This window comes from Sabethes cyaneus, chromosome 2 (genome assembly GCF_943734655.1).
Source record: "Sabethes cyaneus chromosome 2, idSabCyanKW18_F2, whole genome shotgun sequence".
NCBI lineage: Eukaryota > Metazoa > Arthropoda > Insecta > Diptera > Culicidae > Sabethes > Sabethes cyaneus.
In genome coordinates, this window is record NC_071354.1 from 215,730,861 (window position 1) to 215,801,660 (window position 70,800).

A 70,800-nucleotide genomic window follows, 5' to 3' on the forward strand; every position below is an offset into this window, starting at 1 on the left:
TACTCAAAATACTATCTACTTTCAAAATTAACCTTGCAGAGCAAATTTGGTTACCTTGTATTTTTTTGCTTATAAGGCTTATACAAATTTGGAAAAAAGTTTATGTCCTGGTCGCGAAATATGGCTCAAGGGGGGGGGGGGCAAGAAAAAAATAATAACATCAAACCTTCAATAACTAAACAAAGGAGAAGAAACCAGTGTTTATTTTTCCATATTAATACAAATTTAATACAAAAATGTTGTACAGTACTTAAATTTTAGTTCAAACCGAACCAACCTTCAAAATTTTTCGATTCAAGCACTTAAAGTAAGCATTGTGGTAGAGATGAATCAGCTTGATAACAATGGAGTGCCACAGCATCACCATAAAGAGCCGCACGCGTGTAACTTGACCTTCATTTGAGTTTTGCTTTAAACTTGCGTGTCACTCAGTTAGTTACCTTGCATTTTAGAATAATACAAATTTGTGTCACTTACTAGTTCAGAACTTCGTGTCCATGAAATAGTATCGGAATCTAATCATCTAGTAAAAATGGCAATTTAGTTCCCTATAACTTTTTTACTTGGAACGCATTTGCTGTGCTCCGAAGTCTGTCGATAAAGAAGGGTCAAGTTCTTAAGGACGTTTATACCCATGGCCTTGCTTTTTTGCATGTGGTTAAGCACAATAGTCGGCTGTGACCTGTAGCAGGAGTTGGTGAGGGAAAGTTGATCGAGACTAACCTGATAATTACTTTTAATTTGCATATATTTTGTAATTTAGAGATGTAAACTCGTTGAACTGTAAAAAATCTGCTTATCACTAAAGAATGCAACATAATAATATTACACTTTATTTTTTTTGCCCCTTCAAATTTCGAAAATTTTTGAAGCGGGGGGCGACATAAACTTTTTTTCAAATTTGTATAAGCCTAATATCGTTTTTCTACACATTACAGTGAAAATAGATGTAATAAACCCGGTATTTTTTTAGTTTTATCTTAAAACCCTAATGTGTCCGAGCATAGAGGACTTCCCCCTAAACATTGCAATTTATAGGGTATTTTACTGTTTGGGCCATAAATTAAACTAAATACGGGGACTTTTTGACACCACTAATTTTTCGTTTTTTCGTCGTCGATTTTTCAATAATTTTTTTCGACGTTTCGAAATACTTCACAAAAGTTAACTTGAGGCAATTACAACTTTTACTTGCCGCCCTTTTTTCCTAGTGTCTTTTGCTTTCATTTTATCATTTATGGTCTTCAGCACTTTTGTTTGTATAAATATACAAACTTTGCCCCGTTTTACCCCATAGACTTGTGATGCTACGGAAATTTCAAGCTTGAATATATGATAACTTAGAAAGTAGACGTCCCAGAGATTTGCGGTCTTCTGCAAAAACGTGTATTTCGAGAGCTTCGATAATTGCCTAGAATATTGTATTCTTGTAAAATGCAACTAACAAAACCTGAGAATGAAAAACTAATTTTTAAAGAAATTTCAAAGAATATGCCCTATAGTTCAGCACTCGAAAAAGATAGAAATTATATTTCTTCAGCAAAGTTGCCTTTTTTACAATATTTACAACTTTGCCGAAGAAACTATGTCTATATTTTCTAACACAAAAAAAAAAATATTTTTTTTATTTTCATTAGAGTAAGCAATGACTAACTTTTGACAGTTTTAGATTAAGGGAGATATTCATACGAATAAAAGTGAACACTAGGACACTAGGAAAAAAGTTCCGTTTTTCGCCCTTTTGGACCACTGTGGCATAGATATCTGACTCTTTCGCATTCCAATGTAAACTTTTTTGTAAAGTGAAGGAGCGTTTGGTTAGAAGAATGGTAGACTGGATAAAACAGGGAAATTTCGATGAGGTCAAAAATATATTGGGTCGTTCAATGGCAAGTGGGACTCAAATCCACACTCTCTCGGTTGGCATCCGAGTGTTTTAACAATTAAACTATCGTCACATCCTTCTATTAGATAGTCTCTTCTTATTTTGTACCTTCAATTTAATCATTCCATACACTCACGCACACGCCCTCCCCCTACCAGCCTTCTCACCATACCAAGTGCTCCTTCATTTTACGAAAAAGTTTACGTTGGACCGCGACATAATCAGAGACAAGTAAATTGTCAAATATATACCATTTTGGCAGTGAAACAACTAACAAACTTCACCATGAGCCCCAAACAGATTTTCGTTTAAAGAATACCATCGGAAAGCAGAGAAAAAAATCAGAGGAGTTGTGTACAAGACACGACCGCATATATAGGTGACGCAGGACTACGTAAGTCTCTTTGTAGTGATAGTAGCATGTATTGTATGTATACATGCTATATGCAACATATATACATGCTACATGCGTTGTATGTAACATTTATCAAAGTAGTAACATTGCATACGTTCAATTCTCAAAAGATTGTGCATTTGAAAACAATTTAACAAAATCAAGAACACAAACTATTGCTTTACTGCTACCTTACTGAAATTAAAGATTGTTTTTATTACCCATGGTTTCCCACATTGAAGAGATTTTACCAATTCAATCCTATTTTATCAACAGCACTTCTTTTTAATACACTTCTAATGAAACGGTCGGTAAGCATGCGTATTCACGGGAAACTAGCAGTAATTGACTTTTCGTCAGAAAGCCCAATTTTGGAAGCAGCTTTTCGGCCCGAAAGCGGGATTGTGTTTATAAAAATGTATATGCTGCATTCTTCTTGCCAATCTGAACACAGCGAATATATTTTCATAAACCGAATTTTTGTTTAAAAAAAAAAAATTCTTTTGAAATTGGCAGAATCGATGATGACTAATTTCAGCTTATTATTATTCAGCTCGTATTATAACCGAACACTACAGCTGTAGCACATTTTTCCAACACAGATATCAAATTCGCCGAGGTTTAATCGTCTCGCAGTAAAGAATTTGCGATCTTTTGGGACAACGAACTTGTGTCATTTTTTCTGGCACACTTCCCTAACACAGACATCAAATTGGACTAGGTTTAATCGCGCTCGTAAGAAATCTGTTGGCATGAGGTGGCTTTGTCACTCTTTCTGGCGTACTTCCCAAGCAAGGACATCAAAATGGTCTAGGTTTAACCGTGGTGTTAAGAAATTTTGTTGAAATGAGGAAACTTGGTCACTTGTTTTGGCTTACTTCCCAAGCACAGATATCAAATTGGTATAGGTTTAGAGCATCGCAAAGAATCTTCCAACCAATCACGAAGCGAGAATTCTGGTAAAACACAGGTTCATTATTTTCAATTTTTCAATAGTTCAACATCAAGAATCCATACTTTTCTTCATCTGGGTCAATTCTTAGAAGATTTTCCGATCGATTGGTGTAAGAATATTGAAAATCGATAGGATAACCGCTGAGCTATTAGCGCTCAAAACCTTTCATTTTTCGTGACGCTCGCATTTTTCGATTTTTTGGAATGACACCCTATCTCAAAACTTGCCGTAAGACGTAGTCCTACGTCAAAATACTATAAGATACATTCATAAAATTAGGTGTACAATAGCGTAACTGAATAAAACTGGTTGTATATGTATCTGTATCAAGGTTTACAATTCTCATGTAAGGTCCACCGGGGCAACCTGAAATGTGGAGTAAGTTAAAACGGAAGCGATAATGTTCACCAGAAATGATGAGTTGCTACCAGATTTTTTTCACTGATCAGGTTCCTTAAATGCGCTTTCTGACTGTCCTAAATGGAAGATCAAAGTGACTGAAGGCACTCCGTACATTTGTTTATTTTTTTTTTGATATTCAGAAATTTAAAACAAACATTTTTTCGGGTTGCCCAAATCTGCTCATTAATAGTTAATAATGTGTTTGACAATTTTTATCTCATAATTGCACGTCAGGTAATTATTTGGTTTTCAAGAGAAAATACCCAATGGTTAATTTTTTACAGCGTTTCTTTCGTGGTGCAATTTGATGTGGGTCACCCTTTAATAGCATTTAATCTTCCTTGTCGGTAATCAGCATTTGTAGTTCGAGCAACGTGTGAGGAACGTACAATCGTGCGGAAGATTTGCGCCATCGTTGTCGGTAAACTGGCTTCTCTTTTTTTCTTATATTGATACTTCGGATTTTCATTCGCGATACTTCGCGATAGCCACGTAACCAAACACGTCCTCAAATCGTACCACCAACCTCAGTGGATCCAGATTAAATGCTCCCCACTAACAACAATTCTTTCCTGTGACACTTGTGGATGATGTAGGTAGAGGATTCCTCGGTCTCTAGTAGCAGCAAGTGTTAGACTAGCATTCCTTTCCTTCATAATTTGTTTTGCATTCAACGTGGTCAGCTTTGACCACCAGCCAGACCACCTTTGATTTCCAAGCATCATTCCGATGGTTCTTTGTGTAATTTCAGCTGAGCTAGATCAATCGCGGGCAACTCTCGAGCGGTCAAACTAAGCTATGCTATGCTAAAATAAAAATTTTCGTGAAAAGCATTTTCAAGATATTATTTTTTTAAATTGCTGTAAAATTTACCTATAGTTTTATTTTAAAATGTTTGTTCTACGATGTTTAGCTCATGAGGAGCTAAGAATCTTCGAAACAGGCAGTAAAAAACCAACTCTCTTAGATCAAAGTACTAACCTTCTCCATTGGCGCCAAACTAATGGGGTCCCTTGGTAGACTACGTGTAAACAATATAAAACTTCAAAATACCATGGCGCCACTTCCTACTGTAATAGTTGAAAAAACACTCATGATTCTAGTTTTTCTGTCTTTTGGGAATTTTGCTAAAGTTATGTTATTCAATTTATTCGTCTCGTAGACTATACCCCCGCAAATACGATAGTGGTTGTGACCTATGGCACGAAGTGCGTTCAGTTTGATTCTTCTGTATTTCGAGCACGTCTGAACTGAACTTAAAGCCGATACGTATCCTATACGGTCTACATTGCATTTCTGTTAGTGGCAGTTCTGGGAGTATCATGTGAGACTGCAAATATAAAAACTTGACTTCGAACAGTCGGCTGTGTCGAGATTGATAACGTGCTAAACTCACTAGTTAGATGTAGCCCGGTCTAGCACTCAAGCGGAAATGACGAATGACAAACGGAATGGTAAACCCTTTCCAGATGATTGGAATCATTTGCGAATTCGCACGAAATATGATTTAGTTAATTTGAGTTGCATGTAAAATGTAAAATAAATGCCGGTAACATTTAAAATCGGTGAGTGAATTATTATCTCGACTCTACTCGTTCCAAATATTTGTATGTGTGGCTGCGGTCCGGTATTGTCCAATTAATAAGAGCCACTTAACAATACCACGGGTTTAAAGTTCACGCCCTATCGAATGCACTCTGATTTGCTTCTACGTCATTAAATTACAAATTCATTAAATTTCGATGCAAATTTCCCATGTGGAAAGAAATTCAATTTTCACGGAAGGAACTTTACCCATTATTTTTTCGCTCTCTGGTTGCGTCGCCATCCGAAACCAACTGGTATACTGGCACTGCGGGCAGCCAGCAACCTCCGACGATGGGTTTTGCAAGTGGTTGCAGACGGGAAGTTTCCTATTTACCCATTGGCAATAGCGTAATTAAGAAGGACAACAATAACTAACTTTCTGCTCCGTAAAAGAGTGAGATAGAGAGAGAGACAGAGAGTAAGTCATTATTCGGAACACGGACAGAATTGGGTAAGAATACTCACCTGAGTGTGGAGAGTGTGAAAATGCATAAACAATAGACTTTTTTATAGTCTGATGGTAGCGCGAAGAATAGAGGGGGAAATTTTAAGGAGCTTTAACTCAATATTAAAAAGGAACCAGCACTGATACGTTTTACTTCTTGGTTTATAGTTATTGCACAAATTTTTCAGTCGAATGGCAGTTTGAACAACTTTCGATACCGTGATCTATTTAAGAGAGTAATTTGGAGTTTTTACAATGCTCGAACAAATTACATTCGTTAAGCATTGAATTTTAAATTTTGAAAGAAAGGTATTTTAATCCTAGTAGAATTCTGATAAACAGCAACGATCCGAAAGTCCTAGAAGTTAAAATTAGTTAACATCCATCAAAACACTGATGCCCAAAAAATGTATAATAGCCTAGATTAAGAGGTTATTGAAAGGATCAATTCTCTGGTCGAGTCTCTCAATCCGTTATTAATTTCCCACTCTTTAGCCGAAACAACCTGAATAAGACGCATCATTGAATCCAACATAATTTATTGCCCTCAATGGAATGGAGAAATTTAGGTGCGAACAAATAATAGGAATATCGGTGCTTAGCCAGATTGTTTCGATCATCATTTTTCCCATACCTATAGATATAGTGCCCAGAGAGCCATTTGGAAATAACAGATTCTCTTTTATTTTATTGTTTTCAGATATTGAACACTCAATTTATCTACGAAAACAAATAGACGAACCTAAACAGATGAAGTCGAATCTCAGCAGGAATGGTTTCAATATAAATCGATACTCTATCAACCAAAATAACAGTGCCACACACACAGAGTATTGTGCAGTGATGGAATGAATCGACCGAGCCTTCCAATGGCTCCCATTTGTTAGTTCAGACCCAGTTGATTGCGTCATTCGGAAGGATTTGTAGAGATCAACATGTAAAATTGTTTTCCTGGCTATCGATACAACTACACTGTGATAGGCGTGCTTAATTAAATTTATACTGCATGCTGCAAGCCGAACGTTCCGCCGCCACTCGTTCGCAGACGCAACCAGGTGCATGCAGCGCCAGACACACAAGCGCAAACGAATATAAATTGTTTCAACTGCAGACGCTGTGCAAATGTTTTGTGAATTACATAAATCAAAACATTAACAGTGAGCCCGTCACAGACAGCTAGACGACGCCAAAACGATTCCACTCTCGCCGCTAGACTGGGCGGAAGCGCGGTTCGCCAACCAGTTGGGCTGTTGCTGGATGCCAAAATACAAAATACAAAGGGCGGAAGCAAAAAATTTGGAAACCGGTTGCCCCCCGTTAAGAGTTGCCTTCGGAGAAAGTCAAAAGACGCCATTGTCAGTAAATAGCAATGGATGCTAGAAACCGGCGGCGACAACTCGGCGCCCCCTGCTACTGCCTACGGCCGCTCATACGGATCTGGGGAGTCGTCACGGCCATTGGTAAGTATAGTAGACAAAGTTATACTTTGCCTAGGCGCTCTTTCGCACACGATGGGGATGAAACGATTAAACTCATCTTTGGAATGTTGTTTACTATCCTTTTCTCAGGGGACGATTGTTGTTTGCTTTCGTCCTTCTGTAAATTGCTGCGCTGGTGGACAGCAGCAATATAATCGCAATTCGAAAGGAACGATTAATATCTGTAGCATGTTTCGTATTTGTTAGGCGTGATTGGAAGCTGACCTTTAAATTTTGATTTGATGGAGCTGCATGGTTCTTGTTATTTATCGAAAGACATTTATTTCACTTAGAACAAAGGGTCTCTAATTTATGTCTTTTGGATCAAACACGGTAATACGAAACGAAATTGGGTGGCCACCTGTGTTTGGCAAAGTAGCTACATGTAGCGAAGGCAGAGCCAGAAAATAATAAAATCAGAACGTCTTATAGGCTCAAGTAAGATAGACGAACGAACCGTTCACATTCTCATTACCATTTTGTTTAACAGGTTTAACTTAGAGACTTGATAAAATTGACATTTTATATTCTTGAAACAACCTGTTTATTTTTAGCCGAAACAGAAGATGGGCCAAACTTTTATCTTGAAAAGTGCTGTTCAATAGATTTACTCTTGCTGTTGCGACTATTTGAAAATTTCTTTTCGTTGCATAAGAACAAAACACCAGAGGGTCTTAGTTCCGAACAATCATACTGTTGTTCAGGTGGGAAGATTTGCCGCAGCAGAATACCGAATATTTTAACGAACATACCCATTTATTACTCCGGCTACCGAAGAAAATACAGCACTACCGCATTGGAGTTGGAGAAAATGGTTCACGATGTCAGGTTCACGTTATACAAGAATATTTTGACAGAAGCAGATGTACTTTGGTTATGATGTTCGTTGACTTTTCGCCGGTTACTGTGTTAAACATGGACTTCCGTAAACAAAACTGTTGCATAAATTCCGCACGCCAAATTAGCAATGTGATGCCGCTAGACTTTACTAACGGCGTATTAGTTTTTAAACTACACCAACAGCGCTGCAGCTGTGTTGAAATACAACTTTATTATCTTTATTATCATTATACTGACGACTTGACAATATACGTGTGCGGAACAATTATAGAAATTACTGCTCTTGCTCTATGCAAACTGAAGAAACATCCCAATGAAATTTCCCGGTGGACTAACCCAAGCATCTAAAGCAGAAATTATTCAACTGAATACTGACACAAGTACCTATACCTTTTACGTAGAGAGCATATCAATATTAAACAAAGCACTTAGGCACTTGTCGCTGTGGAATCATCGGATCAAAGATGTAGAGCCTAAGGTGTACAACATTGTCGTTATGCTCCGGATCTCACCATGCAAACAAGACAGAAATTTATTTAAGAGGCTGTTGCCTCCATCTTTGCCAACTGCAACATACTTTGTTGTTCGTTCAAAGATAATAATAAGCTGATTTTGCTTGACGCTGAGGTGCTTGACGTCATCATGTGCGTGATTTTAGCAGAATCCTACTTGTCGTGATTTATCTTGATTTTTGAGTTTTTTTTTCTAATATATTTTTATGATTTTGTTCTCTTTTTATATAAATTTAAAATAGTGCATACCAAGCCATTAGAATTGACGATAATTAAATTTTGTGTCGTTTCAATGAGTTTTATATTATTTTGCCTCAATTTGATATTAAGAGAACGCTCCCATAACATTTAAATTTGCAGAAGTTCTAGTACTTATATTGATTTACTTTAGTGGCGACGGGCAGTTATCGATCCTGCACCGAACGAATTATGATCCTCCAGTACTGTCGGTCCCGGTCTGCCGCTCTCCAAACCCTTCGAGAACCAGCTGAATGTGCATCGTCCATGACAGCAAACACCCATTGGGTGCGGGGTCTGTCCCGAAGTTTACGGCCTCTTCTTGGTTCTCTGCTAAAAATGGTTTTGGCTACTCTTTTATCGGGCATTTTGGCCACATAGCCAGCGCACTGCAGTCTGTCACACTGTATTACCTTTACTATATCAACATATGCATTTGTAGACTTGAAACAGCTCATGGTTCATGGGTCTGCGACGCACTCCATTTTCCATTTTGTCAACAAGTATTGATCGCAGAATTTTACGCTCAAAACTCCCAAGCACTCGTTGATCGGGTTCCTTTATCGTTCATGATAGAAGTCCGTAAAGGGTCACCGGGAAGATTAGTGTTCTGTAGAGCGCGAGTTTTGTGCGAAGTTGCAAACTACGGGACTTCCGCAGGTTATGTAACCCGTAGTAAGCCCGACTCGCGGCTGCAATTCGTCGTTTTACTTCGCTACCCATGGTAAATGAATTCCTCCACTGCTTCATATCGCTCCCCATTCTGCTCTACCTCGGCACCAACAGCATTTAAATTCCCATGTTCTCGGCTAGCATTATCTACCACAGCTCATTTTGTTTAACTGAATCGTACGCCACCTGAAAGTCTCCACGAACTGTTGATGAATTTTCGAGTTGCACTACCGGAACTTCACTGGATAAACATCTGATGCGTTGTCGAGCGACCCTCACGAAAACTACGTAAACCCTCATGAACTTCGCTAACGAAGAACTCCATTAAAAGTCTCAGATTACAGAGCAGGATGCAGGAGAGCACCTTATAGGCAGCAATGTTATACTTCGATTGTGACTGTGGGACTGAAACTGAGACTGCAACAAGGACTGGGACTGGGACTGGGACTGGGATTTTGGGACTGTGATTTTGGGACTGTGATTTTGGGACTGTGATTTTGGGACTGTGATTTTGGGACTGTGATTTTGGGACTGTGATTTTGGGACTGTGATTTTGGGACTGTGATTTTGGGACTGTGATTTTGGGACTGTGATTTTGGGACTGTGATTTTGGGACTGTGATTTTGGGACTGTGATTTTGGGACTGTGATTTTGGGACTGTGATTTTGCGACTGTGATTTTGGGACTGTGATTTTGGGACTGTGATTTTGGGACTGTGATTTTGGGACTGGGATTTTGGGACTGTGATTTTAAGACTGTGATTTTGGGACTGTGATCTTGGGACTGTGATTTTGGGACAGCGATTTTGGGACTCTGATTTTGGGACTCTGATTTTGGGACTGTGATTTTGGGACTGCGATTTTGGGACCGTGATTTTGGGACTGTGATTTTGGGACTGTGATTTTGGGACTCTGATTTTGGGACTGTGATTTTGGGACTGTGACTTCGAGATTGGGCTTGGGACTTCGACTGGGACTGTGACGTTTTCGTTTTCGTTTTCGTTTTCGTTTTCGTTTTCGTTTTCGTTTTCGTTTTCGTTTTCGTTTTCGTTTTCGTTTTCGTTTTCGTTTTCGTTTTCGTTTTCGTTTTCGTTTTCGTTTTCGTTTTCGTTTTCGTTTTCGTTTTCGTTTTCGTTTTCGTTTTCGTTTTCGTTTTCGTTTTCGTTTTCGTTTTCGTTTTCGTTTTCGTTTTCGTTTTCGTTTTCGTTTTCGTTTTCGTTTTCGTTTTCGTTTTCGTTTTCGTTTTCGTTTTCGTTTTCGTTTTCGTTTTCGTTTTCGTTTTTGTTTTCGTTTTCGTTTTCGTTTTCGTTTTCGTTTTCGTTTTCGTTTTCGTTTTCGTTTTCGTTTTCGTTTTCGTTTTCGTTTTCGTTTTCGTTTTCGTTTTCGTTTTCGTTTTCGTTTTCGTTTTCGTTTTCGTTTTCGTTTTCGTTTTCGTTTTCGTTTTCGTTTTCGTTTTCGTTTTCGTTTTCGTTTTCGTTTTCGTTTTCGTTTTCGTTTTCGTTTTCGTTTTCGTTTTCGTTTTCGTTTTCGTTTTCGTTTTCGTTTTCGTTTTCGTTTTCGTTTTCGTTTTCGTTTTCGTTTTCGTTTTCGTTTTTTGTTTTCTATTGCTTAGCTGAATTAAATACAATTAGTCAATCCCAATCCAAATTCAAATCTGGTTTGAAGAAACAATCTTTACCATTCACTTGAAAATTAATAAGAAAGCAAAGAATATTAATTTTTAGTTGTGTTTAATATGAAACAGCGACTATTACTGCGTCAAATCAATAAAAATTTAACTATTTTTTGTGAGTTCTAGTCTTAGTAAATCTGGGTTGGCTGCAGATTTTCAAGGAGAAAAAACAAGCGTCGCTTCTCAACCTATTTCCATAGAGAATATTTATTCCGAATCGGCTACTGATGGCTACGGCTTCAATAACAAGAAATCAGCGTGCGTCAGTGCTTCAACTTCGTTTCACAGCAGCACAGTGCCGAATGTAAAACAACATTTTCGCAGCTTGCCAGGTTGGCGTGAAATTAGTTAAAAAATAATTAGCTCGCATCGGTTGATACAGATTCACCCATTTTATGATCTTCTAATTTTTTTGTTTTCAACAAATAAGGGAAATACAAATAAATCAATTCTTGGTCTCGAATTATGTAAAATTCAGCGTACATATTAGTATTTACTGAATATAGGAAAAATGGCTATCTTTAAAATACTTTCAATTTGAGTAAACATGCGTGCTACAACCTCGGTTAGCTGGAGTTAATCTTACTGTTAAATAATACATTTAAAGTTAAGCGATTATGCAGTTCAAGCTTTAAACTACCAACCAATTATTCCAGTTATACACTCTAGTTGCAAACTGTTCTATTCAAATATAACAATATGCGAAGCTCAGAGTTACTGACTTCCATTGTACTCTTAAAAATACCCTCAGGTGTTTACCGGAGCAAATGGCAACGTCACAGACTGCAAGTAATATTGCATTATAATACTGTCCCGACCTGACGATACCGTTCCTTTTTTGCTCTCATCGAGCGCAGAGATTGCAAATGTCATTCACGCTGCAGGATGATAAATGATCAAATAGCACAAAATTGTCACCACGTTTCAGCTTATGGAGCAGCAACAATGGGGCGACAGCAGCCGACGAAGCTGCCGTGATAGGTATCCTACCTACATCGAAAGGATAAAAAAGTGCTCATCAACTGACATGCACCGTGTCGTGTTACACCAGAACGGGGGTGGATAAGCGTACCAGAAGTTTATGTCCTCCACAGCATAAAATCAAGTTACTTGACATACTGATATGTGTGGATTGGGCAACAATCCAAACAAAATGTCTTTTACAATCGGTCCTCTCTCCGTCTCTCCTTGTGGCTACATTCCTCCGAAAGCAACGAGCTCCAATTCAATCAAAACAAACCGATAAAATTATCGTATATCATGCTGCATTATCCTAAAGAGCGTCATAAATTCTACCATTCATAACTAAACCCAACCCCAGTTCAATATGTATCGTATTCCATCATTACTGTTGCGCCATCTTTCGCGCAATCCTGGGGGAAATCTGTTTGTTCAATAAATCAGTTACGTTTTTTTCCCCGCCACCCGCGTAACATTGATAGGCGGAAACATATTAAACTTATGGCATCGCACAACCATCAAACACATGTGGAAAACGTAGTTAGGGTACACGGTTCAGGTACTCGCAAGCTGAGCTTCCGGATTGAGTTTATCTGACGATAGTCATCATTATTACCGTTCGTGTTACCGTTCGTGTTTACCGTAGGTCACGTTTTTACACGCGAATCTTTGTCACCTTTTCTGAGCCAGGATCGTGCTCGAAAATAAATTACTTTGTGGTGGTTCAATTGATTGCACAATATGTTGTTAATTTAAATTGGCCTTTTGTTATCATGAATTTATAATTTTAACAATCGCTACATAGTTGAAAGTTTTGCAACTCACGTCTGTGTACACTTACATATTTTAAACAAATATCTGATTGCTTCGGATCCTACGAATCCAAAGCTGCTAATATGCTTCCAATCCTTCATCGTGTGTGTTTTTTTACAAGGTTATCCATTTTTGTTTCATCGTCCATCAACTAGAACAAACAAACTTTCAATGGCAATATTGTATCGCTTCCCATGGTTTCCAGCAAACCACAAAGAGCCATTTTGAACTGTCACCGTAAAGCTGAATAGTTTTTCCATTACAATTTTAACCACATTCCATTTTCTCCCAACATGCCGCCGCCACGGTCATCGTCGCTGTCTCTGCCGTTGCTGTTGCCATCGCCATCGCAGTGGTCAGCGGAGTCGGAGTGGACATCATGGTGCACGGTTTCACTGCGGGTGTTTATATCATGTAAGTAAGTTGAATGCATTTTATGTCCACTCGTAGTGTGTAGCCCAGCCAGGCAGGCAAATTTTAACACAACACAATACAAAACACAGATATAGTTGATTTGAAACAGAAGCTATACGGTTCGGCTTTAGCAACATCAAAGGGACAGATAGATATGTTTCGTACAGTTCTAGTCATTTTCACGCTTAAAGGATCTCGTTCCTTATTATGGCGATGAACACAAAAGGTGCACTCGAACGGGCGAATGAGAAATTGTTCCGGAAATCATTTACGCACCATTACTTCTCTTTAATGTACACGCCATTTACATTTACCCAGCGCGAACCAGCTCCTTTTTACGAAGTAAGTTTATTCACCTGGTACAGGTTGAGAATTATCAGACTGACAGGTTTAATTTCCTCAACTTATGAATTATATACCCATTGTAATTCTACACATATTTTAGATATAAGAAATCGACGAAGACCACTAGCATTAGGTGATATTGTAGTGTTGTTTATTTAAATTATTGGCGAAATCAAGATACTATTAATACTTTTACTAACTAAGCTGAAATTGTAACGTTTAAATAAGTTTATAAGATATTTGGCAACAAGAGAATTATTTTTCGTTCCGGAGTTGCGACCGAAAAACTACCGACTGCGCCTAACTCACAATGTTTTACAATGTTTGATTTACGAGCTATGACTTTTGAAAACAGTGATGACTGATTACCATAAAAATCTAAACATTTCGAACGAATAACCGCTCATACACGGTTTTTTGATTATGTGGGCATTGACTACCGCTGAAACTATCTGCGAAAAGAGAAACGTTGGATGACTGCATTCACTTAAAAGGTCATTTGGGTGGTATAGCTAGAAATTGTGCACAATTTTATCACTGAATCGTGTCGGATGGCAATCAATCAGTCGTATCTAGTAGAGCTAGTTTGGTAAAATTCAGACCACATTTTTTCGGACAACGCAACGATGGAGCAAACAACGAATTGGAGAAGATAAAGAGTATCAACCAAGTGTGCGCTAAAAATCCTATTAGTTTTGTCACCGCATGGCACTCCAATCGACCTGAACGCCGCATACAGGCGGTACCTGGAAATGGATGGTGTGTTCAGTGAAGGAAGTACTGCGCGCGCGTAGGTATAAAATAGACCTTACAGTTGTTCACGGACACTCCCTACGGGGTGCGCATATCGACTCGGACCATTACCTAGTAGCAGTACATGTGCGCTCAAAACTATCGACGCTTTATACCTCGCGACAAAGGCGCTTTCCTCGGTTAAACATTCGGCAATTAAACAACTCGCGAGTTGCCGAAAACTGCACGCGCGTACTGAATGGAGCTCTGCCTTCCTCTGTGGAGCCAGATGCTTCGACCCTCGAAAATGGATGAAGTATGATACGCTCTTCCATCAACGAGGTCGCAACAGCGATAAAGATAAAGCTTTACTTTCTTCAGCAATATTATAGATAATTACCAGCTCTAAAAATGCCCCATACACCACTTTTTCAAATTCTATTTTGCTGAGGTGCAGTAATCAAAAGAGCAAAATCGAAGCGAAAAGTGTATGCCAAGTCTGCCTGTATGTTATTCAATATCGCTATTGAAGGTGCGATCCGGTGAAAGGGCAACGAAACAAGAAGAACGGTATTTGGCAAGGGTAGTCAACTCCTAGCCTTTGCAGACGATCTCGACATCATTACTAAAAATCTTGGGACGCCGGATGCAATCTACACCAGACTAAAAACGGAGGCTGAGAGGATAGGGTTATGAATCAATGCGTCGAAAACCGAACATACGGTAGGAAGAGGATCCAGAGAAAGCAACGTTTGCCTCCCACGGACAGTGAATATTTACGTCGATGAACTGGAAATGTTAGATGAATTCGTATATTTGGGATCTCTGGTCATCGCCGCCAAGGAAGGAATAAGGAGATTCAACGACGCAATCAAGCTGGAAATCGAGCCTATTTTTACCTCCGCAAGATGCTTCTATCAAGGAGCATTCGCCGCCGCATAAAGCTGACGATGTACAAAACGCTAATTAGACCGGTAGTCCTCTACGGACTTGAGACAGCAACTTTGTTTACGTAAGACATCCGTGCACTTGTCGTATTTGAACAAAAGGTGTTGCGGACTATTTTAGGTGGGGTATAATCGGCTAGCGGAGAGTGGCGTTGGCATATGAACCACGATTTGCAGGCACTACTTGGAGAGACTGCCACCGTATACCTGACGAAAGTTGGGAGACTACGGTGGACCGGCCGCGTCGCAATGCAAAGCAAAGCAAAGCAAAGCCATGGGTTTATACCGTCTTTAGACATTACCCTTCTTTATCGACAGACTTCGCAGCCGGCTGTTAGAGTACAGGAAAATTACAGGGCCAGTGCAACAATCCTACTGGCACTAACTAGCAAGCACCGCCTAGCCGAGATTCGAACATACGACGACTGGCTTGTTAGACCAGCATCGTACCTCGAAGCTAGGCTGGGCGGTCGCAATGATGCCGGACAAATGTGCAGTGAAATCCGTTCTCTTCAAGAACTCCACCGGCATCATGAATAGAGGGACCCAACGTGCTAGATGGTGCGACCAAGTTGAAGCCGACTTGCGTATATCGAAACGCGCAACGAGTTTGTGACGAGTAGCCCAGGACCGAGTACAATGAAGAAGAATTCTTGATACGGCAAGAGCCACCCCGGTTCTCGGCTGGTAAAGTAAGTAAGTGGTTCACAGCCTCTTATTCAGCAATTCCTATCCCTACCTCCTCGTGGTACCAGCAGGGATACAAGCAACCTTGGAGGAGATCGGGGTAACAACCCCGGTGGAAGCCAAGGTCGTATGCTGATAGGGAAGGAGGGTTCTTTTGAGCTTCGCTGGCGCAACAGGGGTTGATTGCAGGCTTTGCAAACGGCCACCACGAAAAAAAACTAAAGTAATGAAAGAAGAACAAGGAAATTTGGACTGGAACAATCGGAATAGACCCACGCGGCGAAAAAAGACTGTGGATTGGAAACCCAACTTCCAAGGGAGCACTCGAGTGCTCTACGACTTATTGAAGAGCCGTAAGTTCGACGTCGTTGCGCTGCAGGAGGTGTGCTGGAATAGCTCAACGGTACGTGCGTTCAGAAATGGACATTCCATTTACCAGAACTGCGGCAACACACACGGGCTGGGTACAGCTTTCATAATGATGGGCGAGATTTGGAAACGTGTGATTTTGGTGGTGGCCATCAATCAAGAGAATCTACATAAGCCTCTTCAACGTGCACAGCCCTAGCCTCAGAACTCTACACGCAGTTGGAGTGTGAATACGATCGTTGCCCAAAACATGATGTCAAGATTGTCATCGGAGATTTTAATGCTCAGATCGGTCAGGAGGAGGAACACAAACCGGTGATTGGAGGGTTCAGCGCACACCAGCTGACCAATGAAATAGGCCTAAGACTTATCGACTTTGCCGCCTTCAAGAACATGGCCCTACATAGTACCTTCTTCCAGCACAGACTCCTACATAAGTACACCTGGAGGTCGCCAAATCAGACAGAATCACAGATCGACCATTGATCGACTGTCGGCACGCTAACGTTGACTCGGACCACTACCTAGTGATGGTTAAAATGCTCCCTCCGTTGTGAATAACATTCGGTACCGACGCCAGCCTCAGCTAGATCTCGCATGACTGGAGCAGCCAGATATCGCCGCAAACTACGCGCACTCACTCGAAGCTGTGCTGCCGGGTGAGGACGAGCTGGAGAAAGCCGCTCTCGAGGACTGTTTGAACACCATCAAAACAGCTATTAACAGTGCACGTGCAGCGGAGAGCTCCATCCAGCATGTGGCACGCAATCAGTGGAACGATTGGTTTGACAATGAATGTAGGAGAGTGATGGATGTGGAGAACGCTGCGCGGGCGGTCAAAATGCGCAGTGCTACACGTCGTTATGGGGCACGATCTTCAACAAATCTAATCAATTCGTCTGCATTGCCGATGGATACCTTGGCTCACTGGCAACAGCGGACAATAATACCAGCCGTGAGTTTCGGAAGCGTATTATCAACGGAAGTCCCGGTTACTATGAGCTTCACAAGCAGTTGCGGTCGAGCAGACTAAGCCCCGGTACAAAGTGTATCCTGCACAAGACGCTCATTAAACCGGTTGTTCTTCACGGGCATGACACATGAACAATGCTCGAGGAGGACCTGCAAGTGCTCGGAGATTTTGAAAGATTAAGAATGGAGGCGGATGATAAACCACGAACTCGCACTGCTCTATGGCGAACCCAGTATCAAAAATATGGCTAAAGTTGGATAGATACAATAGATTGGGTAGCCTGCAAAGATGGTGTTTGCCTTAAATCGGGTAGAAACAAGACGACCAGGAGCGCAGCAAGAAAAATGATTTACCACGTGGAGTAAGATGTGGCAGAGAGTAACCAGTGTTCGAAGAATTGGAGAGCGGTTGCCCACAACAGAGTAAATTAGAAATCGGCGGCAAGTCACTTAAGTGAAGTAAGTACCTTGATCAGTGGCTTCATAGAATTTTGTCTGGAAAGCAGCCCATAATTCATCTTCATGTACGTTTCGTCGTCCATGAGGATGCATCCTTCGTACTTCGTAAAAACCTCATTGTACAACTTCCGGGCACGCGTTTCAGCCACTAGAGTCTGCTTCAGTGTCCTTTTTGGTTACTTACTTGCCCGAAAAGATCGAATTCCTTTTCGCAAACGAATCCTTCTGACGGTACTTTGGTTGCATTGATTTTTTTTTGCGATATCATAATCCGACAGCCTAGGGGTTGCCCTAACCATTCTCATTAGATCACAGTAGTGCAGAGTGCATAAAACTTCAGCTCAAACCGTCGGCTAATGTCATTCATATTGCTAACATCATCGTGGCTTATTCGATGAACATTTTCGTTCAACATTCCGTCAGAATAGGAGTGCAGAGAGTGTTAGCTAATCCTTATGGAAGTGGCAAGAGTGGTAATAAAAAAAATTTCTTATCTTTTGCGAGATAGCAGCTTAGCATCCCTCAAGGATGTTCATTGGGTTCCCAAAAAAAACGCAGTATAAAGGTGTTAAAGCAACTTGGATATTTTTTATTGGAGACAACTGTCTAGACACGTGTATTGTAAATGGAAAAATAATCCATAAAACGTTCATTGGAGACTGCTAGCCTATCATTCGGCAAAACCATGCGGATAGTTGCAATACGTATGCTAATACCTACCTGATGTGCGTTTCAATTCCGCAACGACTATTTGACCAGTTTGCATTTAAATATATTGACATCGAAAATGTTAAAAACTCTTCTGTGGCTTCATTCTCCTTCGCCACGTTTTTGAGCATACCCAAACAAACAATTGAAATTTGCATAAATTTGAGATAATTGGTGGAATATTTTGGCTTTGGCTTTTCATCGCAGCTTTTGCTCAATGATTTTATTTTCACCCTAAATTGACATATTAAAAAAGCTTGAAATTAAGGTATATCGAATATTAAGTGGCGCAGTTATGATATAATAATTTTGAAGTAAAATAATTCAGCAGCAATTACCGCGCTAATAGTTGAACAACGGTTTAATGGTTTTTAAGTTCGCTTTAAATGAACTGTAAAAATCTAAAATGATAAAAAATCCTTTTTTATTATTAACAGGAATTTGATTTTACCGCTGGGCTGCAAAATTAAAGCTTCGTTTGTATAACACTTTAAATAACTACGGTTATAATAAAAATCCACCGAAAATATTTGAAACATCTTGATTAAATTTAAAAAGTTATTGAAAACAAAAAAGTCAATTAAATATATAAATTATGAATGCATTTTTATTGTTATATTGATATTGAAATGTTATATTGATTGTATACTATATTTTGTTATGAATTTTTACTTTCAGTGTTGCCTCCGCCGTTATATTCCTGCTAGAAATAAAGTGGATTTTCACCCTCTTTATACATCTGCTGTGTACAAGGTGAGCTTGATTAGAATAAAACAACAAGAGAATTATATATATCAATTTTGTTGACTTTTCCGGTGAAAATAACTTTATTTTCACCGAAAAAATAAACAAAATTGATATATAAAATTCACGGTCACGAACTCCAACAACAACAAGAGAATTGTCGTTACAAATCCGAAAAAATTAGTTAATATAGTATAATCAATATATATAGAATTATAGAATGCCAGTGTCGCTGCAGTGCGCGTGGTAAACATCACACATGTTCAGATACTGTATTTACATTATATTTGCATATGTGTGTGTGGCTGAGATTCATCGAAAGGGGAATCTCATTGTCAAACTTTGACAACCAGTTTAAAATTTCAAATATGGCTGCCAAGTAATGTGATTGGAAACTTCGCTTGCTGCAAATTTCTGAAAAAATCGGTGCAAAAGGGCGCAGTTGTGGGATTCAATTCATCCGAACGAAAAGAAAAAGAACGTTTAAAAACATTTCACTGGCATGAAAACACTGCGATGAGCGCACTGATGACAGCACCAACCAGCGCACAGATAAAGAACAGATGAATAACAATGAGCAACTTTGACAATGAAGTTCCCGATTCACAGACTTGATACAGATTGTTCGCAACATGTTTACCACAATGAGTCCTGTAGTAAAACAGCGACACTGACATTCTATATATATTGATTCTACTGTTAATATGTACACTTTTTCTAACATTCCTAGTTGATAATTTCGTTTTGAGTGTTAGTGGTGCAGAAAACATGGGGATAATCCAGAAGTTATAAAGTTCTCGCAAATTGAATTGGAGATAACAAGGATTTTTACCGCCTATTGATAGGTACACCAAACACCTTCAGTCTGTGTCCTACATTTTCAGCACAAACAAAAAAAGCACAACTATAATAACGGAACACATTCTGCATTGCTGCCTATGCCGTATATGAGACACATTGAATTCATTTCATTGTTCAGCATATAAATAAGCTGCACACTTATTTTTCATGAAGCACTATGGAGAATGGACCAACTTTACCGTATCGTCGTCATTGACTCCGGCAGTTGATACCTTCATTGATAACAAGCAGAGGGTTTTGTCCATTCCAGTTCGCTCACTTTCATCTGCCAGTGTGTTTCTGGTAATTTACGTAGGCAGGCACGCATAAGCTTCGATTATCTCCCCCAAGAATTCCGCCTACCTACTGCAGAACGGACAAACTCTAATTGAATGGCATCCATGGTATGCAAAGTTGAATGTATGGGTACGATGTGTACGTATGTGAGTGAAAAAGAATAGGTTGACAGTAACGGCGATGGTAGCAAATTTCCGGATGTGGATAGGGCTAGAATATGCAAATGAGATTTATATTAGCGGATTAGGTTTTATGTGACTATTCCCTTTCTTAAGTAATATGTTGAGTAAATTTAATCTAACTTATTTGCGAAAATATAAAGTTTCTGCAGTAATTTATTTTTAAAACTAAGGATTTTACTCCTCCATACAAAGCTATTCGTACATAAATTCATAGGATTTCTTCCAAATCTATAACTGAACCCGATGTCTCGGTTCCCGTAGGTGACAGTGTTTCAAAGCTATAAATAAAGCAACACATTGCTTCTTCCGGAACAAATCGCCATTTGGCAGGGTGCCATCCGTTGAATGGCATCCGGAAGATTTATCGCTTGCAGATAGGCTGGCATTTTTTACCCACATGACTTCCGGGCGGTTCTGCGTGGGAAACGATTCGATACCACAATAGAAAGCTTTTCATAGTATCACCGGAAATAATCTTCCGTATAATTACCTATAGAGCTTATTGAGGGCTGGCTTGAGACCAAGCGAGCTGACAGTTTATCTGATTAAAGTATCCTCATTAAATTTGGTTTTTGCACTTTTGTCTCTTCCAACAGCCACGACTACTCGGCGGGTTGTCACAAGTGTTGGAATGTTTGCCGATTCTGCGGGGGTTGGCGGCTTTCGTTTCCCTATGTGGCCTTAGGCATTGCGCTGATAATCTGGCCTCATCGACTGTGGCTGAGTCACGTTGCCGGTGGGCTGCTGATAGTGCTGGCCTTACTGCGGTTGCTCACTCTCTGTCAGTTCCGACCGAACGGACGGGACGAGGAACTGCTTAACCACTTCGATGATCATGTAGATAAGTAAGTATACTAAACATCTCGTAAGTTTCCCTTGCTAGTTGGTTCTTCAAACTCACATTGTCACTTTACATGATGTTTATAAATACACACGACACAAGTTTATGTTTGCTGCGAATAATCGCATTCTGCAAAAATTACCATGCGCCTCCATCAAAATGTGGCTTTGATGAAGACGCTTGTACTTTTCTAAATTTCAACCGCAATTTTCCGTTCCCTTAATGTGCCCTCAGATATGACCACCTCAGCGACGTTCTGGTGGATGATTCGATGCCCAAACCGGGCCAAAGTCTGGAAGACGACGGCCTAGGAGATGAGGAGGAGGGTGAAAATAATGCCAACAATGGAACCATTTGACAGGGCCCGCAGGAACAGACCGCCGATGCCGGTAAAGCAAGCAGAAAGTCGTTCCGAAACGGCACGAGTCAAAGCTACGAAAAGCTGGAGAACGATTGCGATTGTGATGTTATCAAGTAGGAATGGGACGCTAACCGCCACACCGTGGTAAGGTAGCGGCGCGGCCGCGATACGTGAGGAAGATATATATTATAAGGCAAATCTTGTACACATACACAGATCAATGTTTACACAGTTGATAGCAAAGGGTTTGTTGTATTTTTATTTTGTTTTGCATCATACGAATATTTAAAGAATAGTACGACAAAGCTTTACAAATCATTTTGAAGTTAGCATTGTACACGAATCTTCAATTCAGTGATCGCATATATGTATGTAATAAGAATGTTTGATAATAAAATAAAAACATTTCATTGCGCGCTACCAAAATCGTCTACTGATCCGAAAATGGGCCATTTTCCAATGATGATAAAAAAACGTTCGTGTTGAGTTATTGCGCACTACAGACAGGTTGGTACTACCTTGTAGAGTCCGAAACTCTAGCAGATAAAACACAAAAACGATTGGTACATACGACATATAGACATAACATGCTCCATGCAAGGCAACTATTGCAGTGCGTTTGCAAAAGTTGAATAAAAACTAAAAACGGACACTGTTGTTACGTTCCTCGGCTGCGACAAGATGTGTATCATGTAGCTTATGACTGCAAGAAAACCATTAGCACTGGCACATACAATTGCTTCCAAAATTTAATTTACAATCAATATTATATAAGTAAATTTGCTACTTTTTTTGCGGCACTTTCCTTTTTGGTGCAATAATATTTGTTATTAGAAAATTATTGGAAGGTTAGCGGTGATTGTTCAATCCCGTGACAATCACTAGTCAGCGCTCTATTCGGAAGTAAAATACTAGCTCGTTTAGTAGCTTTCGGTAAGGATATTCTTATGAGACTAGATTTTTTACTGTCATAGTGTCATGCCAGTGCAATTACAAGTAATCATAAAAATATCCCCTTTTCATTTTAACTTGATGGATGCGACTTGACGATTATTTATCTTACCTAGCAGATTGAAGTAGACTAACTCAACTCGGTTTTGAGCTTTTTTACGCGAGGATCTCATCAGAAATGGCTGGCCGGGCTATCTTGCACGTTGTGCTTCTTTGGTTTTCGAGTTGAAGCGGTTATGGAAGAAAATTAATACAGCTAGGTATCACCGATTATTGATATTTACTTGTTAAAAAGCCTCCAGAGCTTCTAAAACTGGTTTTCTCTGCGATACGGCTGACTTTGAATTCGAAGCATGACAGTAAATGACCAGTCCCGCAGGAAATAGCTGTTCAGTATTACACGACATCGAGCTAGGATGTCGAATTTTTCAAAGATCCGAAGACAGGCAAATTGTCTTCGTATCGTCTTTAACCCATCCTATCTCCAGTGTATTGGCCGGTGTAAATATATATTCTTGGGCACTAGCATGCCCATAAACATAAACAAAAGGTGGACACCCGACATTTCAGTAGAAGGTTTTGGGCCGAAAAAACGAAGAACAAAAATGCAGGCCGATTAGGGTTAACACTCCGGACATTTGTATGCAATTGGATTTAAAATCAAAATTGAAATTGAAATTGGATTTGCAAATAGACTTGGAACTGGGCTTTGAAATTAGAGTTGAAATTAGATTTGAAATCAGACTTAAAATTGGACATAAATTTAGAGTAATTCGGACTGGCAGTTTTACTTGGATTTCGACATGCAATCGGTCTTTTGGTCACTTGGATTTGTAATTACCTAAATTCGAAATTAAATGGAATTGGAATTGAAATTGGACTTGAAATTGGACATGAATCGGATTTAAATAGGACTACAGATTAGGCTTGGAGTAACATTTGAAATTTGAGTTAAAATTGGAATTCAAATTGTATGTATTTGAAATCAGAGTTTAAGTTTGACTTATATCACAGAACAGAAGTGGAAGTCCGAACGATTCGACGATCAAAACTGGTAACAGAGTCTTTTTTGTTTTTATTTTTCTTTGGGAAGGTTTTCGCATAGAAGCAAATAACAGCAATATAAGCAGAACGCTCGCTGCCAATCGCATAGCAGCTTTCACATGCTTTCGTGTGCATTCGTATGCGTTCGTGTGTTTTCGTGGAAAAAAGTGACTCGCTACCGCCAGGTTCGCTAATATCTGTAGAAAGTAGCATGTACGAGTTTGGATTTCTACTTCCACTTCTGTTCTGTGCTTATATTTGAACCTAATATTGGAATTGAATTAGATTTAAAATTAGGCTTAAAATTTAATTTGGACTAATTTGAACTTGAACTTTTACTTCAGTTCAAACTGCAGCGAAACACGAAATTACACAAGAAATTTTACTTGAAATTGGGATTTTTGGTCTTACCTCTGTGTCCTTTTTTCTCTTTTTCGTTTTCTGTTTCGGTTTTTCTCTTCTTCTCCAGTCCTTTTTTTCACTTTTTATACTGTTTTTCTCCTTTACTATACTGTTTGTTTTCATTTTCGCTCTTACTTTTCTTCCGTTTTTCCGCTTTTTGTCTCGTTTTCATTTTTGCTGTCTCGTATCTACCGTTGTTCTTTCATTCATGATTTTCTCATGTTTTAAATTAGTTTTTTATTATTTTCTTCCCGATTTTCGTCTTTCCTCTTCCATTTTTCTTTTTTTTTCAATCTCCTTTCCTTCTCGTTTTTCGTCTTCATCTGTTCCACTTTTCCTCTTTTTGGTACCCCGTTTTTCCATATTATCTGTCGCATTTATTTTGTTTTGGGCTTTCTTTCCTCTCTGATTTTCTTTCTCACGTTCCGTTTTACGTCTTTTTCTCTTTCGTCTTACCTTTTTCTTTAGTCCGTCTTTCCTGTTGTTCTTTTCTTCCTTTTCTGTCCCATTTTCCCGTTTTTTTCATCCCATCTTTCCTCTTCCTCTTCTTACATTTCGTTTATTCTCTTTTTCCCGTTTTCTTCGTTTCCTCTATTGGTTTTCATTTTTCCCTTTCCGTAGTCTTATTTTTCCTTGCCTCGTTTTTTTCTCTGTTCGTTGTTTACTCTTCCTCTGTTCCTTTTTTTCTCTTTTCCATTCCCGTTTTTCGCATTTTTCCTGAATCCTGATTGTTCTTTTCAATTTTTTGTCTTTTTCCTTCCGTTTGGCCTCGTTTTCAGGCCCATTTTCCTTCTTTTTCAGTTCTCATTTCTCTATTTTCAAACTATAACATAAATTTTCTTCTTCTTTTCCTCTTTTTCTATCTTGTTTTTTTCCTTTTTTCCATTTTTCCTCCTTTTCTGTCCAGTTTAATATAGTTTGTTCGCTTTCTTTATGGCTTGTTCCTTTTTTCTCTTCCATTCTTCATCTTTTTCTACCCGTCTACTCGTTTTTTGTATCTTACTTACTTACTTACTTATTTACTTACTTAATTGGCCTTACGTCTTATGGCAAGGCCTGTGTAGCATAACTCCTCCACCTACTTCGGTCCATGTCAGGTGATCTCCAGTTCCGCGGGCACCCAGTGTTCGCCAGATCCCGTTCCACCTAGTATTGCCACCTCACTCGCTGTGCCCACCTTCGTCTTGTTCCTACCGGATTCGATGCGAAAACCAGTTTTGCAGGATAGATGTCTGACATTTTAGCAACATGTCCTGCCCAACGTATCCGTAGCTCAGCCACGTAGCCAGAAGGGGGGGCCCGGGGGCCCAATTTTGATTTTAACTGTTTCATATGCATATTTTTTCGTTTAGAACTACAGTACATTAAATGTATTATAATGTATTATAGTTATAAGCAATAAGATATGTATATAATGTATTAGGAGCCAAGATGGGACTCCTGGCCCCCACCTCTGGCTACGTGGCTGCCGTAGCTTTAACCACTTTCTGAACAGTGAGTTCGCCTAGAGACGCGCAAGCTCGTGGTTCATTCTTCGCTTCCACTCCGTTAAGTTGCACGCCACCAAAGGTGGTTCTTAGCATCCGCCATTTGAAAACTTCGAGTGCTCGTAGGTCCTCTTCCATAGCAATGGCCACATTTCATGCCCGTAGAGGACAGCACTTTGTGCAATGTGTACTTTGTACGAAAGCTCAGATTGTTCGACCGCAAGTGTTTGTGGAGTCGTAATACGCTCGTTTTTTTTTGGCCTTGTTTCCCTCTTTTTCCCTCCATTTCCTACAGTTCCACATTTTTTCTCCTTTTGTAGTTTTAAGTCTCGCTTTCTTTCTTATTTTGTTATGTATTTTCTTTTTGCCATACCAGTTTTTCTTCTTTTTCCCTCTCGCGAGATCAGAACAGGCCAACAAACCTCGTACTGGTTGCTCCAAAAAAGGAAAAAAATCTTTTTTGAAGGCTCTCCAATTGAATAAATTTTTTGGTTCATGAAGTTGCGAAGGCGTCACATTTCAATCTGCAGCAATCAAACGAGGAATGATTTCGGAAACTTTAAACTCTCTTTTGTTTTGTAGTATTCTGGGAGCACTTTGCCCTTAGAATTCTGAGAATTGGGTATTTTAGCGGTATATAAATTTTCACATATCTTGGTAACATATGATGTCACTGTATCGTCACATGTAGACTTTTTCAAATATGACGAGTGAAAGTAATAAAAAAAGCATTTTTTTTAATTTAAAGAAATTTTTTGGGATAAGACGATAGCTTAAAAGTAAACCACTTTTCTTCTCAGCTCACCTCAGACAACACAGTGAATAGATAAACTATGGTCATCGGACGATGCAGGTTTCATATAGGAGCTGTCAAAAGCTCGGTCAAAATGAAGAGCTCTATCAGAAAGATAGAAGAGAGGGAAAGAACTTCTGACATCATTTCAATCAATCAGCTTGGTTGATATCTGTCAAACAGCAAATCATTCTATTTTTGATTTTTATCAATTTTTTCATTAAATATTGACTTAATTGAAATAAAAAAGAACATTTAGATTCAGGAAACGACGGGCTATCAAATGAAGTGAAAAAACTCACCTTTTTGGGGAAATTAAAATACCCAATTGCAAACTGTGCTCTCACCTAAAAAAAATTAGGTGAGGTGACTGTGAGAATAGGGCCCCATATTTCTCCAAATCATTTCAGGACATCACACACCGTGGATTTGGGACAGCCCAGCTCGAGGACGAATAGTCCAGGATTCTCTTTGCGAGCACGAACAGGATCGATTCGCAACACGATTCGTGTTGGAAGAAAAGCTGCGACGTGCGCCAGAATTTACGAATCTATGAACTATATTTCAGTAATACGAGCAGCGCTGCAGTTACAAATTCCTGTTGGGAATAGTAAAATTGGTTTGCGAGCATAACAATATAATTTTAACCATACTTTTAGCAATTCATTTCTCTTCTAACCCTACTTTTGATGACACGTTCCGCACACTACGTTCCCTGTTCCTGCGCAGACCAAGCAAAATTAAGTATATTATTAAATTAAGTACTGTGTATAATAAACTGTGAAAATTCACTTAAAATCATCAATTTGTGTCATTTAACTTATATACACTATACTGCCGTGAATCGCATATCAATCCCATTTTCTATGGAGTTCCCTATAGAAATGGGACAGCTATGTGGTTCACGGCAGTATAGAACTAGATTAATTTAAGGTTTTTAACGATATTTTTAAGCACTTTAGCTGTAAGCAATATTAAATTTTAGGAAATAAGCTCAATAAATAATTTTTAGCTGCACGTAACGTGGTTAGCGAAACCACGCTTCACGATGACAGTTCAAGATTTGCCGTAAATGGCAATGATGATGCGATCTAAATCAGCGATGACAGTGGGCGTTGTCAACTTGCTACGTAGGTCCTAGAGTCGTAGCGGTGAAACGAGGGGTTTACTGACCGACGGGCGAGCTTACAATTCGTATGTCCGAATTTTTTCATGTACAACCTTTATATAATAGTCTGTAGAGGTTATTGGGTTTAGCAAGCGTTGTTCGTACACCATCTAGCAAAGATTGAAGACTGCTTCTAGAGCACGGAAGCATTCAACATTGGAAAATAATTTCAGATCTTTGGATATTTGATTGATTAGTATCGTTGAAGTAAAAGAAAAATTGACGGTCCGAGATGGCTGCCTTGTAGAATAAAAAAAAAAGTGCTGAAGTATGTCAAATTGAAACCATGAATTCATTCGCTGACGATTCAACAGATACCATTCGAACTACTGAAGCCGGGTTTTTAGAAGCGACGGAGAGCTCCTTATAAACGACTGGTTGACAATTATAACATCATTATGTTAAATATAGCTTATGCTATATTATATTACCCCTATGTGGCATATGGGTGACAACATTGTTTTGAAATTACAACAAACCGCTCTTATTTGGTCATACAACAAACCATTAAAATTTTGGAACTTATCTGGAGTTGGTCCGAGTTTTCTTTAACCTCAAGAAACAGTTTAGAGAAATGTCATTCTTTGTACTAAATATTTCAGCATTGAGATTTATTTTTATTAAACAAAGTACGTAATGACCGTCAATCATACATTGAATTAAATAAGAAAAAGTATAAACAAATGGTGTTCAAATTTAATTTTCACACTAACGAATGAAAAAGATGCGTAAGGGACCTATTTGAATATTAATGAGCTCAAACTCTGACTGTAAAATAGACAAACAACAAACGCAAAATGATTCCCTAGCATTCGACAGAAGTATTTGCTTTTCCAATAGACATCCTTAGCCGAAATTTCAATCAACCTTCCTTCGACACAGATTGCAATTTATCCTACACTTCACCGAAATTTACATGTCCAGTTTGAGTCGCATGTTGCTGCGCTTCAACCTGTCCTTTGAAATGACACCCGCAGACATTGCATTTGAGAGTAAATTTGTTAACGTCCGTGAATTGACGGGAAGACTTCGCTTCCTTCGCCAGCTGCTCAGCTTGCTGGTAGACCATGCTGTCCTCAATTGGAAAGATAGTTTTTGGTGGTTCGCCCTGGTAAAGCAAGGAAACAGTAATAAATTATACGACAATTGAAAAGTTTTACAATTCACTACCGATGTTGATTCCAGGTACAGCGGATCATAATGGATACCGTCGAAGAGCAGGAAGGCTCTCATTCCATAATTTTTGTCTTCGCCAAACCGGTTTATGATCGCATTCGTAATGTCTACGACGTCGAACTCGACGCCATGGTAGGCAGACAGAATGGACACTTCTATCGCACCACCCCATGATTCCGGCTGCAGAATCCACGCACAGTACTCATCGTTCGGGCGTCCTAGTATTCCTTCATTGTATTCCTGCTTATCGGCATTAACCGTGGAAGCGATAATCTGTCGCATGTATTGATTGTTTTCCGGATCAACTTTTCCAGTAAGAACAAACCCTTGTTTGAAAGAACGAGACAAAAATAAGTTAAAAATCAATCTAAATACTCCTGTATAATTCAAACTAACCGATACTGGTGAAAAGACACGAATTGTCACTTGGAACAACCTGTTTCAGCAGTATCCCGCTTCCTTCTTCGCCCTGGGCAGCAAGTTCTTTAGCCAGCGCCTCGTCTTCCTCCATGCGTTTGAGGGCCTCCAGTCGTTTGCGTTCCTCTTCACTGGGCTGCCGTTCTTCTACAATCAGAGTGTCCCCATTGCTCACACCAACGGCTGACAGTGGATTATCCTCATTGCTAAGATCAAGCGGTTTGAACGGCGGAAATCCAAGAACAACGTGCAGCACATCCGAAGGTATTTTGGTTAGCTCGGTTATCTTATCTTTCAGAACCCGAACAGGAGCGTCCCGAGCCAGATTGCTTACGATATGCTGCTGGCCAGTCTTAGTTTTCAGCTTCAGCGATAAACTCATTGTTGGCTATTTGTTAACTAGTTCTATACAAATGAGGTATTAGGTTTATAAAATGCCGTAACCGTATAAACTTTTAAATTTAGCTAGTACGGAGATTTATTTGTTTATGAACGTCCTATAAATGCACAAGCTGACCGCAAGAAAAATAATCGAATCATGCAAAAATGACACTTGGAAGTTGGAATAGAAATCGATGTTTTTTCGTTTTCCCAAAAGGGATGCCAGATCTTTGGAATTCTATATAGAGCTACGGGCTTTTCACGTATGCATTCAAAGCATTCAAATGATTCAAATAGTTCAAATATAAATACATAATGGTGGCTTTAACGCGGCGATCTTGGCTACAATCACCCCGCTGTCACAAATGTCATTCCTATACATTTTTCGTGTAGCCAACATCTCATCTAGCCCACAACAAACTTTGCCTCGGACAAAATGTATTTGTGAGTAGCCCGCTCTAACTTCAGCCTCGGATGAATCTGTATTGGTAAGCTCCCGAACAAAGTTACTTTTTTGCTTTTTTTCTTTTTGTGTCGGACGTGTAGGAAGCGTAAAAAGATGTTAGCTACTTCTTTACCCTTTAGTTTCATACGCCTGGCTACAATACTCAAAAGTATAGGTAATTTGCTTTTTTCTAAAATCAGCTTTCCGCATTGATGTGCCGATTTGAGCATGTGCGACTTAATTATTTTTCTATGTTATTTAGCAACTGTTCTCATTATTTTACTTTTCTATGTTCAACTAGCCAAATTTGTTACGTAGTAGATTAATGACACAATTATTCATCAATCAACGTAACACCTCACAACAGCAATCTTGTGATTGGCAGTGACATTACACTTATTGATAATGGATAAGGAATTAAAATAAAATTATTCGCTTTTAGTTCGTTGTAAAACTGCTTCAAATAAATTACAAAATTTATTTGAATTTAGACCATAATAAAACAAAACTTAAAGCCTCTGTTTCAGTATAGCAGTACAAGAAAGAACTCGTGAAACTTCGCTTCGTCACGAAATCTACCTAGTTAATAAAAAATACACCTGTTCGTATCTTCCGAGCTATCGTGCTACGAAAAATTTTAAACGGAAAGTTTAACTAACTAGGTAAGACACATAAATATTTATTATATTGCAATTACATTATTATTTTATATTTTTAACAACAAAAGAAGTGAGCATAATGACCGCCACCGTGGATCCGCGTCGACCAGAAAAGGTTAATCGCTACAAACCGGTTGATTCGGGAAACCAAGGAGCTGGCGTTGGAGATGACCTGATGCCAGATTACATGAATATCCTAGGTACGTTCTGACGATTATAGTTGGCACCCAAATAATAGCTTACGGTGTGTAAAATCCTACATTTTAGGGATGATATTTTCCATGTGTGGTTTGATGATGAAACTGAAGTGGTGCGCGTGGCTGGCTCTGTACTGTTCTTGCATCAGTTTTGCCAATTCACGAGTCAGCGACGATGCCAAACAGGTGCTGTCGTCGTTCATGCTTAGCGTTAGTGCGGTTGTTATGTCGTATCTGCAAAATCCGACTCCAATGACTCCACCTTGGCAGTCAGTTTGAATTTGTTATTATTACAGTTTGTCCACCTGGTTTTAGTTTCCGTCAGTAATAAAAATTTTGACCATACTATAAAGATGATTTTTATGCAATCAAAATTAGTTCAGTTGTTCAATACACCGTACATCTGCTGCACCGTCAACTTTTAAACTACAAAGTGCTTGAACGAATAACATCTGGACAACTGGATGTTTTGGATATACATAAAGAATGAAATAAATTTTGTAATTGTAATCGTTTGTCGCTTATAATCAACGTTTATTTTGTGATAATAGTAATAGCAATAACAGTTTATTTGAATTTTACAGCGGTTTCTCCAAACTACAGTATCTCAGTCGATAACTAATACATTCTCTAGCAAACGATTCATCAGTGGATATAAGTCGTTCGCATTCAGGTCATTTTCCCACTGCTCTTTCAGTATTGATTCCGCTATCCCTGTAGGACTGTACTTAGCATCTACCGTGTGTTGCGATAGGTTAATCGTGAAGAAAATGATCGCCTTGTTTACCAGTGGTTCGACGGAATCGCAAATGGTAAAAAATACCTGAGCTACATTTGCCGGTATCTTGTCTAGATCCTGCACTACTAAAATTCCTTGGGCTTCAAGCTTGTTCAAATATTCGGCAAAAAATAAATTCTTGTCGGCAACAATATCGGGTTGGCGGAAATACTGACTCTCCAATTTTATAGGATTGTGCCCTTCGCCGAAGCATTCCGATGTAACGCTAATAAGGTCTTCTAGCAAACTTGTTTCCGCGAATGAAGAATTGTGTAAAAATATAAAAGTAGCTGGCTCACCAGGTTCACGGTATATGGCTCGGTTGACGCTAACATTTAGTAGACTCCAGGACAATTGATCAACGTTGGGATATTTTGAATTGAGATCTAGCAAACCTGCGCATTGGCGAACTTCCGGAGTTTTTGTAACAGAAGTTGTGCCCCACTTCAAATTGAAGAATCCAATCCAAATTGCAATCAGCGTAAATATCATTGCTAGTAGTAGCCAAGCTGAGTAGTAACCAAAGGTTGATATAGGGATCTCGTCTTTTTCCGATTGGTTTTGTCGAGTTGGAAGGTTAGAATTTTTCGTTTGTTCATCACTATCACTTGGAGGAACTGAACCTTCTTTTATGATAGCTGAATTTTCGAAAGAATTTTCGTTATCGTTATCTAGAGACTCGTCCTCTTCGACGCTTTCGCTCGTAGCATCCAATGAATTAGCTGGATCATCCTGTATTAATTTTGCATCCTTAGTTTCCTGCTGCGTTTGGGATTCGAGCCCTTGTTCGTTTCTACAAAGCAAAATTCGTAATACAATTGAGAATTAAAATAACAAGATAATTACCCGACAGAATTCATATTGGGTCTGATAGGACCTCTTGCTTTAGGACCAGATGATAAAAGCGAAGTGGAAGCCATAGCTGAAACTCAGTTCAATAAATTCACGTCCTGACTTCTAATCACCGAAAAATAAACAAAACAATGATCAGCAAACAAAACGATCATTGGGAAATTTCTAAAAATTTAGGTTAACAAAATGTTTACCTTGATTACAGTACCAGAATATATAGCGGCTGTAGAGTGACTAATATACAGAGTGGCGACAAGCAGGGATGCCACATATAATTCTGTGTTTTTTGTTGGAAAAATCTGACAATCTGTACGGCGAGGAAAAATATCTGTGCAAAAATCTGTCCAATGCGAAACAATAAGAGTGAAAGAGATAGAGAGTCATTTTGCTGACTATTTCCGTCTCTTTCACTCATGTAAAAGCTCAAAAATCTGTTTAATCTGTGTAATTTGGCGAAAATCTGTATTCTATGCATACAGATTCTGTGCAGGCGATTTCTTTCAAATATCTGTAAAACACAGAATAATCTGTGCATGTGGCAACCCTGGCGACAAGTCATCCCAAATGTTCGCAATTGAGCTTGCTGACGTTTGCCGCACGCACACATCAACGCGCGATTTGTTGTTGCTGTTGTTAGATTTTACACGTTTGTTTTTGTTTTCCCCCAGTAATACCCCGGTAAAAAAACATACGTTTGAGTGAAAAACGATAAGTTTTTGTAACCCTTAGCAAGCTCTATGCGGTTTTTCTAATTTTTTTCTTTCTCTTTCCTGCATGCGCGCTGGATAGGTCGTCTGCTCAAGGGCATGGTGTGTTGCTATCTCTTTCTCATGTAGGAGTGAAGAGAGCAACTTTCAAATGGTCCTCGGTAAAGGGGAATTCCCAGCAAATTTTTTGGTTCCTGTCAAAATTAACATTTTGGTACCTATGCGTGGGACATCGAAAATGTATGAATATGACAGCCACTTCACCCCGTAGCGTCTGCTCGATTGGAATGACACTGAGAGATAATTATCATTCCAATTTTGACATTGTCGCCAGTCTGTATATAGTCACTCTAAGCGGCTAGAGTGACTATCCAGCTTTTTACGCGCTATAATGATGGCCGCTATAAATTGTGTTCGTAACATGCGAACAATCTTTTTGACAACTCTGCATACAGCAAATCTGGCACTCTTCTCTTGCAACACTACCGTGCTCTTTCTTTCGTTTACGTCAAAGAAGGAAAGCAAAACTGTGCGAAATGTAAACAAAACTATTGCCTTCCTTCTTTTGCGTAAACGAAAGAAAGAGCAACACTGCCGTACAGGAGAAGAGTGCCCAGTTTTGATGTATGCAGAGTTGTCAAAAAGATTGATCACATATTACGAACACAATTTATAGCGTCCGCCATTATAGCGCGTAAAAAGCTGGATAGACCAAATCAAGGTGACGTCATCTGGCAGATATTGGCACCCTTGTTTACAAACAGACCGCAGAGTCCAAAAAAGCTTCAGCTGTTAAACGGCAAGTTTGTTGTTTTAAACAGCATTAGGATAAATTTAAAACGCCATTATGCCTTTAAAATGTTAAAACACACGATACATTCGCTATAAACGAAAAGGAAAATTTTCCAAAATGTAAACAAGGGCGCCAGTATATGTCAGTTGACGGTATGATGATTTGGTCTATCCAGCTTTTTACGCGCTATAATGGCGGACGCTATAAATTGTGTTCGTAATATGTGATCAATCTTTTTGACAACTCTGCATACATCAAAACTGGGCACTCTTCTCCTGTACGGCAGTGTTGCTCTTTCTTTCGTTTACGCAAAAGAAGGAAGGCAATAGTTTTGTTTACATTTCGCACAGTTTTGCTTTCCTTCTTTGACGTAAACGAAAGAAAGAGCACGGTAGTGTTGCAAGAGAAGAGTGCCAGATTTGCTGTATGCAGAGTTGTCAAAAAGATTGTTCGCATGTTACGAACACAATTTATAGCGGCCATCATTATAGCGCGTAAAAAGCTGGATAGAAGAATGTCGCAAGCATAAACAAACCGAGTGAGGGTTGATTTTCCTATGCTGGTCCAGCAAAAAGTAACTCTCACTCGTTTTGTTTACATTTGCGACATTCGCCCTTTTGTTAATTCTATCTAGAATTATAATTTAAGCTTGTATCCAGCTTTTTACGCGCTATAATGGTGGTCGCTATAAATTGTGTTCGTAATATGCGAACAAACTTTTTGACAACTCTGCATACATCAAATCTGGCACTCTTCTCTTGCAACACTACCGTTCTCTTTCTTTCGTTTACGTCAAAGAAGGAAAGCAAAACTGTGCGAAATGTAAACAAAACTATTGCCTTCCTTCTTTTGCGTAAACGAAAGAAAGAGCAACACTGCCGTACAAGAGAAGAGTGCCCAGTTTTGATGTATGCAGAGTTGTCAAAAAGATTGATCACATATTACGAACAAAATTTATAGCGTCCGCCATTATAGCGCGTAAAAAGCTGGATAGACAGAGATGCCATATTTTCTTAAAAAATGTCTGCAATTGCTAGAAAGCCGAAAAAATCGTGCAGTTTTCCGGTTACTCGAATTTTCTGGTTTAAAAATAATCTGCGAAAATCTGCACACTTTTTTAGGAAGTCTGTGAAAGTTTAAAGAGCTTCGAACAAAAATCTGCACCAAAACAATAAAAGTCAGAAAAACTGCAAATATCTGCAAATTTATAATGATCTGCAAGACCGTTCCAAAAATCTGGAATTTGCAGACAAATCTGCAAGTCTGGTATCCCTGCTTGTAGATCAGTCAAAAACATCCCATCGACATCTCTATAACGAGGTGCAGTAAACGTCAGCGACAACATGTCATGGGCTCAAAATTTGACAGCGGGCCCGAATCAGACTGCTGGCAGTTGAGTGAAACGCAGTGCTGACATGCTATCTCATTTTCGCACACACGAGATGTTGGCAGCGAAAACATGGTTGCCTGCCGATGGGTTGGTCAAAAAGCTCAAAAACCAGCGGGGTGCTATCCTTATCTTAACGAACGGTGTTTGACAGTCGACTTAACGAAGGGCGCTATTTGCAAGAAATGCAGGAAATAGCGCCCGTCTGACAGGTAAATTTGCTGCCAACCTTGTCGAGATGTGCTGAGGATGTTGGCAACAAAAACATGGCACCCATCGCAAGCCCCTGTCAAAAACAGCAGCGCAGCACGAAGATCTATATGATCTGTCATTATTAACGTTAGCTGCTTGAATTCAGAACCTTAAAAAATATATAGTACAATATTTAAATATTCTGGAAAACAACAAAATGTCCAAGGAAAACGAACCGGTCAAAGTGGACAAAGAGTTGGATTTGTCGAACGCAGGTCGTGGTGTTTGGCTAGTGAAAGTTCCCAAATACATGGCCAATAAATGGGAGAAAGCACCAGGTAACATCGAGGTTGGCAAACTGAAAATTTCCAAACAGGTAGGTCAAAAAGCGCAGGTTTCGCTTACACTCTCCGACGCCGTGATAAACATTGATCCATCGGAGGAAATTCCACGAGACCACCGGCTGGATGTGTCAGTTGTTACCAAGCAAACGTTGGGTGTATTTTCACATAGCGTTCCAGCGGCTGCCAGTGCCAGTCGAGAGGATGCCCAACCGGAGGCGGAAAAGCTGTTCATGGAAGGACGCATTGTGCAGAAGCTAGAGTGTCGTCCTTATGCCGACAATTGCTACATGAAAATGAAGCTGGAATCGATTCGAAAGGCATCGCAACCCGCACGCCAGGTTAAATCGTTGGAAAAAATAGTGCACAATTTCAAGCCCGTTTCCGATCACAAGCATAACATCGAGGACAAAGAGCGCAAAAAGGCCGAAGGGAAAAAGTCCCGCGACGACAAGAATGCCGTCCTGGATATGCTGTTCAATGCGTTTGAGAAGCATCAGTACTATAACATTAAGGATCTGGTTAAGATTACTCGGCAACCGATAAGTTATCTGAAGGAAATATTGAAAGAAGTCTGTGATTATAATATGAAAAATCCGCATAAAAATATGTGGGAGCTTAAGAAGGAGTATCGACACTACAAAGACGATGACAAAAAGGACGAAGACAAGGAGGCGACCGATAGCGATAGTGACTGATAGTGGTCAAATAACAACCTAATGTTATAATTTACGTAACGAAATAAGCCTATCAATAAAGTTCAAGCTGATTACGTTCCAAACAACGAAAACATTTATTCGATCTTATTAGTCCAGCACAATTTTTCCCGTTTTAAAAATAGTAAATTATTCATTATTTTCGGAATTGAATGAAACATCCATAAGACTGTGTTACGTTATGTTACATTTTCCGCGGCTTTTTTGCCCTTAAATCGTAAACACTAATCACATTTTGTTTTTTTTTTTCTCTCTTGTTAGTCAGAAATATCATATTGTTCTGTGTTTTTTTTTTTTGCCAGATAGTTTTGCACTTTCCGCACGAACAATTTCTCTTAGAGTACGAATCAGATTTTAAAGACGTAGCCGAATCAAGGATACAAAATATTACCGTTCGGTCGTCGATCATTTATGTGTTGCTTTCACTTGGTTTTCAAATATATTATGATTCGCTTGTTCAAACTTGTTTCTTTGGGTGTTTGTGTATGCGTGTATGTATGTATGTATGCGTGTGTGTGTGTGTGTTGTCCGTCATCACATAAGGGTGGTCAATACAAGGCCATCAAATGTTACGCTCTAGGCTTCAGTGACTAGGGCTTCAGCTCTGTGTATGTTTGAAGTCTCGTTAACTTTCATGCTATGCATTAAACAGAAAGTTAGGTTATTATAAATTACTTGCCAGTTTCTGACTAACACTGAACCTTTAAAAATTTAGTTCCTACTGTTCTAGCTATTCACAGTATCTTCATATTAGGTCCAGGGTGTGTTGGTTAGCCTTCATCGGGAGAGATGGTGGGCTCTTCATTTAGCTTAGTCTCCTTTTTGTTCGAAATCCGTCCGTCCGGTCGTCGTCCGTCACGTACAAATCGAGTGGGATTTTGTCATTACGTTTTAAGTAGTCTGTTTGCTTCGTACACTTGATCGGCGTACAGGTTATTAGTACGGTTCTAACAGTTTAGAACTGATAGCCATCCATTGGCACAGATTGATCGGCGTTAAACTGGAACTGGTTGTTTTCAGCGGATGGCGCAACGGCTACATCTTCTTCGTCGTTGCTGAAGTATGTCTGGATGATGTTGAATACCTTTTCGTAGATTTCCTTGTTTTGATGCGATTGCAAGAACTCTATTTTATCCAAGCCTAAAATGGGAAAGATTGTAAGTAGGCAAATCAACAAGAGCATGGATTGAGGATAACTTACCATAACATTCCTCGACCAACATTGCGTACGGGTTAGGTTTAACCTTATGTTGATTCCCTGCTTTGAGTATGTTCTCCAAACCATTTAGTGCTACCGTTACAATCTTTGGATCCATCACGGTCAACAGCTCGCACATGGGAGGTATGCATCCGGATTGCACCTAAATGAAACCAATTTTACATTAATTTCAAATATGAAATGCGCAAAAAAAAGATCTTACCAGATATTTGATCTGATCGACGGTACCCCCACTGGTAGCATTGGTAATCGCCCAGGCAGCTTCTTTCCGTGTCTTGAAGTCCGCCTTCGACAGCAGCTCAATAATGCTTGGGAAAATATTTGCGTCTATGACGGCTTGGATTTGCTGCCGATTGCCGGCCGCAATATTCGAAATAGTCCAACAGGCTTCCTTCCGGATGGTTTCCTTTGGAGAACTAAGTAGCTGCAGGATGCACGGTAAGGCATTACAGTTGAGGATCAGTTGCGTTTGGGTATCGTTGCCGGTGACGATATTTCCCACAGCTCGCAACGCAGCCGAGACGACGTTGTTATTATTGTGTCTATAAAATGAATAAATTATTTCATTATTATATCCATTTGAGAAAGATTGAGGGTAATTTTTCCAGTTGCAATACTTACAGTAAAAGTTCAACTAATCTCCGGCAGCATCCAGCCTCTATAACTGCCTGTATATTATCGTTCGGTCCATCGGAAAGATAACTCACAGCCCATACAGCGTCACCCAGCACTTCCACGTCACTGTGGAACATTAATCGTGCAAGGATCGGCAGTCCTTTCTCCACTTTGGTGAAGTCGGGCGGAGGATTCTTACCACGACATAAATTGGACAAAGCCCAGACAGCATTTCGAGTTAGATTAAGCCTGCCCGATGTACTTAAAACACTGAAAAAGTGGAAACGTGATGAATGTTGATTGTTCTGCGATTGAGGGCAAAAAAAAAACTTAGTACATACTGAAGCAGCGGTTCCAGAACCCCGGCATCCAAAACAAAATTTCGACATTCTGGCGAGTCACCCGCGATATTGCCAAGCGCCCAAACGGCCTGCTCCTGTACGTCAATGTGAGGGCTTTCGAGCAGTTTGATGAAGATCGGCACAGCACCGGCCGCTATCACTACACTCGTTTGCTCTGAGGTACCGGAGGCAATGTTGGTTAATGCCCAGGCGGCTTCAAACTATTTAAATAATTTTTAGGTTATTATCGAACGGGTATCGTTAATAGAGAAATGATCGCAACTTACTTGTAGTGTCGAGTTTGTCGTATTACCCAGAAATTCCACGAAACGCGGTACAATATTATGTTGAATAACCAAATCGATAGGCGGATTCGGTTCCTTTGAAAGCAGCTTGCGGAACTTTTGCGTAGCAGATAGTTGATCCTCCACACTGGTGCTGTACAGTGCTTCAAGCGTTTCCGGTTTGATCAATGCATGCTGGTCTGATGATTGGCTGTCGTCCTAAGCGAGAAGGGAAAAATATGAGCAAAAACTAACTCTTAGAAACAAATGCTGAACCTACAGCTAAAATTGCGTCCTGGTCCAGTTCCTCGGCCACGTTAACGTTGCGCCGTTTAATTAGCTGCTGTTCGCGTTTCTGTTTGCGCAACTGAATGCCCTCTTCCTCTCGACGCCGTCGCATTTCCGTCGAATCCAGTCCGACATTTTTGTACCGGTGTCGATGTGCAGCGTTAGACATCTAGAATAAAAAATATAAAATAAAATAAAAGCTTGGGTTCAAACAAACAGGCGGAACATGGTCAACTGGCACCGAATTGTTTTATTAAATGTAAAGCGCACCTTTAAAAAGTATATTTGATCAGAACTTGTATGGAAAAACTGAAAATTTTGCTTCATGGCAAGCTTGTAATTTCTGTATCACGATATATCAGCAACGTTACATATTGCAAGCAGTAAATAAATAACATTACAAACTGGCGTAAAAAATGAATCTCAGTTATCAGTTTACTTTTATGACATCAATGCTTTATGCCGATTAATGGTAAACACGATTTTGATTTGAATGACGCAAATACAATTAAAAGATTCCAAATTTTGAAGATTTGTGAACACACCGAAACAATACCAAGTTTTATCACTAACATCTTCTGGTGAATCATTAAATAAAATTCTAAAAAATCCAATACGATTTTCTCGGAAAAATCAAAGCTTCCCGCACACCAAATTAGCTACCTTCTAAACCCAACCAAAAGAAAAATTCAAGTCACAATGATATTGAGATTCCACCTCGGTCCAATCGTGCGTATCAAGTTTACCATCGAGAATCTTTCAACAGCATCAATTCTGCAGTTTTTTCCTGCTTTTCCTACATTGTAAATCATGCGACGACCACGGCAATGACATTAGTCATTTTTCCCTGCTTTTTACTGACTGATGGTCTCACCAAGTCACCACAGTAGCAGCCGTAGCTTTTCGTATTGCGCAAAGCTGCACACATAGATATCTATGGTGGTAGAGAAGTAAAGAATCGTGTTCCACATTGATGCCTTTGCAAAGCCCCCACTCGACGAGACAGCGACGACAATCGGGAGACAGCACATTTTCAATTGGAAAAATTCGACATTTGCAGTGTGAATCAGCGTTCAAAATAGTGGACTTCGAACAGGTACACTTTTAAACCATAAACTAATGTTAAGAATACTCACTTTGGCTTTAGATTTTTAGGTGAAACGTAGTGATTTACACAGCACGGCAAGCCACTTTCACATTCATCAGAAAAACCTCAAAAAAATTTGCCTGCAAGACAGTTCTGCAGTTCACTTTAGAGCAGTCGAGCTTTTAGACAAGGAAAAGGGGCAGCGAGGAAAGGAGCACGAACCTTTGACAGTTCATGGAAAAGTCTACACAAGACGAACCCTCGATGCTCACAGGGTCTTCAAGTGACGCAATCTTTAAGGGGTATACATTAACCACAGAGAACAGACAATTATGTTCATATAAAATTTCAATTAAATGGTGTGTAAGATTTTGAACAAAACACTAGCGACATCTATCTCAGGGTGCACCAGTTGCACTTTGTCCATGTTGCCATATTCAATTTATTTTCTTGCGATGTTGTATATATTTGAACAACTGGCAACTCCAATGTCAGTTACTCTAGCAACGACTGTGGTTGTTTATTGAAAAACAACATGCATGTATTTTACATGGTATTTATTTGAACATGGTGAAAAGCGTTTGGCGCAAGGTAGGTCAAAAGAATTATTTTATATTCTTAGCTAATAACAATGCTTTTTGCTTTTCATTCGTAGCAGTTTTCCTAATCGTGATGTTCAAATGCACAGTCCCTGATGATGTCGTTGAAAAACAGCACCCGACGGTTAAGTTGGAGTTGGAGATGCTATCGTTCTTACTTGATTTGTAACCCTATCCTAGGATATAGCCTTCGTTTTTAGACTGGCGTAGATTGCATCCGGCGTCCAAAAGTTTCTAGTGATGATGTCGAGGTCGCCTGCGAAGGTTAGGATTTGGCTACTCTTGCTGGAGATCGTTCCTCTCGTTTCGATGCCCACTTGCCGGATCACACCTTCAATAGCGTTATTGAGTAACATACAAAACAGTCCATCCTCTTGCCGCAACTCTACGCGATCCAAAAGGATTCAAGAGTGTCTCCGAAACGCGCACGTAACACATCACTCGCTCTAGAGAGCTATCCAGAGCTATCGATGAGATGCTTTATTGCTATTATTAAGTATCAAAAGTGGTTTTAACCGAAGAAATACTGAGGCACTGTGGTTCGGTAGTTGCGCGCTAGTCATTGATAACAGAATTCGGCAGTTTTTACATTATCCATTTAGCTATCGCTTAATATCCATTTGATAAGCAAATATACAACAGAAAAGTAAACTGACGGTGTTTTTTTTCAAAATTTGATTTACTATAGTTACGGTAGCGACGCGGTTTGTTGTAATGTTTTATGAGCAGTCAAATCCAATCCAAGTAACCAAAGTTCCTCTCAGCGATACGAGCGCCACGTAACGGGAGCATTACCACTTACTTTCAATATGGCGGCTTAGGTTTTTACACATCCCGCGAGATTAAGATGAATGTCTGTTCTCTGTGCATTAACTTTGTTCCAGCCAGTTGGTATGTAATTTTGTTGTTTCGTTTCCCGTCAAAATGTCTAACCAAGCTCAAGAACAACAAAAGTCGCAAAAAGAAAACATCAATCCCTCGGGATCGAATGCGGCTGACAATCAAAGCACAAACGTTGATACTACTGAACGCGAGAAGGCGCAATATATACGTTTACTGCACACATACAATGACATCAAGGATGCAACACAAAAAGTGTTGGGAGCATTGGCGGTTCTCGAAGGAGTTACGGTGAGGGAAATGCACGAAAAATATGGTGTACCACTCGATTCTTATATAATTGTGTAAGAAATTTTTTGCATTGTGAATAAATGATCTAAAAATATTCTTTTCTTTTTTCATGGCCAAAGCAAATGGCGATCAAATATGTTAATCAAATGTCGTCATTGAAAAATATAGGGGTCCAATATGGGGTTTCCCTCACATCATCCCCCTTTTCTTATTTCGGCCCCAAATTTTGAAAAGGACCTAACTGAAGTTGAATTTCTTAACACCAAATCACGAATGTTGACTTTTAATAATGCGTTTTGACCACCCTATTGGCAGGCAACCATGTTTTAGGTGCCAACATGATAGCGTGAGTAGAAATGGGATAGCACTTCGTCGCTACATTTCACTCGACTGCCTCGACAGTGTTTCGGGCCCGCTGTCAAATTTTGAGCCCGGGACAATGGGACATTCAGTCGCTATCACTTACTGCAGTTCGATATACCAGATGTCAATAGGGTGGTTTTGACTGATCAAATATTTTAGTTTTTTTGACAGCATTGCAGAGTACAGAGTATGCCACAAATGTTTTAGACATTGGCGGAACTAGCGCTCATTTCTAGGAGGGCTATAGCCCCGGAATTTTTTTCGACCGTTTTATTGGTCGGCCAAGTCAATTTTTCTAGGGGGGGCTAAATCTCTCCTAGGGGGGCTTAGCCCCTCCTAGTCCCCCCCTAGTTCCGCCAATGGTTTTAGAAAGAGTGAAAATAATCGATTGATTCTTCTATTCATACTAATATTGTGCTTTGCAGCTGTACCTGGATTTATCCAGATTATTTTCTCTAATGCCAATGTATATGACAAAACAAAACAGCAACATTGCAGTTGTTGCTCTTTCTCTTTCTCACGCACAGCATTCGCATTGTCGCACTTTTTGTGCCAGTCGCACTTTTAGACTGCGGTGTCCAGTAAGGTGCAAAATGCGGGATAATATTCGTTTAAAAAATAGTTTTTTCTTGCCCGTTGTACAGTATAGCTGGCTCAGAGGACGTTTTCTCTGTGTAGCCACAAAACGTAGAGCCTAGCTTGCTCAGAGGACGTTTCCTCTGATGGAGCCACCAAAATTTAGAAAATGAGCGGATTGCTGAATTTGAATGTGCTTCCAGCGTCGTTAAAATGCTTACCCAATGAAAGGAAATCTAGTGTCGTTCCGATAGATGCCTAACAAAGGTGATTTTAACGGCGTTCGGATGCTCACTAACCAGTGGATGGATATGAGATAGAACTGGTGAAACGTTACATTAAAAGCGTGGTGTACACAAAATTTCCCACTTTACAACTTCCTTTATTTTCTAAAAACTTAGCTATTTATACAAAAGTTATAGGTAGGTTGAATTATTTTGAATCCTTACGTCTAATTGGTGAGAGAGAGAGATAACTTGAGTTTTACCTGCATTCTAATAGGAATTCAAATCATCCTACTCGCATATTCATTTACTCTCGTGTTACCTGCAGCGTTTTTGTTTTTGCTTAGGTCCTATCTAGGTTCGTCCTAGTTCCAAAAAAAAAACGAACATGTTTCATTACTAGGGGCGTCTCACTAGATTTATATTAAATATATTCACTGCAAATGCTGCAATCACTGCAAATATCGCTTTGCATCCACGGTTGGAGCCAATAAAAAAATTTTGCAGCAAAAAAATCTCGCTGGCATTTTTGCAATGATGCAAATGATGTAAAAAGCTAATGCAAAATTGTGAAGTGAGACACCCCTTGTTTCATTATCTATACATCCCACATGATGCAACAAATTTTCTGAAGCATAAAACCGTATGATTGCGCAATTTTTACAGTTGCTGTCAAATTTGACGTAAAATCGAGCCAGCAAGCCTGGCTCAAACGGCTTCAAGAAAAATGTATGAGAATGACGTTCGTGCCAGGGATGTGGTTGGAAATAACAAACACGCTATACGGTTTTGCACGGGCGAGAATAACCTCACTTCTTTGACGTCTATCAGTGGTTTGTTTACATCGACTTAGAACGTGGGTTAACATGTTGAAAGTAAATAATGCTTAAGGCCTTAACGGCAAGTCAGAAAAGCACAAAAACTGCCATTCCGAGTAGTTTGGAGGGCGAAACTGCTGGATAATACGCTTTTAAAACGTTTAACTTCAATTTATGCATATCGCGTTCGCCTAACAAATCGTAAACAAACCACGAGTGGATGTCAAATGGGTGAATTGCGTTCATTCCGGTTCATTCGTGACGTCACCTTGCAAAACCTTATTCCAAAAGTTAAAAAATTTCGCCAAATCTCGGGAAATTTTTCAAATGGCCTTATCTAACATTTGCATCGAACTGAGAAAATCAACATTGAAACTATTTACTCATCATTTTAAATCCTATTTAAAAATCCGGCAATTTTTATTTTAGTGGATACTGCCTAACGGTACTTTTTACTATGGTTTTGCATTATTGTAGTAAGGATTCTAAGTATTTTTAAAAATAACTGAGTTTTGAGCAAAAATAAGGTATACAACGCTTCGGTTCAGTAAAAAACACATACACCCGATCATAAGACATAATGACAGCTAGCGTGTTACTCTCCACTTGGCGCCCAAGTAACAATTTCAGTCTGATCAAACGCTTTTATAGCTGATTTTATTCAACCCGTGGCTGATCTATGGTTTAGGTTTAGAAATGAAAACCTTTTTTCAGCTCTTAAACATCTAAATCTGGTGATTTTATCAAGCTTCAGGCTAATTAATAGCTGCTTTCGAAGCTGCAATGAAGCTTAATAGAAACTTTTTTGCACTTTTAAATAGCCAATTTGCGCAATGCTGTCAATTCTATTTTTAGAACGAGAAATAGTTTTGCAATCTACTTTTCCAGTCGCTTAATCAACGCATCATCAACCTTTATGCAGCCAAAAAAATCTATTTTTAAATTTAAAAAAACGGAACGCGTCATTTTTATTTCGCCGTGAATGCGATATTTTTAGTTTCGAATAACTTTAATTCGTACAAGTAAGCTAGCTAATTAAAAATGCATGTCTTTTTTCCGGGAATTGAACCCGCCATCTTTTGATCCATAAGCACTCACCGTATGATCCGCACCATTTGCATCTGCAGAACAGACAGTGAGAATATCTTTACACCTGAAGCCTAACCCGTCTAGCGTGTAGCAGTCGATAATGCCGATAACTGACAAACTTTTGCTGTCAGTCGAATTGCGAAATTCTATAATCTAACAGTATGTGTGCTGTAAGCCGAATGAAAACTTGGTAGAAGTTTGTAAAGCCACTTTAACACCCTTAAGCAGACTGAAAGTAGTTTGAAAGCTGTGAGCATAATGAAAGCTTCCACTCTACATTTTAACACCTTTAAGCAGCCGTAAAACGGATTGATGTTTATGGCTGTTTAGAAGCAGATTGTTTAGCCGAAAAAATCCGCTATTAAGCTTTTTTATCAGCTTTTGGGAGAAAACTGGTTTGAAAAACTTAAAGTAGCTTACACATCGTTTATTTAAACACCATTTGAGCGCTTACTTTACGCAGCTTTGATCGCCTTAAACCAACCCGTAAACAGCCATTGCTCTTGCAATTCAGCTACCGTTGTTACTTGGGCGTAACGCACGCTATAAACTAGTGCGTTACCTTACGTCAAAATGTTGTGTCAGATTGAAAACCGTTATGTTATATGCGTCAAAATCGTCAATATGTTTACATCGTTCAATGCAATCGAATGTTACTAACGTCGAATTGAACATAAGCATATTATGCTGCATTATAGGCTTTTACGTAAACAGTGTTGTGTTTTGGTTCGTTGTTCGTATCATTGTGAGTTAGAAAAACTCGAGGAAAAAGTAAAATAAAGCTATCCGAATAAAAACCACAAGTTCACACAAAATGACGGAAATGACTGTGGTGCATTTCTTTTTTCTTTAGTTACTTCGGCTGATTTTATAAGAGCGTATGTCAAATGACAATTCGTTTCATACATTCGTCCCGAAGCGGTGCAAGTAAAAAATGTAATTGTAGGGATGTTCGGTCATATTGTCAAAATTGTTTAAACTTATTCAAGAGTCGATTTTCGTGAATCTAATCTAATAAGTGCTTTCATAACATGTTATATAGTAACATAGCATAAAAAAACCGTTTGTTGACATTTTGCGACTTAAGTCCCTTTGAAAAATTTCCCGAGAAATAAATAATGGCTCGTAATCGTAACCTAAATTCACTTGAATGCAACCCTGACAGCACTGTGAAGTGAATCGATTTCTCTACACGCCTTCCACGAGCTCGATCAAAATTTTATAACACCTTAAATGTCAAACAAACGGAAAAGTGCCGCAAATCGCATCTTCGAATGATTTATTTTAAATTTTGGTTTATCCTTTAATAGTTTCTAGTTGAGTTTCCAGGCAAACATAAAAGATACTTTTTTAACTTCGTTGATACCTGTTTAAAATGAATAGCAGATATGAATGCGGCGATTTTTCTCAATTTCAGGTATGTTTTGGTTGAGCATGCTGATGTAGCTTATGCGGTTGTGTAATCTACGCTAAATGCAACCGATAACGTCGCTGCTATATGAATGTTTTGCTTAATTTAACTAAAATTCAATCTATTTTAAAATCACAACAGGAAGAGCTGAAAAAGATGCGAGACTTGGATGATAAAATCGTATATGCACTGAATACCTCATTACCGACTGAGTCCTTTAAAGGTCAGGTTGATCCGGAAGCCAAATGTCGTGAACTGCATCGGCAGCTTCAGACAGGCTACAGTCACCGGCAGGAAGCAATTAAGAATTGCATTGTTCTTTGTGCGGATACCGTCAAACAACTCAAAGAGAAACGGGAGGACACTCGGGACGACGTTGCATTGAACAAACAATTTAAGACCGAACAACGAAAGGTTAGTCTTAGCCAGTTTATAGCTTTATTTCATGTTGCATAGTTGCAATCTGTTTGTTCTCGCAGTTACGTTTGCTCCAAGCCGAGCTCAGTGTGGAGGACATAATCCGTGAGCGCACGCAGAAAGCTTTCCGAGAGCGATGTAGACTGTTTGTGAACTTGGATTCCTTATAGAACATCGCCGCTAAGGAAAATTCGCTGTTGTAACACTCAAACAATAAGCTATCTTGCAATAACAATGTAAAGGAAGCGATATGTCCCGCTGCAGAACTGGATGGACTATTTGATGGCATTTATTAGCATGATTTCGTCTAAACTGGGATTCGGTGGAGTTTCGTAATGATATACATTCAAAGTGAATTGAAAAAGACAGCGTTGTTCTCTTTGTTGTACCGTACATCTAGAGCAGATTGTCAAATTTATTTCGATAGTGAAAAATATAGTTAGCCGTTTAGAAGTGGTAATCGTTTTTCTTTGAAAGTATTTCATTAGAAATCAATACCACATTGACTTGATACTCAAAACACTGAAAAAGTGGAAATATGATGAATGTTGATTGTTATACGCTTTGGGGCAAAAATAACTAAATACATACTGAAGCAGCGGTTCCTGAACTCCGGCATTCAAAACAAATTCAAAACGACATTCTGGCGAGAGGGCTTTATAGAAGTTTGATGAAGATCGGCACTCGTTTGCTCTTATGTACCGGCGGCAGTGTTGGTTAATGCCCAACAAAATCCAACGCTATTCCTTCGAAAAAATCAAAACTTTCCGCACGTCTGATTTTGTTTAGTCCGGACTCGACTTAAAGCCGTTTGAGACTTACGCTGGCAATGGACATTCAAATTTGCAGGAATCAATTTTATTGATTAATATGATTCAAAATTAATTGTATGTACCATTCAGCTAAAAGTAACCTTTTTGAAAGCCAAAGAAAAGCTTTCCAGGTTATCAAACGCCTTTAAGTAGGCGTTACGTGAAACTGCATACTATAGCACATTCAGATGCGTGTGGTTGTGGTTATGTCTTTGCTTTTTATTTCTGATTTTGATTCTGCAGCCTTTTCCGCATATTTTGATATTAAATTTGTAATCATCCGACCACGGGAAGTGGCCGAAAAACGATCATACATATAAGCATTTCAGAGCGACGTGGAACAACATCGACGGAATAAAACGCCGCTCCTGGAAAATCGTTTCTCGGCTACTTCCCGTGGTCGGATCATTACAAATTTAGTACAGTGGACTCTCGGAAAAGTTAATCGATTGGGGAATGGGTCGATTAACTTTTCCGAAATATTAACTTTTCTGAGTAGTCCCAAGAGTCATCGAAAATGATAAATACAAAAGCGAAAAATATATTCTCGGATACAGGATACATATTTTAGAGTATCTGGAAGTATGTAATATGTAGCAAGATCTTTATGAAATAATACTTAGTTCCTTTCAGTGAATTCAAAATAGTCGGTTATTCTAATTTACTTTTGATTTTTCGTAGTCTACGACAATGTTTTGACGATGTTCGCGCTTATTTTTTGTTCCCTACTGTTCCTTCTTTTGCATTTAAAATTCAACCTGAGTTTGCGCTTTTCCAGTTTGTTATCAAAAATCCTGAAGCAAGTATGTGCCCGTATTGAACTATTACTACAACAAGAGTACAAGAGTTTAATTTAATCCCAGCTATGATGATACTCTGTATGAAGTTGTGGAAAGGCGATAATAAACCGAAAAATGAGAAATAAAGATAGAAGGAAAACCCACGTGTGTGAAGGAACGCTTTGGACAACCAATGAATTTAAACTCTCAGAAAAGTTAAGCCAAAAATTAACTAATAATGTAATGTATATACTGGACACTATCACTTATTGTTCTTACAAAATAAAATAAGTATTTACCTTATTCGCCAACCGGTTTCGGGTAGATGTTACCCATCATCGGGGCTAGGTCCAACTGATTTTGATATTTTGATGGGTAACATCTACCCGAAACCGGTTGGCGAATAAGGTAAATGCTTATTTTATTTTGTAAGAACAATAAGTGATAGTGTCCAGTACATACATTACATTATTAGTTCAATAGTTCTTACGTTGCACGAAGATACGAAAGTAAAAACAAAAATTAACTTTTTAGAGCGTTGCATGAGAGCTATATAATATTCGCTTAACTTTTCTGAACAATTAACTTTTTAGAGAGTTAACTTTTCCGAGAGTCTACTGTATTAAAATAAGCGGAAAAGACTGCAGAAACAAAATCTGAAATAGAAAATAATGATTTTTTCAAAATTTTTAGTCCTTCGTGTCCCCTTAAGGTGAAATTAGTCGTCATCGATTCTGCCAATTTCAAAATCAGTTTTTTTTGTTTGAAACAAAAATTCTGTTCATTAAAATATATTCTCTGTGTTCAGATTGGCAAGAAAAATACAGTAAAAAAACATTTCTAAAAACCTGTTTTGGGCCCAATAAATTGGGCTTTCCGACGAAAAGTTAATGTCTGCTCATTTTCCCTTAAGGGGGAAAGGTTTTTCGGCCCAAATCAGAAGTTTTGTTTTTAGAAATACAATCAAATCTGAATTGCAATTATTGCATCTAAAAACAGGAAGTTCAAAATCTCAAATATACAGAACTCGCCCTCATATGACTGAAAAGTGTTAATAGTTAATTCAGGGATATCTCGATATAAGACAACCTCGTTATAAAACAACCTTGATATATTAAGACAACTTTTTGAAATTATAAATTGTCTTCTATCGAGTTATCCCTGTAGTGGAATTTAATTTGGAATAAGTTTCTTATTTTCTTTAATTTCATGTTTCATATTGTACTAAGTCGCTCCAAAAACTTCAGTCAGTGCCTGAAAAGTGTTATAAACATGTTTATGATCCTTGAAACATTAAATAATAGGTTTGCTGGAAGTTTCAGGACCGCCGACTTTGCTGTTTCGCAACCGGAACTGACTCCATTTTGCAAAAATTAGATGAACTAATGCGAATACAAACCACGTCTTGCTGGAACGCGAATTTTTTGTGTTGGTATTTCGCTTTTAACGGAACCAATCAATACAATCTAGCGAATTCATCGTGCAAGATGTGGATGCCAAGTTAAATTTCCCTAACGAACAAAATCCTTCTCCGAAATTGCGAGTAGAGAAGTAGACCTGGATACTTTCGTAGATCTCATCTCGTTAATTCATCGGGGTCATCCAAATTGAACTTTTCATCATCAGAATCAGTAAATAATCTACACAGTGGAAAAACAAACATCGAATTAATTAAAAAGTAAATAACGCATAATTGCGATAAGGTTTGTAATAAACTTCAAAGTTACAGAAATTTTACTGCCGTGTCATATTTAGCTTGGCGAATTCAAAACGTATTGGTTTATGCATTTAGAGATAGATTTGGAGCTTCATTTATTTTATACCGATTAATGTTAAGGTTGCTGTGCAAATTTTGCCAACTATTTTTTTACAGACCGGTAAATTCAGTGTAGTCTTTATCTTTGCTAAGATGGTGGAATTTGAAATGCGTTTACAATAAAACGTTTTATCCATACTAAATAAAAATTAGTTTTTTCTTATGTACCTTTTAATTGTAGCATTGCTCTCTGGAATCTTCAAATAATTTCGAACCTTTTTATCCGATCTACTGAATTTATACACACTGAATTGATACTTGAATTAACTGCTTCAATAGACTGCCTTTTTCTTTGCTCCCTTAAGGTGAAATAAGTGGTCATGAAGATGTTATCACTTCATATTTGTATTAATTTTCGAAAAGAGTAGAAAGTATAAACGTTAAATAACCTAATGCGACGTTAAAATTGAAGAGCAATGTTATTAAAAAAATGAATGTACATACCTATTGTAAAAACTGTAATGATCTTTCGCGCTGAGAAAGCTTAACATAAAATCCACTGGTTTTCTTTTCCCAATGTAATGATGCCATATCACTCGTTAGATTTTAGTTTTAGTTGATGAAAAAGCAGCGATCTTTGTATTTTATATGACATCATTGGCTTAATGACGACTGCGGATACTGTATACGAAGAAGATATCGATACGTTCAATTACCGAAATAATTATGGAAACATCTCGTTTGCAGTCGCAAGAATTTCATCTCATGTTTAAGAGTAAATTAAAAAAAACTTGATTTGCAAATAAAACGACTAATATGAGTAAAAGTTGCTGAAAGGCAAATCTTAAGCGCAAAGTGCGGTTGATGAAGTTTTTATGCAGCCAGAAGGTAGATATAAATTTTTTATGAGTGCATTCAAAGTCTTTTTGGTTTGCGCAAATGTAGATTAGGTGCGCGTGTGCTTTTATATTTAGGGAATTATGCTTCTGCCAATTGAGGAGATATGTATTGATGGAAATTGCCAGCCGGATATTGTGCTGCAATGAAATATTTTTAAACACTGCATCCTAACCCTAAGTGAAGGTTGGTAAACGGCTGGATAATGCGTGAAACAAATCCCATAGTGGTTCTCACTCTCATTCCTGGAATGCTGGTATTTATAGCATGTTATAGGATTTGCCTTGAACGGGTAATGTGTATTAATGGCCCCTTATTTGGGTAATTGCCGGTAGCGTGTAACTGGCACAGAGAGTGTCAACTGACAGCTTCTCGCGTAACCGGTTATTGGAAAGTTCAGCGCACCCCCGCTTACGAACGAAAACGGTCATTGACTCATTGACTTCGCCGCCTCCAAAAATATGGCCATACGAAGTGCCTTTCTTTCCGGCATAGCTTCCCATATCGGTACGCCTGGAGATTACCGCAACAGACGAACTCACAAATCGACCACGTTTTGATTGATGGAAGGCACTTCTCGGATATCATCGACGTTAGAATCTATCGCGGCGCAATCATCGATTCTGACCACTACCTTTGATGGTTAAAATGCGTCAAAGACTTTTCGTTGTTACCAACATTCGGTACCGTTGCTCGCCACGGTACAATCTAGAATGACTCAAGTTACCTGAGGTCGCTACTGAGTGCGCGCAGTGACTTGAGACTGCGCTGCCGGGTGAGGAAGAGCTAAGCGCAGCAGAAGGTGCCAGTGGGTTCGCTGAGAGGAGTCGCCGTAACGACTGGTTCGCTGAGGAATGCCAGAGAATGTTAGATGAGAAGAATGCAGCGAGGGCGTCGAAGCTGTAGCAGGGGACCCGTCAAAACATGAAACGATATAGACAGAAACGAAGACAGCAAACCCACTTTTTCCGGGATAAGAAGCACCGCCTGGAAGAAATGGAGTGCGAGGACATGCAACAACTGTATCGTTCACAAAAAAGGCGTAAATTCTACAAGAAACTGAACGTATCCCGCAAAGACTTTGTGCCGTAAGCCGAAACTTGTCGAGATAAAGACGGAGGGATCTTGTCGGATGAACGTGAGGTGATCGAAAGGTGGAAGCAGCACTGTAATGAGCACCTGAATGGCGCGGAGAAGGCACACCAAGACAGCAGGGAGAATGCCTAAATCAGTACGGCGGATGATGTTGATGTACCGACCCCCACAAATGGTGAAGTGATCGAAACCATCAAGCAGCTCAAGAACAACAAAGCAGCTGGCAAAGATGGCATCGCATCGGAGCTTATTGAGATGGGCCCGGATGAGTTTGCTTTCTGTCTGACCCGGCTGATAGTTAGGATCTGGGAAACAGAACAGCTACCGGAGGAGTAGAAGGAAGGAGTAATAGGCCCAATGTACAAGAAGGGCGACATGTTGGAATGTGAGGACTATCGAGCGATCACCATTCTCAATGCCGCCTATTAAGTGCTTTCTCCGATCATCTTTACCCGTCTATCGCCGCTGGCAAGTAGATTCGTGGGAAGTTATCAAGCTGGTTTTGTAGACAGGCGATCGACAACGGACCAAGTCTTTGTACTGCGAAAGATTCTCCAAAAGTGTCCCGAAAACCAATTCCCTACGCACCACCTGTCCATAGATTTCAAAGGCCGCCTACGATACTAGCGACCGTGAAGAACTATGGAACTGGACTAAAACGGCTTTCCCGGGACTAAACTGATTAAGGGCAGTGGCACGATGGATGGTGTTCAGTCCTGCGTGAGGCTTCTGTTCAACATCGCGCTAGAAGGTGTTATGAAACGTGCGAGGTACGATCTACAACAAATCTAGCCAATTTATCTATTTCGCTGTTCCAGACGGAATGTTAAGTTTTAAGAGGGCTGTTCTTTCATTGTGATATAGTAATTTGTCTAATTTCTTTATTTCAATTTTTATCTGTCCTTTAAAGGTCTCAATGAAGTTTATGGGTGGAGAAAAGCCCACTTGAGGTAGACTCTCAAGTGCGTGTAAAAACTCCATCATCTTTTGGCATAGCTTAAGATTTACAATTTTACAATTCACAATTTACAATTTGCGACAACTACTGGTATAAAGCAAATTCCACTGAATATTAATTTTAAACATCTTAATTTGATAGTAACATATAACATTGCTTGCATCTAGGTATTTTTATTAGTTTATTTATATTTCAGCTTATTGTAGGCCTGCATGAATAACATAAGACTACATAAATTGTCACAAATTGCAGAAAGTTTTTAAATTAATACAAAGATTAAAATCGAATTCGTCAAATACTTGATTAAACACTAAACACATGCCTCTATCAGGTTCGTTTTGCGCGTACTCTGTTCTATAAACATTCCACAGTTACCGTTTCAAGCGTCGAACGCACCAGTGAGTAGTACACTGCCCTCAGACAGACTCAGACATTCCTTAGACATCCGAAAGATGAATCCAAGATTACGATTGGCCTTCGCTAAGATGTAACAGTAATGCTCCCTAAACGATAGTTGTGTATCAAGCAAAATTCCAAAGTCGTTGAATGCTGAAACTCTTTCAATTGCTTCATCTTTAATCTTGTACTGCCAGTGTATAGGATGCTTTTTGCGAGTGAAGGAAATTACGGCGCATTTTTTTACATTGATTACCATGCGATTTGCAGAACACCAATCTGCAAACAAATCGACTATGTTTTGAAGCAGGTAAATTTTCAAGTCATCTGCGTAGAGCAGTCTGCATCTATCGGGTATTATGAAGCAAACATCATTAATGAATATGGAGAAAAGCAGTGGTCCGATATTACTTCCTTGTGGCACACCGGATAGGTTGCCAAAAGCATACGATTCGTGGGATCCAAATTTCACACACAAACGACGGTCGGTGAGATACGACGCTATCCATTTTACGAAATTGATTGGTACACCCAGGTGATCGATTTTGGCGATTATAATTTTATGATTGACTGTGTCAAACGCTGATTTCAGGTCCGTATAGATAGTGTCTACTTAGGCACCGTCATTCGTGCTTATTATGCAGTGCGACGTGAACTTTAGTAGATTAGTAGAAGTAGATTTCCCAAGAAAGAAGCCATGTTGTTATGTAGGATTTGACTGCTTGCATCAGTTGCCTACTAACGAGTGTTTCTAGTGGTTTGGATCCAGCGCTTAGTGAGGTGATACTTCGGTAGTCTGAGATATTTATCTTTTCTCCCTTTTTGAATACTGGGAACAAGATCGAGTTCTTCCAGCGATCCGGAAACATAGATTGGCTAATCTCAAGTTTTTAGTCTTGACCTTGAAAATGCGGTCATACATATATATATATTAATATTTTTTTTTTTGAAACGATGGTTCTACAATTGATGAAGGGACGGTAGGGGAAAGAAATGAAATTTTTTTTTGGCGAAGGAGGGGAAGAGCGGAAAGGAAGGGTAGCTATGCTTGACAAGTAGTCATTTTGACTCCTACCTTTTGTCCAATGCTGGAAGGTGCATGAGTCGAGCCAAGCTGTAATTTGAGATTATAACCGGATTCGGATAAATCGGATTAGGGTGCTGTTGGTTCGAATCCGGTTATAATCTCAGATTACAGTTTGGTTCGACTCATGCACCTTCCAGCATTGGACAAAAGGTAGGAGTCAAAATGACTACTTGTCAAGCATAGCTACCAATACCCCTCCCCCTTCCTTTCCGCTCTTCCCCACCTTCACCAAAAAAAAATTTCATTTCTTTCCCCTACCGTCCCTTCATCAATTGTAGAACCATCATTTAAAAAAAAAAAATATTAATAACATAGATTGACTCAATGAGCTGTTACATTTGAAACGCCCTAAAACCATTTTTTTTATTGGAGAAGTTTTAAACCCAAGAGGTTCACTCGCCTCTGGAGGGAGACCAAGTTATTATGCAGAAAACTATTTGTTTAAGCAACATATTTAATGCTTATATTACAGAATTTTCTTTCGAATTATTTACCTAATTAATTAAATCAACTAAGTATTCATGCAACACAAATAACTTTCTGATGGGTTTCAAAAGTTTGCGTACAATTAGATTTCTGCTAATTAGTTTGCGGTTGAGAAGAATGTTTACAGGATTGTTAAAGACTGCATAGCTTGTGACACTCTCGCATCGAGCCTACTTTTCGCTCCGCAAGACGCTTCAATCAAGGAGCATACGTCGCACAAAACTGAAGATGTACAAAGCGCTAATTAGACCGGTAGTCCGTAGTCCTATTCTTCAGCCGACGAATTTCTCGCCGGATCTCTTCGACATCGGGAGCCGGCACGCAGTTGTCGTTTGTAGGCACTCCGAGGTGAACTTCCGTTGAGTCTCCTATTGCTATTGCTCACAATCTCTGTCCTCCTTCTGGCGCTTTTTCCTCCTTTTTCCTATAGGATCATGATCAACTCATTCCGCGCTCGTCGATACTTGGCCAAATTCTCTCTCGTGGATATACTAAAACAGTTTTTCTAAGCTCTTTTTTTCCTCTCTATCGCTTGGTGGCATTCCCCGTCAAACCAATCATTTCGTGCACTCGAGGTTTTCATTTCTAGCACCGCGGTAGCGGCCTCGTTAACGGTCGAGCATCTCGTTGGTCGCTTTCCTGTCCATTACGCGATCCTGCATTTTGCCTAACACTACGAAGCCCGTTCCCAGCTCATTGGTCGCTCCACCACTTTGGAAAAATTGAGCTTTGCCGCCACGGATCCTCCACACCTTCTCGCCTTTACGACAGATTTCCTGCAGTGCCACGATGCCAAACTATCGGGGTTCTAACTGATCGAGCAGCACCCTGTCGCCACCAACGAAATTGAGCGATTTGCAGTTCCAGGTACCAAGTCTTTGTCAATATCAATGTTCCGAATAACGGAAAGCTACATAGTTGAGAATTTTCAAAGACTATGAGGGTTATAAAACGATGTCGGTTATATTGTTTTTCAAACGAGCACTCATCAAAAATATGGCAGTCTTAAGGTTTACTGGAGATAGGACAGATCTTGGTTAAAAAATTATTTTGGTGCCACCATATCCACTATGATTTGTACAAGGACATGAGACATTTTTAACGATAGTTAAAACAATAGCAAATCTCTCTCTCGCTTTTTAACTGTCCCTTTCGTGTTTTCTCACTCTCTCGATCAGTTAAAACCAATCCCCTATTCAAAATAACCGTTCTTTCGTTCTTATGTCAACCCCCCCCCCCCCTCCCCCTTCAAAAATTTTTAAAACGTGAAGGGGCAAAAAAATAAAGTGTTATATCATTATGTTGCATTCGTTAGTAATAAGCAGATTTTTTTACAGTTCAACGAGTTTACATCTCTAAATTACCCAATTTGGCCAAGTCCCGTTAGTCTCGATCAACTTTGCCTTTGATCAACTTTGATTCCTGCTGCAGGTCACAGGCGACTATTCTGCTTAACCTCTAAGTCCCGGACGTCAAAAATTGGGGTGCTTGCGATCAGACTTTTGAATCCATTTACTTTAAATTTTGTTACATTTTAATTTAACTTGTTTTGAAAGAACCGAATTAGATTGAGGCAACAATCAATTAAACTATCATATTAGTGAAATTTGGTACCGCTTTTTACGGAGATATTCCGACTACAGTGGGATTATTTTTTCTCATCATAGGTACTAGATAAGTTAAAAATAGAAATAAGACCACTCACAAACGACAAACGACTCTGGAATATCAGCTTTCGGGGCTCCAAATTGGTCGTTTTATGCCGTAGTGTCCAAGTACTTACCCTATTTTTAGATGTTAGGAAAGTAAAACTTAAAGATACAATTTTATATTTTTCCTTGGACATATGCAGCCTCCCAGTTGGCTCCGAGGTATAACGCTGGCCTAATAAGCCAGTTGTCGTATGTTCGAATCTCGACTGGGAGAGGCTGTTAGAGTCAATAAGATCGTAGCAACTGGCCTTGTCCTGCAATTGTCCTGCGAAGTCTGTCGTATAATAACAGAAGGTGAAGTTTCGATAACGGAATGTAGCACCTAGCCTTTGCTTTGTTTTTACATGCAGAAATGATATCGCTGAACTGTTTGAAACATGAAATTTTCTGACTATTGGCATGTTATGATTATCATTGGGATCAATGGTGGCTCCGACTATAACACCATAATCACTCCTGCCAAAAGGAATTAAAGATTCCAAAGAGTTCGGAGATTTTTCGATTGTCAAAGAGTTGTTATCGAAGCGGTTTGCATCCTTATTATACAAAGGTAAACACGTTGTTGGAGAAACAGGCTGATGAATGGCCTGCCATTCCGACATTCTGAGTTCTGAACTAGTCAGTGACATGGATTTGGATTATTCTAAAATGCAAGGTAACTAACCGAGTGACACGCAACATCAAAGTAAAATTCAAATGAAGGGCAAGTTATTAGTTTATGGCTTTCTAAGATGATCCTGTGGCACTCCACTATTATCAAGCTGGTTCATCTCTACCAGGATGCTTACTTTATGTGCTTGAGTCGAACAATTTCAACTTAAATTTATGTACTATAGTTATTGTAGGTTTGTATTATTTTTTTCTTGCCCCCCCTTCGACAATATTTTGAGACCAGGATATAAACTTTTTTTCAAATTTGTAAAGCCTTATTTTCCTCCATTTTCATGCTGCTTTCCTTATATCAAGGAATACATATACCAGTTTTAGTTGAAAACGGTTTCATTCATATTTTATACACTAGTTGAGCCCGAATCTTACGATCCGGAAAATATAAATGTCTGTTCAGAATTCAGAAAACTCCGTACCGCCATCCGGGGTGAGATTGTGCCAAAAACCAAAAATGTTTATTTGTAAAAAAATATTATATCTATAGAAATTGGTGACCTAAATTCAAAATGATGATGAACATAACATATTTATTCATAACTTAGAATCGAAAACAGATAATATTACCAAACTATTTAGCCTAAACAGGGTTTCAAAGTTCGCGATCAAAAATACGCGGAAATAACGCTTGTAAAAAATGTCCCGCATAAACCAACCCAAACATGAAATCCTTTGAACTTGCTATCTTGAAGGTATATAACCTAATCATTTACAATGTATTGAAAGGTTATTATGCGTTGGATAAGTTTTGATTACGAAAATAATATTTTTCGAAACTTTGTACTTTCCGAGTTTCACGCGGGGGAGATTGTCCCAAGCTATAATGATCGATCCAATTTGTGGATTTCACATACACAACAAAAATACGTCAGTATACACCAGCACACTCACATTCTTTACTATTGAGCACAATATTTTGACAGATTATATTGCATCATCCATTTTGGAGCAAACAGCATCATAGGTCTGCTAAATAATTTAAACTAATTTTTACTTTTTCTCTGGAAATTTCAGATACAGATAACACTCTAATATAAGACGAATATATTATACCGTGTATAAACTGCCCGTTTTAAGGAGGGGGAAGGGGGAGGGGGGTGGAATAGACCACATGTTCTGCGGCCGCGGGTTCTCGAACGAAGTAATGGTTCCTTTTGTTAAATGATCAAATAGGTATGCCCCATTAGGATACACCCCTTCATATAACTCCCCCTTGTTAGCCCTAGAAACGCTACTTGCTATATAAAAGCTGTCCATTGACTACGAACTCATTTTTAGTTATTTCAGACCTCTCCGGGTTATTTTCGTTCATACTTTTTGTATGATGCGTTGTTTTTGGCCGACCCCCCGCCCCTAATAATCCACTTAGTTCATCGACGGCCCCATGTGAACTACTTTATTCTGATATTTATGTGTATTGTTTATAAACTTTATGCTAATGTTCACTGTTTAGGTTTTTAGCCTAACTTTATGTTTTTGGCACAATGTCACCCCCTAGAAGGGGCGAGATTGTGCCAAAGTTCATGCACTTCCAGTAAAACTAGGTTTCATTGTAAAGGCCCAGACACAATGCATACGGATTTTACTACGTTGCGGCAATTTGATAGTTTTTCCATGGGTTTTCTGTCAAATATCCGCAACCTAATAAAATCCGTATGCATTGTGTTTGGACCATAACTAAACCATCTCTACGGTAGTTGTAAATTTAACAATTTAGTATATATTGACAGGTTTTAAATCAACTTAGTTCCTAAATTGTGTGTATACTGAGCTAAAGAACAAAAATATATACTTTTTTGGCACAATCTCGCCCCGGATGACGGTATACATTCCATTGGCCAGTGTTTGCGAAGATGTTTAATCTTTGTATTAGTTCTTTGAGTTCTTATATTGCATAATATAGCTCTAAGATGTTGTACATAAAAGACTCATAGCCGGAAACTAAAACAAATAGTTTTTATGGTCGTATTAGATTTTATTTTACTGAATAAAAACTTCTGGCTGTTTGCAACATTTATGTAGTCTTATAAGTAAAAAATTTGCTTAGAAAATTATTGATCGTTTGCTATCATTAACTCATTTTTTAAAATTTTGCGACCAGGTCCGGCCTGTTTTAACAGCGACCATATGATATCGCGACAAGCAATCGAGTTCAGCAGGCGTGTCGAGCAGTTGAATCAAGCAATCGAGTTAAGCAGTTGGATCGAACAGTAACATTGAGCAGTCAAATCGAGCAATCTAGTCGAGAAGTTAAATCAAGCTGTTCGGTCAAGCTGTCCAGCCGAGCAGTTGAGTCGAGCAGTCGAGTCGAGCAGTTTAATGCAGCAATTTAATCGAGCAGTTAGGTCGAGTAGTCCAGTTAAGCAGTTGAATCGAGTAGTTCAGTTAAGCGATCCAGTAAAGCAATCAAATCGAGCAGTCTAATCGACCAATCCAGTCGAGAAGTCTAGTCAACCAGTTTAGCAATCGAGCAGTCCAGCAGTCGACCAGTGAGGTGACTGAGAAGAGCCATTGCTACGAAAGCATGACGTCCTGTCAGGAATCTTTTTTTAGTTACCGATAAGCCTCTTACGACATCCTGTCAGAGACCTGGTTTTCGGTACAGGCATAAGCCTCTTATATAAATAGATTTGGATCTATAAAAAGATTCAAAGTGTGCCATCATCGAGAGAAGGAACTTACCTATATTCGTAATGCCGTAATATTCGCCTGCTTGCGTAGTTATTTAGTAATCAACTTGCTATCTATGCAGTATTGGATGGAACCTTGCTTATCTAAACAACAGTTGCAACTTATGATATTGTACAACAAATCTCATTTTTGATTGCTTAATTTTAATACTGTTGTATATGTTCAAGTTTTGTCTTCCAAATGTGTTTTGAAAATATCATAACTGTATTTATAGAAATTTGGAGAAAAAAAAATAAAAGTGCTTTGCCATATTATTTGGTTATATTTTATTTCAGCCATTTGCCAATTTCAACTCAACGTCATTATGACAATGAATATCACTGTCCACTTCCTTGATTTTAACAGAAGATGCTACGCTTGGTTTAGCAGAACTGAACATTTTGTAAAATACGGGCAGTCTTTCTATGGAAATTTGGCACACCATCACCATCACCATTGTTGTATGATTCACTCTGGATTGTACGCTTAATGTCCTGGCAGGCAGCGCAATGAAGATAAGAGATTTTCCTAATGGTTTGGGAATCTTCACCTTATATTACTTACCAATTGAGTAGTACCTTTGTATTTTAATGTAAATATTACTTGAGTACCTACTTTCATAATCCATGTTTTGTCCCATTTTCTCTGAGTTTGTCATTTTGTCAACGGTCAATACTTTTCAAGGTATTTTTTAAGATTAGGCTCACTAACTTCTAAATTATGACATCTGATTTGGCCCGCACCTTGTCAATGCCTCAGCACCACTGATATAGGGTATGTAACAAGAAATTCTACATAATTTTTTTTATCTTAAGGATTAGTATAATGTATCATATTTAGCCATTTTCATGCTATCTAGTAATATATGTTCAGTAAATATTAGCTGGTTGTATTTCTGGACAAAATGCACACTTCAAACGGTTTTCCGAGTACTCGAACCACTTTGGGAAGTCTGCTGTTATTTCACAATCCTGCCGGTTGACACTTCCAATTCCATCACAGCACGACTTCGTCTAATCCACTTTATCCCACGCTGTCTGGTAGTCAACTATTAACTTCGGTATGCTAGCTTTATGATGTTCAAAATTCACTCATACAGCTAGATAACCAAAGAGAACTTTGACACCTGATAAAAAAGATGGTTGCACTTTCCGCCATAAGCGCCTCGAGCCTTCCGTTCCCTTCCTGATGGCAGGATAAGCGCCGGATCCGTTACTCACCAACTTCACGGGTAACTGAACTGAACCAACGGACGAACGACTAATAATGGTGTAATTGTTCAAGCAATTAGTACGTTATCACACATTTCCTATACTTGACCGTCGCGTACCTCCGGTCGTCCTGCGCTGGTGGTTGGCCGATCGCGCTGACTGACTGTCGTGGGTGATGACGCTCCGGTTCCGCTTATCTATCACCGTGCGTTGTGTAGTTTATCGATCAGTAGAATTGTTGAAATGCTAGAAGAAAAAAACACACAAAAAATAGAAACTCTAAATGCAGGCAACGGGAACACATGGTCACACATTAGCTGATAAGTGATAATTATTGTTATTAGAGCTCGAGTTCGGGCACTAGGTGGCAGTGTGTTGGTTCGAAGTGCGAGCGAGTGTTCACTGTTGTTCGCTGTTATCAAATCACTTGTAAACATATATCGGTAACATTCTAATCAATTTCACATACATTCCGGTGATAGCGGTTTTCTCTGTTCTTGTCTTTGTTGTATTCGCACAGCCACACCGCACCACATCAGTGTCAGTGCAGCAATTTGAAAATCTTCTAACGAAATCGATATCAGTGTCAAACGCTCTGGCAGCGGGCCGTGATAATGTACGGTGAACGATAATGATATGTGCAATCGATAGTACCTATTTATTAGATACCGTGTTGGGTGTTGCCGTTTGGTCACACGTAGAACGTAAACTGAACAATAGTTGTATCGGTTGATAACTTCACAGAGCGAATTAGTCACGAGTGTTGTAAAATAGATGTAAAATAGATCATGGCATCAGTGGAGAGTACAACGGACCGACCGACACTGGGCCATCGACCTCGAGCATTCGAGTCCCTCTGAGCCTAAGTGGCTTTAGTTGGTTTGAGGCTTTCAATCACTTTGCAAACCCACGTCCCCTGTCCGGCAAATCACTAATTGACACATGATTGCTTTTTATCCAAGCCAGCCAGCAGCGGCACGTAGCCGCAGGCTTAACGAAGTAAAGAAAATCTATCGACTATCCGAGCGAGGTCCGAAAACCGTGCCAGTTGGCAGCTGATGTGGTCAAACTGCAACCGACAGTGTGCCACCCAGCACACAATAATGGCGCAAGTTCTGTGGACACCGCTCTACAACAACAAGAGCAGAAAACTGTTGGAAAATTATCTAAAAGGCCAACCGCTCGGTAAATGATCACTCGAGCGGTTAAACGGTCCTTGAAAACGATTGGTAGCTAGAGAAGCGTGGACCAATCGATGCATGAATCGTATTGAACAGCGGGGTTGCAATTTAGGCAATATTTTTCTAAGAAGTCCGGATCTCAACCACACAAGGTAATCGAAGTTTTGGCCTTATTTCGACAGGCTTTAGGCATTGTGCGGCATCGCATTGGAAAGCGAGCCGATGCTTTGGATTAACGCGCTCACTTTCAGCAAGGTTATACACGCCATGGACCACGGACGATCGTGACCGGCAAGAAAAATGGAATTACCGACTGTGAACCAGCAACCTCCACTGATCAGCCCTCGGCAAAAGAAGCAATAAACGGCCATGCTGGAGCGCGACAATAACTTGTTATTCTCGATGCGTACAGCGCTTACACTTACTCGGCCGGTACAGCAATCATGCTCGCTCGCCGGTCGGTGGACAGTTTGAGCTATCGGCGATTTCAAGCTCAAGCACAGTGAAGACCGACCCAGAGATGAGGAGAAGCGAGACACTGACTGGTTGCTCTTGAAGACAAAGTGGTCTCAATTAAGTGGTTCGTTTGCACCGCGTGCGTTAAGCCCCGGGACCCCACGGTACGGGGCCGGCACGGTGGCACCAGCGGTGGTTGGTCAAGATTTATGCGAATGTCGCCCGATGGAACTGGTTTTTGCTTTTATGCTAATGTGAAACTCGATCCCCAGCGTGACAGATGCGATTGGTCTTCTCGTCTCGAACGTATGCATGCATGCATGCATGCCACGTTGGGCGTCAGAAATGAATTTCAAACTCGTGACACATTGAAAAAATTGCTTCCTACTTCTGATTCTGACGGGCGAGAACGAATTCTCGCCGGGAGATGCCGGGCATAATCCTCCCGGTCGGGTTTGGTAATCAATTTTACGGATGCTCCTTCGGTGGATACTTGTTGATTCGTTTTGAAATCTCTGAAGACAAGTTGAAAATATAGTTCGAACGGATAAATTGAATGGCATGGTGTCCATTTAGTTGATATGCAGATTTATGGAATATCACATATTCAGAGACATAGCATTGTTTACGTTGTATATATACAATTCAGGACATCCTAAACGTGCTTGCTGAGCAGACAAAGATAGATATGACGATATGATAAATATTTATGGTAAAAAACAACCCCCTACTGTAATCTTTTAGCAAAACTAATATCTAATAAGGTATAAACAGGAGTGGCGATGTTTGGTAAAATGCTGGTTTGGTTTCGTTAACTGGAAACCAGCAGTAATTAACTTTACGTCGAAAAGCTAGATTTCGGAAGTAGTTTTTAGGTTCAAAAGCGGGGTTCTGTTTATAGAAATGTATTCACTGCATTCTTCTTGCCAATCTGAACACAGCGTATATATTTTCATGATCAAAATATTTGATTCAAACCAAAAAAAAACTGCTTTTGAAATTTGCAGAATCGATGACGACTAATTTCACCTTAATGCAGTGAAGGTATGAAGAAATTTCATCAGAGTGTTAGTAGAATTGGCCGACCAATCACGATCAAGCGTGACGTTGACCTACCAAAATAATTCCCATTGTTCGGTGTGGTCTGTAATGTATTGGAATTTCATGTCCATACCGATTTTTCGCTGTCAATAACAGCAAATGTTTGATTCTGCCACACCTCTTTACACCTCATTGACATTTGTTGCATCTGTCATAAACACGTGTTTTTGATAAATCAGGTTTTCACCCGCTCGAGCCGCACGAACTATTTTGCCACGTTTTTTGTCGCGGATTTTGGAAATTTACTCGATCAAATAGCTTAAAAATTCCAAACGAATGTGTTTTCAGTGAATAAGAAAAGAGAATGGTTGAAGTTTATATCGGAAGGAAGATTTCTCAGTTTGAAAAATGCGACAAAGGATCAAAGAAAGTATTTAAAGAGTCCAGAAAACTATTCTGCGGTTAAATACCACCGTCTAATTATCTACCCAAGGAACATTTTTGTTGTATAGTAGCTTATCAAGGGCTTGTTTCATTGGTTTTAGTTACACAATTGTTAGACAAGCTACTCTTAAACAAAAATGTTTGTTGGGTAATTATCAAAGACCAAAACTTTACTGGATCTACCAGTTTGTAAGGCACGTGCGCTTTAACCAGAGATGTCAATGTTCCCGATTTTTCAAGATATTTTTCATTATATTTCATTCAGTTTGTCATCATTTTGACGTTTTTTAATCTTTCCACTCTAAATTATCTTTTCTGATAAAAAAAAGTTCAATTTGAATAATTCCGATGACAGGCGAGGTCTACGGAAGGATTCAGAGTTCTTTTCTCTTTACATTTTCGGAGGAGGATTTTTAATCGTTTAATTTAAAGTTTGTGTGCCTGGGAAACTTAATCTGGCAGTCATATATCTTACAAGATTATTTCGTGAGATTATAGAGAAGGTCTCAACAGCTGATTGGTTCCGTTCAAAGGTTTAAAGCGAAATACCGACACAAAAATTCGTGGTGTTTCATCAAGAAAAAGTGGTAGACCTCGCCAGTTCGGCTAGAAAATTTTGGTTTGATGCCCGGAAAGTTGAACTACTACGGTCCCAGATCTAAATTCAATGGAAAACATGTGGAGAATCATTGTACGACGGAACAATTCCCACACCCAAGCAACAATGTGAGTTTTATTGTACTCTTATGGTGGTCTTCAAGACTAATTTTGGTCTTAAATGCCATCATAAGAGTGTAATAAAACCCAAATTGTTACTTGGGTACTCAAGTTGGTGTCTAAAGTGTCCTCTCGTATTTTGCCGTTTAAGTTGAGAATGATGGCGGAGTTCTTTATTGGCGCTATAAATAATAAATCCCAGAAATAAATAAATAATAAATCTGCTATAAATTCCATTTCAGTTTCTGAATTTCAAGGCGACGTACGATTCAATCAAACAAAAGGATCTGTGGCATTAATTTCCGATGCAACTAAATAAGATGATTCGAATGCCGTAGGATTAACTGTAGCGAGGGGATACATGCACTCCTAAATCCGTTGTTTAACGATGCAAGGTACAGTACGAACGGCAAAAGTGCCTCAAACGGTACTGTTATCATGAGTTTTCATGAGTTTTCAACGTCCGCAGGGTTGTGAAAGAGGCTTTTAGTTCTTGAGAATTGCAAGCAACAAGATGATACGAATGACACGAGCTTAGTGAGCTTCAAATATAGAGTTAAATACTGAGACGACAATCAGAGCCGGCGTTACAGCGCGCGAGGTCCTGTGCAGATTAAGCAGTGAGGCCTTATTTGTATGCCAGAAGGGATTTGGCCACTGTGACAGTCTTAAAGATCGTCGTTTAGGACAGGCTTCAATTACTATCACGGTTTACGGACTGCTCAAACCCATTGATGAAGTTGGGCTAGATAGTTGTTATCCTGTGCCCCAATTCGGTCCTACCACGGCTAGTAAAATCAATGACCTTTTGGGACTCGGTATGGAGTGAGAAGGAAACTTCTGAAGGAGATATGCCTAGACAAAGCATGGGCGCCGCAATAAAGCAATTGCAGATCAGATGCGCTGAACTATCAAGTTCAGTCGGCAGGTGTCTGCATCATCCAATATACTATAAATAATAAAGAGCGGGATTGTGTCCAGTTAGAAGCCCCCTGATTGTGCGTAGTTCACTGTTTAACTGTTTAGTCTATAACCCTATTTATTTGTATTTGATTCCTACCAGATGCTTTCTTAACAGCATAATCTAAGTGGGCAGCACAGTTCAGTTTTTATATAGAATTATTCCGAGGAGTTTGACTACATTACTGATGCTCAGCCTGACAGTTAGACATCAGTATAGGGGAGTAACAATATGTTTTTTTTGCCTAGGGAATGGTATCGACTATTTTTGTGTGGTTCATATTAGGCCACCCTTGTAAACATCATAACATGGTGGTGTTTATAGCTCTTAGCCGCACTGCGTCAAACTTTCCTTTGGCGGCGTCAGCAATAGTGGCATAACCAAGCTGCGATAGCTTGTAAATGAATGCGTAGACCCCAGTGACCAAAGCAAGAAGCAGAGAACTACTCGTGGACTTCCTTTCATCACCAAAATCGTGAGCGACGTCTCTGCCAATGAAAACATTTATTGAATCTAGCTCATTGTGGTGTGGTCGATTTCATTTTGAAAGAGAGTCACACATGATAACAGTACAGACGTAATAATTAAAACGAAGGGCGTGTTACCGAAAGCGCCTTCAATATCAAGGAAAGCACAACATACCGTCTCTTGATATTTGAGCGATTTCTCGATTAACTTCAGTACGCAGTGCAATGCGGTTTCTGGAGATTTACCGTGTTGGTATGCATGTTGATTTCCACGCAACGGAGTTTTTCTCCATCAACTTGAGAAGCGTTGAAGTCAGACTTATTGGTCTGAAAGCTTTACGCATGATTTTCTCTTTCTTATCTGCCTTAGGTATGCCTTTAGGTATCTGCCTACTTTCCGACAATTCTCCGGGATATGTCCCAAAGTGAAACCGGGATCTCGTAAATTGGGTCCTAAAGCCCTATGTCGTTTTTAGCTTGAATCGATGAGGTTAGGGTTAGGAACACATATTTCGATATTCAATTTTATATTTTTAGGCTATTGCCGTTAAAAACCTTTTTTTTTAATTTTGTGAAATTTTGAACAAAAAATAAACATTTGGGCAACCTTATATAGACAAACTATAGTTGTGCATGGTTGTGTCAAGCGGTGTCTAGACAACACGAATTATAAAAAGAAACCATAGTATGTCTTGAAATGTCACGGAAAACTTTTTGTTTACCTTCACGCTCATGTGATAGTGTGTCAAAAAGTCAAAAGTTGCAAACTCAGGAAATGGCTTGGCAATCGCGACCTAAAACATTTTCTGAGTTTACAGCTCATTTTCCGGTTCCGGTCATCTCAGTTTAATTAAGGCCTTTGTCAAAATCAGCAATAAGCGTAGTGACTGCACTTGGTCACAGCGTGGATGGCTTCAGTTTTCGGATGCAACACCCGCCATCGAGATGCGACCGTGTTTGGTTAGAAACGCACAGAAATTTTTGGTCTGCCGTTCGCCCTACTGCTGATTCACATCGGAGTAGCAGAACATACCAATCTGATTGATAATACGGTGCCAGTTTCGGTTGGCGTTTTTTTTTTTTCATACTGTTCTGCGGGGTCGATTGTACCGAGATTATACTGTTGGCCATCAGTTTGACATCGTTTAGTCATTCTTAGCGCAAACTAGATTTGGACAAAGTCTGGCACCGTGAATCGATGGATTGGAATACATTGCCCGAATCAAAACTTTTATCCGATAACTAACACAAATTTGATGTTCCACTTCCTCACGACCAGCAAAACGCAGACAAGCACAAGAGACAACTGCGAAGCTGTAACTGTCAAAACGATCAGCTGCTCTAATGTCAAACCAGAGTTGCCAGTGAGAAAAAGTTATCATTGTTGCCAGAAACGTGTTATTTTCGTTATGTCAAGGAAGATCTCTAATGTCAAGGGAGAATAAATTACAATATTTTTGTTTTTTAATTTTTTAGTGCTCTGCATCTTTTTAAAAAAGAAAAAACTATACTCTGGTAGTCATAATGGGAAGCTTTATCGTTCCTTCTAAAAAAATCATCTTTTTATCACAAATTTTAGGACCCAATTATAGCATTCTGTCCATTTTCTGTAAGAAAGTGGGTAGAATACCATTCGGATCTGGTGGTTTTATTGGTACAAAAGAGCTAAGTGGTCATTTGATCGAATACTCGAATCAGCGTACAAGCAGTGTCGTGGACTGGCAATTATGTAATAAGACTTTTTCAAACAGCGAGGCTTAATTTCGTCGATTTATTCTTAATACTTTATATTCTGTATTTAAATAAAGGAAGAAAAAAATAGTCGAAATCATGCAAATATTTCTGAACAGCCAATTGTGTTGTATACAGCCAAGGATTGTCCACTACAATTTTTAACATTTTCTCCAGTCATCACCAACCGCGAGGCCCACCGGAAGCGCAAGGTTCTGTGCGACCGCTCGGGTTTGCCAGGCTAAACGCCAGCTCTGCGACAATCTGTATTTTGTAGCCTCCGCATCTCTTACGGATTTTATAGAGATTACTTGCAAGGAATCAACAACTCGCGGCCCTTTTTCTTTAAAGAACTAAGCTAAGGGCAAACGGATTAACAATTCCCAGAACGCAGTACCGGATAATTACCGGCATACGTCATCGTTGATAGAATAAACTATCTGTTGGCCCTACTTTCGTTCGTTGTACTTCACCCCGCGCGGTTCTCGCTATGTTTGCGGTAGGATCGCCGAAAAAGGCAACGTCAACTTGTCACTGACAATGTTAGCACAATTAAAACTCGATGCCCGCCGCCATTTATAGCATCATGTGCGATTGACTTGAGCGTTAAGTGTTGCGCGTCGAGCACCGTCGAGTAGGTACCTACCAAGTACGTTGGCAGCAGCAAGGAAGCGGACAGTACGACGAACGACGACGACGACGACGGCACACGGGGTACCACACTTCCTAGCCACAAACAAACGATGAGAATTTTTTAAATGTCAGAGATTCCGCACTGACCGCCGGTTCGGTCGGTCCGTGGCGCGCACGATCACGCAATCGATGACGATCATCTTAGCAGTAGGTAGATAAAGTAATTAAAAACGTGTTGTAATTGTTGAAATTTTCACTTTTTACCTGGCCAGAGTTGCACCTTTTTTGTTCTTCTTCTTCTTCTTTTTAATGAAGGAACAACAAAAACTTTTTACAGAGATTAATGGTTCACTGCGTCATCGCGTGGTCTTGCTGCAGAGACTGGCAGTCAGACTTGATTGACTTTGTTGTTTTTCTTTTTCTCTGCTCCTTTTTTTTCGAAAATAGTAATGAAGGAGCTTGAGCCTACCAGAATAAAAAAAAGAATTATGTACATATTTCAATCGACAGGTGTTCACCCAACTGCTCTACCCAATGTGATGTGGGAGGGTAAGTGTGATTTCCCGTAGAATTCCCCAAGGAATGAATCGATAGATTCCGTCACTGGGACTGCTCTCCTTTGTGTGAGATCTTCGTTCGGCGGAACTTTTTCCCACACAATCCTCTTGTATCGATTTTTTAGGGTCAACCTTTTTTTTGGGTTGGTTTGATTGATGACTGTTTCGATGGCAACGATTACTGTCTTCGGGATACCATGCATCGGGGAGATGCACAGGCAGTGCTTGCCTGTAATTATGAATTCAACATTTAACCAAACTTCACAGCTGGATGGACAGCGAGCGTAAAATGAAAACTGGTTTATTGTGTTAAGGTATTTATGACATTAGACCTTTAATTATTGCCAAGAGCTATTATCTCTTTACTTCAACACTGTGAGGCGACCAAAACCTGTTCAGCAAAAGGAGCAAATAAATTAAATTTTAGTACCTCAATTCGCCTTTTTTAGTTAGAACTCGTTAGATTCATTTCAAACTACTGATGGAAAATGAGAAAGATATGGGTTGAACTCGTGGTAGTGACCTTTATTAGAAGAAATAGACACAAAAAGCGAGCCGTCTGGGATTGGAAATCCCAAGATCGGTTGAGCTCGAATACTGGAGAATACAAAACTGCTGCTGAACATCCTAATGGATTCTACGGGGGACTCGGAAGCTAGACATCCACGGAACTGAACCGTGAGAAAAATCACCGCTGGATTCAGAGAAAGCCTAAGGAATCAGTATAGTTAGGTGACTTCACCATGAAAATCGGCTCCAACAACTAGACCTTGATTGTGTCATGGCGATGGAAAGTAGGAGAGACAGGCAGAAATGAAGAGCTATATGTACACTGATAAAAATAGACACGGCGTTACCAAGAGATCTAACATATGAATTTCAACGTCCAAATATTGATAATCTTGTTTCATTTGTCAATCATTCGGGTATCAAAAGCTTTTCCCTTCGATTTAACGTGAAATGAAATATTTCATATGGGAAACACGTTAA

At 39.4% G+C, this 70,800-nt stretch overlaps 7 protein-coding genes across 7 annotated transcripts; 4 read left to right on the forward strand and 3 right to left on the reverse strand.

The window, feature by feature from the left end:
- Positions 1-7,037: 7,037 nt before the first annotated feature.
- Positions 7,038-21,746, forward strand: LOC128736641 (uncharacterized). Its single transcript, XM_053831128.1, has 5 exons — positions 7,038-7,128; positions 13,205-13,265; positions 19,163-19,237; positions 21,144-21,392; positions 21,623-21,746. The coding sequence occupies exons 1-5, from the start codon at positions 7,038-7,040 to the stop codon at positions 21,744-21,746; spliced, it is 600 nt and encodes a 199-aa protein (XP_053687103.1).
- A 6,454-nt stretch (positions 21,747-28,200) lies between these two features.
- On the reverse strand, positions 28,201-29,692 carry LOC128736899 (ubiquitin thioesterase OTU1). The gene is made up of 3 exons (XM_053831399.1): positions 29,167-29,692; positions 28,765-29,096; positions 28,201-28,702 (listed from the first exon to the last, which is right to left on the reverse strand). The coding sequence occupies exons 1-3, from the start codon at positions 29,567-29,569 to the stop codon at positions 28,490-28,492; spliced, it is 948 nt and encodes a 315-aa protein (XP_053687374.1). The 5' UTR covers positions 29,570-29,692; the 3' UTR covers positions 28,201-28,489.
- Positions 29,693-30,435: 743 nt separating this feature from the next.
- On the forward strand, positions 30,436-31,367 carry LOC128734779 (protein Asterix). Its single transcript, XM_053829122.1, has 3 exons — positions 30,436-30,675; positions 30,741-30,872; positions 30,940-31,367. Exons 2-3 carry the CDS (start codon positions 30,752-30,754, stop codon positions 31,146-31,148), a joined length of 330 nt encoding a protein of 109 aa, XP_053685097.1. The 5' UTR covers positions 30,436-30,675; positions 30,741-30,751; the 3' UTR covers positions 31,149-31,367.
- Positions 31,368-31,375: 8 nt separating this feature from the next.
- Positions 31,376-32,752, reverse strand: LOC128734778 (uncharacterized). Its single transcript, XM_053829121.1, has 3 exons — positions 32,694-32,752; positions 32,494-32,604; positions 31,376-32,440 (listed from the first exon to the last, which is right to left on the reverse strand). Exons 2-3 carry the CDS (start codon positions 32,565-32,567, stop codon positions 31,477-31,479), a joined length of 1,038 nt encoding a protein of 345 aa, XP_053685096.1. The 5' UTR covers positions 32,568-32,604; positions 32,694-32,752; the 3' UTR covers positions 31,376-31,476.
- Positions 32,753-35,734: 2,982 nt separating this feature from the next.
- On the forward strand, positions 35,735-36,695 carry LOC128738540 (general transcription factor IIF subunit 2). Its single transcript, XM_053833755.1, has one exon. The coding sequence runs from the start codon at positions 35,796-35,798 to the stop codon at positions 36,615-36,617; it is 822 nt and encodes a 273-aa protein (XP_053689730.1). The 5' UTR covers positions 35,735-35,795; the 3' UTR covers positions 36,618-36,695.
- A 16-nt stretch (positions 36,696-36,711) lies between these two features.
- LOC128738539 (importin subunit alpha-6) lies at positions 36,712-40,637 on the reverse strand. The gene is made up of 8 exons (XM_053833753.1): positions 40,519-40,637; positions 39,375-39,551; positions 39,098-39,313; positions 38,811-39,031; positions 38,476-38,739; positions 38,057-38,396; positions 37,837-37,996; positions 36,712-37,775 (listed from the first exon to the last, which is right to left on the reverse strand). The coding sequence occupies exons 2-8, from the start codon at positions 39,549-39,551 to the stop codon at positions 37,591-37,593; spliced, it is 1,563 nt and encodes a 520-aa protein (XP_053689728.1). The 5' UTR covers positions 40,519-40,637; the 3' UTR covers positions 36,712-37,590.
- A 5,910-nt stretch (positions 40,638-46,547) lies between these two features.
- LOC128737593 (protein MIX23) lies at positions 46,548-47,548 on the forward strand. Its single transcript, XM_053832265.1, has 3 exons — positions 46,548-46,686; positions 46,822-47,094; positions 47,160-47,548. The coding sequence occupies exons 1-3, from the start codon at positions 46,645-46,647 to the stop codon at positions 47,265-47,267; spliced, it is 423 nt and encodes a 140-aa protein (XP_053688240.1). The 5' UTR covers positions 46,548-46,644; the 3' UTR covers positions 47,268-47,548.
- Positions 47,549-70,800: the final 23,252 nt, after the last annotated feature.

Bases quoted from the DNA above. Each gene is read 5' to 3' on its own strand.
- LOC128736641 (XM_053831128.1), top strand. From the start codon at position 7,038: ATGGATGCTAGAAACCGGCGGCGACAACTCGGCGCCCCCTGCTACTGC. The intron at 19,238-21,143 runs GTGAGCTTGATT...CTCTTCCAACAG, and splicing joins ATACATCTGCTGTGTACAAG to CCACGACTACTCGGCGGGTT. The intron at 21,393-21,622 runs GTAAGTATACTA...ATGTGCCCTCAG, and splicing joins TTCGATGATCATGTAGATAA to ATATGACCACCTCAGCGACG.
- LOC128736899 (XM_053831399.1), bottom strand. From the start codon at position 29,569: ATGAGTTTATCGCTGAAGCTGAAAACTAAGACTGGCCAGCAGCATATC. The intron at 29,097-29,166 runs GTTAGTTTGAAT...CTTTCAAACAAG, and splicing joins GTGTCTTTTCACCAGTATCG to GGTTTGTTCTTACTGGAAAA. The intron at 28,703-28,764 runs GTAGTGAATTGT...TTGCTTTACCAG, and splicing joins TGTACCTGGAATCAACATCG to GGCGAACCACCAAAAACTAT.
- LOC128734779 (XM_053829122.1), top strand. From the start codon at position 30,752: ATGACCGCCACCGTGGATCCGCGTCGACCAGAAAAGGTTAATCGCTAC. The intron at 30,873-30,939 runs GTACGTTCTGAC...CCTACATTTTAG, and splicing joins AGATTACATGAATATCCTAG to GGATGATATTTTCCATGTGT.
- LOC128734778 (XM_053829121.1), bottom strand. From the start codon at position 32,567: ATGGCTTCCACTTCGCTTTTATCATCTGGTCCTAAAGCAAGAGGTCCT. The intron at 32,441-32,493 runs GTAATTATCTTG...TTTGCTTTGTAG, and splicing joins CCCAATATGAATTCTGTCGG to AAACGAACAAGGGCTCGAAT.
- LOC128738540 (XM_053833755.1), top strand. From the start codon at position 35,796: ATGTCCAAGGAAAACGAACCGGTCAAAGTGGACAAAGAGTTGGATTTG.
- LOC128738539 (XM_053833753.1), bottom strand. From the start codon at position 39,551: ATGTCTAACGCTGCACATCGACACCGGTACAAAAATGTCGGACTGGAT. The intron at 39,314-39,374 runs GTAGGTTCAGCA...CTTCTCGCTTAG, and splicing joins ACCAGGACGCAATTTTAGCT to GACGACAGCCAATCATCAGA. The intron at 37,997-38,056 runs GTAAGATCTTTT...GGTTTCATTTAG, and splicing joins TCGATCAGATCAAATATCTG to GTGCAATCCGGATGCATACC.
- LOC128737593 (XM_053832265.1), top strand. From the start codon at position 46,645: ATGAATAGCAGATATGAATGCGGCGATTTTTCTCAATTTCAG. The intron at 46,687-46,821 runs GTATGTTTTGGT...AAATCACAACAG, and splicing joins GCGATTTTTCTCAATTTCAG to GAAGAGCTGAAAAAGATGCG. The intron at 47,095-47,159 runs GTTAGTCTTAGC...TTGTTCTCGCAG, and splicing joins TTAAGACCGAACAACGAAAG to TTACGTTTGCTCCAAGCCGA.